Raw genomic sequence first — 72,089 nt, 5'->3', positions numbered from 1 at the left:
TCTTTATGATGAACTCCTTCTTCAAGAAGCCACCACACAGGAAATGGACCTGGATGAGCCCCGATGGTTCCACGAAAAACGAGATCGACTTCATCTTGTCTACCAGACGGCAAATATTCAACGATGTTTCTGTGATCCATAGGGTGAAAACCGGTAGCGATCACCGAATGGTTAGAGGCACGTTGAATATCAACATTCAGCTGGAACGGTATCGACTGGTGAAGTCTACGCTCCGACCTACTCGTGCCCATATTCAAAACCCCGAGTCCTTTCAACTAGAACTGCAGAACCGCTTTGATTGCCTAGCAAATTGCGAAACTGTGGACGATCTGAACAACAGGTTCGTGGAAACTGTCCATTCCGTTGGGTCTAAGTTCTATAAGACCCACCGTGCGAAAAGAACCAAAAAGTTCTCGGACCAAACACTTAAACTCATGGAAGAGAGGCAAGAAATGAGATTACAGTCTTCAGCAGATGCGTCAAAATACCGACAAATCAGTAGACAGATCTCTAAGTCGCAAACCAGCGACTTGCGAAATTTCAATACCGAGCGTATTAAAAATGCGATTGAAAATAATCGAGGCTCGAAAGTTTTCGCCAGAGATCTGTCTATTGGACAGAGGCAGCTAACGCGTTTGAAGACCGAACACGGTAATCTAATTTCTTCCAAGCCCGAGTTATTAAGTGAGGTCGAGAAGTTCTATGGACAGCTATACACGACTACTCAGCAGCCTGTTGCCAATTTGGCTAAAGACCCCAGAGCCAAGTTGACCCGACACTATACCGAAGATATCCCGGACGTCAGCCTATACGAGATTAGTGTGGCTCTCAAACACCTGAAGAACAATAAGGCGCCAGGTGAGGACGGAATCACAGCAGAACTCCTGAAAGCGGGTGGAAAACCGATACTTAAAGTCCTTCAGCGATTGTTCAATTCCGTCATTCACGAGGGCACGACGCCTGAGGCGTGGCATAGGAGCGTGGTGGTTTTGTTCTTCAAAAAAGGTGACAACACCTTGCTGAAGAATTACAGACCCATCTCGCTGCTAAGCCATGTTTACAAATTGTTCTCGAGAGTCATCACGAATCGTCTCGCTAATAGGTTTGACGACTTCCAGCCTCCCAAACAAGCCGGTTTCCGAAAAGGCTTTAGTACCATAGACCACATCCATACGCTGCGGCAGGTTATACAGAAGACTCACGAGTATAACCAGCCACTTTGCTTAGCGTTTGTGGACTATGAGAAAGCCTTCGTTTCGGTGGAAACTTGGGCTGTGCTAAGGTCATTGCAGAGATGCCGAATTGATTACAGGTATATCCAAGCGTTGAAGTGCTTGTACGAAAACGCCACTATGTCAGTCCGTATTCAGGATCAGACTACGAGGCCAATCCAGTTGCAGCGAGGAGTGCGTCAGGGAGATGTGATCTCTCCGAAGCTATTTACCGCCGCACTGGAAGACGTCTTTAAGCTTCTGGACTGGAGCGGACTTGGCATCAACATCAATGGCGAGTACATCACTCAACTGCGGTTCGCGGATGATGTAGTCATCATGGCACAGACTCTGGATGACCTTAGTACCATGCTCAATGACCTCAGCAGCGTTTCTCAACAGGTGGGCCTGAAAATGAACATGGGCAAAACAAAAATAATGTGTAATGCTCATGTATCGCTCCACCCAGTTATAGTTGAGAACGCTGCACTCGAAATTGTAGACGAATACATATACCTAGGACATATGATCCAGTTAGGTAGGTCCAATTTCGAGAAAGAGGTGAACCGTCGAATCCAACTCGGCTGGGCTGCATTCCGGAAGCTTCGCGACATCTTTTCGTCCGAAATTCCTCAGTGCCTGAAGACAAAAGTCTTCGAACAGTGCGTGTTGCCAGTGATGACCTATGGTTCCGAGACTTGGTCGCTAACTATGGGCCTCATAAGAAGGCTTAGAGTCACACAGCGGGCGATGGAACGAGCTATGTTAGGAGTATCTCTGCGTGATCGAATCAGAAATGAGGAGATCCGCAGAAGAACCAAAGTCACCGACATAGCTCAACGAGTTGCGAAGCTGAAGTGGCAATGGGCGGGGCACATAGTTCGAAGAGCCGATGGACGTTGGGGTCCCAAAGTGCTGGAATGGCGACCCCGCACTAGTAAGCGCAGTGTTGGCCGACCCCCCACCAGGTGGACTGACGACATCAAGCGAGTCGCAGGGATTCGCTGGATGCAGGCGGCTCAGTATCGTGATGTTTGGAAGTCCCTACAAAAGGCCTATGTCCTGCAGTGGACGTCCATCGGCTGATATGATGATGATGATGATTGGTTATAAAACTTTTGTTTACCTATTCAAAATTTGAAATTTTTAAACGACATTTAAATTAAATATATCATAAAACTCCTATGTCTGGCTTCTAGAGACATAACTTCTTACGATATCTATTGTATTCTTAATATCAAAATATTACGTTTCATATTTGTGCAATTGATGATCCAACCCTTCTAAAGCCACCACGGTCCATACTACACAATATAGACGTATTCACCTGTAGCAGAAGTAAAGGTGACTAATTTTCAGCCTTCGTAAAATAAGCTGTGGCCATCGCGAGCTCCTACCACGACCCCAGAAATAAAATTAGGTCAATGATGACGGACGGAGTTGACGCATTCAATTCAATCGAAGTTTATCTCACTCCAAGTACTGGTATTTGCGCGGCGCTGCAGCTGCAGGCGACAATAACGGATATTTACCGACCGCCACAAAGGCTCTGGCTGCGATCGCACTTGTAACTCGCTCCATTGGCAGAGGAAGTGTCGGCGCATCCTATGTTCTCGATTAAACTGATACAGCATCTTTATTACACGCTTCTGTTTAACTTTTCCTATTAGCAATTGAATGAAACACTTCCTCAATAAATTAAAACCTTTGCATACTTCTTCGGGGCTGGTATTGGTGCTTTAAAAATATAAAGAGCATTCTTCTGAAGAATACTCTTATTTTCAATAATAGCAAAGCTTAATCTTTAAAAGCATATGTAAGAGCTGGATTTTTTCAATTGATTTGTAGATGTACACCAAAAATCTATCTCCAAGGGAAAATAGCATTTATACAGTGACTCAATATTGTATACCAAAGGCATTATTGACAATAACTACAATAGTGCTAGTGGGTATAATTTCCGAACTTTTGATGATATGTGAGCTGGAAATAATAAAGGTTATTTGCTTCCAGTGACACGGCGGAATCAAAGGCATCGTGCACGTCGAGCCAGCGAAAGCAAACAGCACACAGTCCGCGAACCAGCAAATAGAAAATTCATATGACCGCCTGCGGCGCGGCTCGCTTATTGGCCATCTTTTCCTTGTTTACTACCCATTTACAACTATATTTCTACTCGTATTTGTATCAAATAAATAGCTGACTGGCTAGTTGGTGTGGGTTTCTGTTTAGATCATATTTGAAAACTGTTGCACATTTTGTACAGGATAGTTTTGCATACTTGTAAAACAAAATATAGTAGGACTACTAAAGTAGACTCTAGTAACCGTAGTACGAGTAACATTATATGAAAATGAAAATGATAAAACGTTTATTAATTAACTAAAGTATTACATTCAAGTTGCAAGAGCCCCTGTACTCGGTAACACTTCGCTTCATTCTTCAGATACAATTTTTAACAAGTAGTTTCTTTAACTTGCAACAACAACAATGCTTCAGGAATATGTATCACAATTAGAACTTTAGAATAACTCCGTCAATCAACTTTTATTTCTAAACAGTATTTCAAAATCACCCCAAATTTCAAAACGACGTCCGAACCCGATAGCGAAGTGCGCCGAAGTCAAGAATGGCCAATTGAGTTATCTTTCCAGATTGAGGCACTCACCTGAAGGTAATACGATTACCACTCGACAATATTATGCACACCCCATCACAGCCTGCCACGCGAAACTCAGCTTTATGTCCTAACATTACAATTTATTTTAACTTACGAATAATATTGGCAACTCTTTCTAGTTCATTCGATCGGATCACTTCCTTTTGCTGTGGACTAAAATTTTTTACTACTACGAGTATTGTAAAGGGCTTTCCTTCGGATTCTTTATCATATTGGAGTTATAAGAAGGCCATTGTTATATTTGACATTTTAATAAATTATTTAAGATTTTGTAAGATTTTATATTGACGTCAGAAATCTTTATTTTGTTAATTTAACATTAGCTCTTGACAGCGATCCCATCTGCTTGGACGTGACAATGCAACATTTTTCTTGGTATCCTATTAATGTCATAACTGAAGCCAATATATTTTCCCCAGTGTATACTTATGAGCCGTGATAGCCCAGTGCATATGACCTCTGCCTCCGAATCCGGAGGGTGTAGGTTCACCTCCAACTTTTCAGTTGTGTGCATTTTAAGAAATTAAAGATCACGTGTCTTAAACGGTGAAGGAAAAACATCGTGAAGAAACCTACATACCTCTGAGAATTTTCTTAATTCTCTGCGTGTGTAAAGTCTGCCAATCCGCATTGGGCCAGCGTGGTGGACTCTCTCATTCTTAGAGGAGACTTGAGTTCAGCAGTGAGCCATATATGGTTTGATAATGATGATGATGATACTAATAAGTCAGCGATTTCCAATCCCATTGAAGCAGTTCTTTCTTTAATGTGAAAAATACTACGCGTAGATAAAGTCCTGAATCGTCAAAATATAAATGACAAACAAGTAAACTTGAAAAAAAAGGAAGAATTCCAGAAGTCTGTACTTGTAAAATATTTATACGAGGAAAATAACGCAAAAGGACCATTCTCAAAAGCCTATTACACTTCTTTTCAATTCTCAGAACATGTGGAAAAACCGGTAAATCACATTCCGACAAAGCGAAAAACAAAACTGAACATAAGCGTGCGGCGGCAGGCTACATTATAATGCTATTCAAAATTTCAGCCGACGGAAATCGCAGCCGGACGCGAAGGCCGGCAGATGGCGACGTTTCCTCTTATTTCTGACCACCCCAAAGCTTGCTGCTTTATATTTCCCTACCGACTCCATATTCCTACAATGCAAGCGAAAATTAACGCTATATTTATAGACATACGGTTTCAAGAAGTGAACCTATAAAGTTGTTAGAGCTTTGAAATGAACGCAACTAGTTTACAATGCAAATGTATTGCTTTATACGAATCGCGTAAAGGCTCTATCGCTTTTTAATAAAAGCTTCATTGTGAGACGTATGGGGGACTTTTAATAACGTTTGCGAGCGAAATGTTTGGAACATTTTTTACATGTTTTAAGCAAGTCGTATACGGTGTTGGTCTTTTTAGGTAGAAGTAAATGCTGGTCTTTCCAGTGTTAACCTGCTAACCTTAGTGCTAACCTTTTAAAGCAAATGAACTAGAGCTCTCGATTTCAATATGAATCTAAGAGGGTTCGAAGAGCCTTGATCATGAGGTAAACACTCCAGTGTGTGTGTGTTTCCAGTCACAGAACAGAAAATTTTAAAACTAGCGTAGTTCATATCGTAGCACCCGCGTAGACATGCGTAGCGCTCCCGTAGCTTTTCTTTATAGTTTTACTTTTACTAGTGAAACTTTTATAAAATTTATACTTTATCATCTTAATTAGCACTTATTATTTCATTTTATTTAGTTATAACAGAAAACAGTTGCGTACAGTTATTATTACTTACAGATAATGTAGAAGAAAGACTACTCGTAGTTAAGATAAACAACATTTTTTTTTATCGCAGAGAAATGCGTTTATACAGAGACTGCACTGGCAGAGCTGGAGAGTTATTCTGTAATGATGTTTTGTATAACTCGCAAGTGCGAGTTTAGAACTCAACTCTATTTCTCTCTGTCTAACACGATACTGCAAAAAGAGAAATGTAGATGTGCATTCGAAACTCGCACTTGCGAGTTATACAAAACATCCTTACAGAATAGGCCTGTAGTTGTGCAGTCTACGGCCAAGTATGTGGGACTCGCTGACTGACCAGAATATCCACTAAAACCCAGCGGGGCCACCTGTCTCCTATTGGGATGTAAAAGGATCGCGAGTGCAGGCACTTTCACATTCCAACGCGCTTGTCATTTCACTCAGTGGAGGAGATGCGCATAACGACGCCTTCTACGCGAATTTAGTTAGTTAGTTTTGAACTTACTATGGATACAAATTTGACAGATTTTAATGATATATTGTTTGCAGACTATATTAGCGCTTGATTCAGTTGCTGGATCTCACTACTAAACCACTACTCAGCTTACCAAGACAGCAAGAGAAAGTTGCAGAACTCGTTTTCGACTCGACTCTACCAAGAAGAGGAAACACTTTTCCACATTCTACGCCCAGTTCTAATACATAAACGCAACCCTCATATAAGACAGTTTATCAAGCGCGCAGAGGAGGTAAAATATGTCCGAGTTTAGAAATTGATGTCGGTGGCAGCTAATATGACTAAAGGCCCTAACACACGTACGATTTTACATGAAGCGCTGCAGGATCGTGGATCAGCAGAATAATAATATATTTTTTATTTCAAGCCGAAGCCGTCGCACGATCAGTTTTATCGAATGTCCTATCGTTGGCATGCAGACACATGGGCTGATTGGATGGTGGGTGGCTAGTTAGCTTAGCTAGCTAGGTAGCGATGATGTAGCCTAAGGTGGGATCACTCTTGATTTGAAGATACCCACGTAACCGATGTTGAAATGTGGTGTAAGTCGTAGTTATTCCATGTGTGTCCATGTAGCGTTCGCGTGGCGTTTAGTGCAAGCGTCGGGCCATGCGACGTACAGAGAGCTCTTGTATAGAGGGTGTGGAGAAATTCTCGTCTTTACGGAAGTAGACCAAGAGACTACAGTTACCAAATTCACGGTAAACTGAGTCGATAAATTCACTCAAACCGAATAACCATTCTATTTCAAAGTAAATGCATTATTTATTGTATTTATTGATAACTAAGTACGCATTTTTAATATTGTACATAGTTTTGGTAATCAGAATGCTATATAAGTATGTAGCTCTCCTATAAATTATGTCAAAGGTTGTGTGCTAAGTAATCATTGAAATTTTGTCGAAACTAATAATAAAAACCCCGGGGTAACTTACCTAGAACCTAGGACTTGACCTAAGTAGGTCCAGTTGACAGCTGTCATTTGAACGAACAATAAGGTACCACTTACACAGATACCTAGGTGTTAATATGTAATATTTAAGGTGTAACATAGGTCAAACTTTGCTACACCAAAGTTCGTCAACTGAGCGTAGGCTCTTTCTCTTAAATTTCTGATTAAACTGTCCAAAGATGAAGATAATATAAAGCAAAGATATAAAATATTTTTTTCTATGAATTTTTCCATGATAACTTTTGCTATCACTGTCTCTAGGACTATACTCCTTGATGAATGACGTACGCTTCAATGACCCACCTCGCTCGCTCCTTGACGAGTTATCGCGCAAGATGGCAGCGCGTGACGTCACTCTAATACTTTGATGCTTTCAAATGTTTACACGCAGCCGAGGTAAAGGTTAAGGAAATAACTTTGGGCATTCATCTGGAATCTAAAGCTTGGCCCAGCGACGCGGAAAGGTTGTGAAACATTAGAGGTCGATTTTTATCATGCCTGTGTATTGAAATGTACAAAATTTTATTGATATGTAGACATTTACGTAATACTGATATGGCTTGTTGGTCCAATGTATAGGTAGTTTATAGGTAATCTTTGTGAGGGCCCTTAGGTCGAGAAGGTTAAGTGCAAGGTCGAGTCTCTCACCCTTTGGGCACAGGATTAGACTAAAACGCACCACTCTCCAATCTCAGATTCAAGAATAACAGGCGGATAGAGCGCATGTAACATGACTTTATTCTTTTTTTTAATAATATTTCATTTTTCTAGTGTTAAATTTTGAAATACAAATTATGAAAAAAGTTTGTATATGAGGATGTCAAGGAGACGCGTGACGTTTGTTTCACCGGCTTCACCACGCTGCTTATAAAGACTCATTCTGGATCATCTTTATTCCGTGTCTTCAATACAAAATACTTAGAATGTTTGACTCTTTAATGCGGCGGCCGCACACATCACATATAATGTTCCCGACGAAGCTAGAGAATAATGCCCTTCCGTTCGACCAAAGCCCCGTAATAATAGCAAGTGCTTGCGAACACATCGCGATGGCAAATATTCAAGTTATCGCGACGAGTGCGGCGCACTATCAAATGTTAATCATAATGGAATTAAGGGGTCGATGGCTCAACGTTGTTCTCCGTGGCACAAAATAATTTCCCGTTTGCGGGCTGTTACTAAGGATTTCTCAAAAGAAACAAAAGATCCATATTTCATAACCAAACTAAATAATTATATGATGACTGTGTGTGAGATATTAACATGAATAAGAACTTGATTTATATTGACTTGAGTATATACTCAAGTCACGTCATTTAGTACCTTAATGTACCACCACGGCGTTACAAGCAGATAAGAAATACAAAATACAAAATAACACTTCGTACCTATTTCTTTCCAGATATTATTTAACTTGATAGCCGTCAAACTTGAATCATTATCAGAAACTTCACAGCAGATGTGTCGCTGAGAACAATAACATTATTATAGTAGTTAGCAAGCGGATCGTTTACGCAATCCGGGAATTAGGCGGCTGCACGGACGCGCAAAACAATGCAAATATCATGCAAATCGTCCTCACTGGGACCGAGTTTTTTCAAGTGGCTACAATGACATTGAAACAAAATATATGTAGCAGAGAGGACCAGAGGAGAGCACAGTAATAATAGCTAGAAATAAATCTCACAACTACTAAAAATATGAAACTAAAAATTAAAAACAATTTGTTATTGTCACATTCCTTTCCATTCCAAACATTTTTTTGGAATTTGGTTGAATTGGACATTAATTAACTAGTAACTAAGCAAATTGCGTAGTCAGTAACTTAGATATTTGTGTTTATAACCTTGCACCTCGGAATTACAATACGATTTGAAAACATATTTCCTGTAGAAACCTACGATTTATGTTCTATTCGTTTACTGCACCTTTTTTAATGATATATACCTAACGTAACTTCTTAGCCCAGTACCCAGCTATGTGGTAATGATGAATATAAGTTTAGTCTAATATCTACTCTAATTCCTGTACGAGTCTCCCGGGCCGCCGGCCGCCCGGGGACACAGAGAGCTAACTCAGCGTAATTCAGCTCATTCCAACTCCGAGAGCGACGGTTTATAATTTTGTTTTACACATTTACATGTGCAAAATTATATTATGAAAGTTATTCCCTCATACCTCGGACCATTCCTTCCGACAGACATTTAAACATTTTTTTAATAACTAATTGAAATAAAATAAGCACTGTCATCTGGTAGGTCATACTACCAGATGACAAGTGTCATATCATACAACACCTTGTGTTTCGATTAGGTCGAAAGATTGCGCTGAATGTTGGTCATCTATGCTTCTACCATAATAGGCAACAAATGGAGTTAGAACCATGGTGGACTTAGAAGATAGCAGATTACAAAGGTCCATACCCTCAGTCGTTAATGTATAAATTGTATTTTTTTTATTTTCTTTGGCTTAACACGAGGAATCATGTCCTAAGTTGAAGACAATTAATATCTTCGTGACAATAAACGGTTGCATGAGCCGACAAACTTTCAGCTTTCATAAAATGATGGGCTCTTAGGTCATATTTCATCATCACTATAGATTATGCAAGGACGAGTATACCACATTAAATTCCAACCGAATCTCGGGTAAGCGTTTTTAGCTAAACTATTTGGTTTCCATAATTTAATCCATACATATACGACCAAGTCAAATTAAATTAAAGCTTGTAATTTAATGTTTTAGACGTACAATCAATGATCTCTAGAAAGACAGTAGGAAGTTGATTAAGAATATGAACAATTTTGATTAAATACAAGTTTCTCCGAAGGGCCCGCCTATAAGACAGTTTGGTGTAATTTAGGCAATTTAACGGCAAGTGAGCCTGTCACCCCATTATTTACAAGAACCAATATAAAAAGAACTTTCATTATTCCTTTACAATACTAAGTCTTTATAGACCAAAATCTTTTTAAATGACTCTTTGTTAATGTAATATCATGACGTTTACTAGTATTAAAACAAATAAGAAAAATTCAAATTTACAAATTGTATCACTATACCATAAGTTACAAAATGGATTTTTTTCGCATCCAGGAAGAGAAGAAGAGAGAAATCCAGAGAAGCTCAACCTAAAATAGATGTTATAGACATTGTTACACTGAAGTTACTAGTCCGTTTACAGAACATACAACACTTATGCTGCGCCGTGCGCGTGAGTTACATAATAAAGATTGGTTTTTTGTTATTTGTTTTCAATGTCTACAAAATATATATTATTGAGAAAAAGTATTATTTTCCTAATAATAGCATAGCCAGTCGTATTGGATATCCAATAATATTTAATTGCTGTGCTATTAAGTAAATTATTATAACTGCAATAAATATACTAAATATACCAGCGGCACAAGACGTCGAGCATAAAATTAAACTTCAAGCCGATATTTATCAATGGACGTCCATCTGTCGAGCGCCCATAACTTTAGTGCTTGAAATACTTAAAACTGGACTACAAAGCGGAGACAAAACACGGCCCGCTTTATTAAAATGTAACACAATCAGTCCAGGGGAGATCAACCGAGAGTGGATTATGGTGTCGTCATCCGAGGGCGCGCTGGCACGTGCGATGCAGTTCTGGGGGACTAATGAAGAGGGGCGCGTAGAGCAGGGTTGTAGAGCGAGCGATGGCAACTTGGAAGCGATGAAAAGAGACCTAACACAGTAAACCATCTGATGTCTTATGCGCTATAAAGCCGCAAATATGTCTGTAGTATGGATGGAATAAACTCGAACTTTTTCTTAATTAGCGCGCTAATATCGTAGATTACCTGGTCACTAAGTGATAACGTTTTCTAAAGGCTAATGTGACGTAAAATATTAAAGACAATAGTGTTTCTTTAAATATTTTATGCCAATCTTATTTTGATTAGTTGGCCATTAGACTTTGTATTAGAGTGTAATAAAGAGAAATTTAATAAATAATAAATAAATAAATATACTTAAACAATACACATCACTATCTAGCCCCAAAGTAAGCATACAGAGTAGCTTGTGTTATGGGTGCTAAGATAGTTGATATTATAATATTAATATACAATTATATACTACATATAAATACTTACATAATGTATAAATACACACAGACACTGGAAAACACTCATGCTCATCACACAAATATTTTCCAGCTGTGGGAATCGAACCCACAGCCGTGGATGCAGAAAGCAGGGTCACTACCCACTGCGCCACGCGGCCGTCAAATTTAATCTGTATAACTTCCACATAATTCTTGACTTTCGCTTGGTAACTAAATGTCCAATAAAATACCTCCACAACAAAAGCTAACAAAACAAAAGATAAACACTTACCAAATTATCGCTTATCGTACAGCACCAACCTTATTCTGCAACAAATATACAATTTATTTTTTAAAGCAACTATTACGTTAGTTGCGAATATCTTAAAGAACATAATTATCAGAACAAATTCAAATAAACAAAACTTACATAATCAGATTATTGAAATAATTACACAATTGAACATTTCATGGTACATGAGACCTACCTCTATTATATAAAAAATAAAGAAAGAAGAGTAAAAATTAACTTTTCCTACATTATGATGAGGAAGACAACCTACACAGTTAATTGAGAATTTTACTTTTCCAGAGATACGAATAGGCAGGAAGTCAAGTATAGCCTAACTTTTTGCTATTTCTCGTAGGCGAGTGACGATTTATTGCTTAGGTAATTCTATACGCCGCTCTCATAAAACTTACTATAAAGACATGGTGGCGACATTTAAATTGAAGTCAAGGGAAACTGTTTGCCACCCCTGGCGGACGACGACTGTGATGCAGTGTCACGGACAGCTTGCACGACATACATTACTTCATGAATATTTGATATTACCTTTGTTTTGTATCTCTTTAAATAGAAAATGACATAGTGAATATAGTGAAATTGTGTTAATTAATTGTTTGGCATTAAGTTCTCATTTAGCTCATAAGGTCAGAACAGTATGCTACAAAAGCTATAAATAAGAACATCAGTTTTATGTTTCTAAAATACCTAAATAGTTTTAAAGCTAAGGTAAGATGACGTTACGGTCCAGTTTCATTAATTGCCAATTGATCAGTTGAGCAGATGGCCACCAAGATAGTTAATATAAACTATAATTTATAAACAGAGAAAAAACATCAAAAACAAGCATGGCAAGTACTTCCCTGGACGAACTATTACAAAAAGCTTTCTACTACAAACTAAACAAAAAGTTTCACTACTACAAACTATACAAAATGTTTCAAGTCAAAAAACTTATTAACAATGAACTTATTTAAATAGATGCAATCAACAAGAAACGATTAAATGAACAAGTAACACTCGCCAACCCACATTGGAGCAGCGGGATCAGTCTAATCTCCAGATCCTCTCTTCTATAAGGAGGGAGACCTCGTAGTAGGTCGTTGAAATAGGCTAACAATGCTGATAAACAAGCAATGTATAACGCTTGCTTACGACTGCCATGATCTCTGTGTACGCAGAGGCAGCCGAGAGCCCACAATAAAACGATTCAATTGGTCTCGGCTATAAAGTTTCCACCAGCCATCTACGAGTACATGGTATGACTGTAGCTCACCGCGGAAAACAACTTCAGGAAATTGAGTGAATAAATGACAATGTTCTTATCAAACTTCAAAGTGAAAAAGTTGCAAGATATCGTTGTGACAACGCTTTTACTTTTTTGGTTTTCTTTTTCCGTTTTCTTTAACCCTGAATCCTGGTTTTATATATGGGGCATGTTGTAAGTAGATACTTCTTTTATTTTATTACAAAGGAGATTTTAGAGTTATATAAAAGATTATGAACAATATGAATTAGATGAAAAAGATACGAGTAAGTTTGTATTATAGTGATGCAAATACCTCTTTGGGTAATTGGCTCATTGGTTCGCTTGTTCGGTTATGCATCGTGCGGTCCAACGTTTGGATTAACCAAAACTGTTATTGTGTTTCTTCATTCAGAAATTGGGAAAACAGCGGTGTGTTAAAAATACCCTGGTAAACTAAACTACTTAAAAGCTTCTTTCATATCAAAACTTTTATAATAACAAAGGATTTAGCAGAACGCTAAACCTAGTAATACTTGCAAAGAAACGCGAACAAGCATGAAAGTCGAATATTTCGGTAAAACACCGCTTGTGATCATTTAAATTCTAAAATAATAATTATTCGTTCATGAATAAACAAACAAAATGCTGTAAGAAAAGCTAATAATGAAAAATTAACTACCATTGTGAAACTCATAAAGTATGGTGAATAATAAATAATTGGACAGCGGACAAAGCGTCCCCGCTAATTGGTTAATTTCAATTCAACCCAAAATTTAATCATCCCGCACAACAATAGGGAAACATTAAATAGGGATTCATTTTGGGCCCGTCAAAAATAGACCCAAGAGGAAGAAAAACTTTTAAAAATATTTGCGTAGGCACGGCTCGAAGGTAAGATAGAAATGAGCCATATCTCTCGCTCAAAATATTGATCTTTTGTTTAACTTCACGTCATTTATTGAATGTGATTCCTTGAATGTCATTCCTTCAGTGATTTCATATGGTTATACGACGGAAAATACTAAAAATAAATTAAATGAAGACAGTTTCCAGCACACGCTGATTTGTATAGAATAATGACAGAAATACAGTATACAGCTATAGTGGCTACAGTAAAAATAGTATAGGCTAAGTTTACTGTGGATTTGTGCAATATTTATATACGCACATAAAATTATATTAGTCTTAGTGTCTGTTACTTTCAAATTCTGTGAGACTTCTTTATCCACCGCAATTATAGCTCTTCTTATAATTTACCGTATAAAAATATAAACACTATCGCCTCATAGTAATACACGTTAACTATTATTATATATTAACTGGAGGATCGACATGTACAGTTAATTGATTTGAATTTGAATATGAAATATTTTGAAAAAGAAAAACAAATTTTCAAATAAAAAAGAAGAATTCAGTTTGTTCTTTCGGGTTTTTTAATGCAACAAAGCAAGCGAACGGATAAATGAATTAACATTTGTTTTATATTGTCTTTTAAATAAATGAGTCACTTAACTCCTTGAGCTGACTGATTCATATCATTACTTCTTTTAAGTGAGCCGTCAGTGCATCCCTAGCTCAAAAAAGACGAGTTTCGTTGCTCGGAGGTCAGTTCTTATAATGGCTTATTGTCCCCGGTCGTTATAACAAACGTTTAATTAAGCGGCCCCGTGGAGACAAAAGAGCGACGTTTTTCTTGTATTTTTTCAGTTAAATGTAATTCGCTAAAATTCAATTTCGCGTTTGAAGAAACTTCACAAACTTAACTAAGCGTTTTTGTGTTTAAGTGAATGAAAAAAAATATTTCTCTTAATTTTTTCAATTAACATATCACTCAATTTATGGATTTGTCTAGATGAAAATCTACTAATCCATAATGTCCAACTGCCTGAATCAAGACTAGGAAAATGGCTAGTATATTTATTTTATCTTCTGCGTAAATACGCAGGCGATAAAATACTGAACAGTTAGTATGTGCCCAGTGGTGCACTCTACAATTTCTAACTCCCATAGTACGATGAGAATAACTTTGACCTTATTTTAAGGGTTCCGTACTCATTTTCTTGTGTTATTTTCCGGTAGATATCGCTTTTTATTGCTGCCTGTCGTGCATGTATACTTAACTCATTTACTTAATTTATATTTTTTATTCATGAATAGTGTAAAATACAATGCATTACTGACAATTTCTAATTCATTCAACCCTCATTTTCATTAGTCGAACTCGTTAACCATTGAACGAATTAAGTGATTACAGCCATAGTATGTATAAACTGTTCTTAGAATTCAGAATTCCTAGCCAAGCTGTGTGTACTAGCGCATTATTAAATGCTTACACGCGCGCGCTCGATAGAAACATAACACAACAGCGTAAACATTTCTTGCACAACAACACGTATATAAATAAAAACTAAGCATCAACGGCACGTACAGCTCGTTTGCGTGTAAGTTTTTGTCAAACCTCGACACATTCAGAGTGCAGCAATTCCTTGTAAGCCTAATTACACACGAGCTTATAAAATGCCTCGCCGCCTTGCCGCCTGACCGCGGGTGCCATGCGCCACACAATCCTTTTAACCCTTTCAACCGCTTAATATCTATATGCGATAATTATTTTGTACACTAAAGTTTTGATTTGGCATTTATTTATTTACTAGCGGACGCAAGCGACTTTGTCCGCGTGAAATTTAGTTTTTCACAAATCCCTCGGAAACCATGGATTACCATATATATATCCTCATACGGCCTCAGAGTGTTGACACGCCTACAATTTTGCTAATAGAATTATACATCAAAAACTTTACTTTTTAAGCACAAAATATACGATTTGATAATGTGACTAACTGGATAACATAAATTAGCACCAGCTTCATACCGGAAGATACCGGCTTTATGTGCCTAATACAAATAAATAGTTACTAGCCGACGCCACGTGGTTTCACCCGCGTAGTTCCAGTTGCCGTAGAATACGGGGCTAATATATAGCCTTCCTCGATAAATGGGCTATCTAACACTGAAAGAATTTTTCAAATCGGACCAGTAGTTCCTGAGGTTAGCACGTTTAAGAAAACAAATAAACAAACTCTTCAGTTTTATAATATTAAAGTATAGATAATCGTGTAAAAGCAAACGATGCAGCCATTTTCATTACGGTTCACTCCTCGAACGTGGTGCCCGTATTAAAATTTCAAGATACGCATTTCCCATTAAAATATGTACTCACGGGTCCCTAAAAAACAGAAAGTTGTTAATTAAAACAAATTCCCGCTAGTGTAAGGGCTAGTTTACACTGTCTCGAGGTGCAGTGCGGGGGCGGGGGTCACGGCTAGGAGGTTTTAATTAATGTCTTTGTGGTTTAATTGCGACTCGTCGCTTTGCGGCCGCGGACTTGCGCCTCGCGTCTTGTGCAGTTGTGCACTTGTGCACTTGAGATATAAAGTCGGCAAATTAAAGTGAATTTCATTTAGTTTGTAAATTACGCTATATCTTTGGTAACATTTTTATATTTCAAAATTAACAAGATAAGTTTTTTAACCGATTACAGCTTGAGAGTACTTTATACCGAAAACACATGTTTGAATCTGGCATGTTCTAGAGTCCGAATCAGAGTCAGGAGCAAGGCCTCCCTCCCTAAAAGAGAGGGGATTTGGAGCTTATACCTATAAATCTGCTCCAACAGTACCCGGGTTAGAATAAAAATATATTATACAAATTATGACGACCTACTTGATAAAGCGCTAACCATAGTATAATTACAAATACTTTCTGCTTGAATCTTTATGAATGAAAGCAAAATACAGATGTTTGCTGCATAAATACTATATGCAAATATGTTCAAATGCCCGGTACAATTTATATAGTTGATATTACATTCTGTAACACTCTTATAAAGGTAGGCGTCCACATTTTCGTATTGTAAGTATCGGACGCATCGCATCAAACGGGTCGTAGTATTCTTCGTACAGAATACAGGTATACTCGTACAAGTGCGTCCTGTGATCCCGTATCGTACGGATTGTACGAATCTACCCGTCGGCAATGCCATTGCTGATAATCCGAGGAGCAACTTTTGCGATAAGTGCCGACGACGTTCTATGGAATGACAAACAGTGGAACGTTTTTCTCTATTATCTTGCACCCTCCATCGAACACTACGTTACCTCTAACGACGAAAATCCGAATGAGAGTGGTGGCAATACAATTGTTATTACGTAATCGAATCCCATCGCTGCTAGAACTGTGGACGCTTTGGAAAAAGATCTGTTTTAAGCGATGCATCCGATACTTACAAATCGAAAATGTGGACGCTTACCTTTATGGAACGTTATCTTTATGAAATAGTATGTCTCGCAAACATTACCCGACTCGGGTATCATAGCATTTGGAAAGGAAGCCGCAGTATATCACGCTAGAATCAATTTATTAGTTGGCAATTTGCCAGCGCGCGGCATCTATTGATAACTTTGTCCTTTTATTGCTTCAGTATTTGTCGTATATTTCATCCGACGTCATCTTTTAAAAACAACTCTCTTCATTTTTATGGAATGTTTCTAACTCGTTCCACGAAATCGACCTGAGTATATATTGATGACATATCACTATTATAATTTCCACCAACTGAAATCCACTAATAGACTAGTGGTGTAGTAGTACCTAGTAAACTACTACATACTATAAAACAATGGGAACACATAATCATTTCTCCACGTCCCGCCAAGTGCTTATTTTTGCCGCTAAAACGTATGGTTCGGTCTAAAACATATGGCGCATACCAGCGTATAGTAGTCGGTACTTTTTCGAGTATGCAGTGCGAAGTGTTCATTTATTATTATAGTATGCGCATTATCATCTGAGTCGTCCGGTCATAAAAGTCAAAAAAGATAGGAATGTGCAGCGCGCCTACCTGCGCACCCTAATTATCGATAAACGGCTACCTGCGCACGTGCTAATGATGAGTCAATAATGATTTGGACGATTCTGATTGGTCGGTTTCTAATGTAATTGCATTGCGTATTTTTTTTGCTATAAATGTGTTTACTGCAATTAAATAAATACATTCATGTGTTACTCGTTGCGCACTATGGATACTAATATATAATAAATTTGGCAGAAGACGAAGATTCTGATGATGAAGACTCAGATGAAGATTAATTTTATTTAGTTAATAATTATATAATATGAAATATGTATTATATTAAATCAAATATTGTTAATTTTTTTAATTTTGTGAACAAGATACGATAATAAACTTTACTTATCGATAATATGTCTTTCATTGTTACACCCTTCACTAGACGGCTCCATAAGACCCATAAGTGCAAGCGAGATAGATATAGAGAAATGATTTATGGCCCTAAGACTCAGTTGTTAATGCTATTAGTATAAAGGCTTCTACTTAACATCAGGTGGACCACTTGCTTTTTCCATCAACTATTACTCTATAAAACTATAGGCCATATTCGGCTCACTGCTAAGCTTGAGTCTGCTCTCAGATTGAGAGGGGTTAAGCCAAATAGTCTACCACGCTGGCCCAATTCGGATTCGCAGGCTTCACGCACGCAGGTAAAGAAAATTCTCTGGTATGCAGGTTACCTCGCGATGTTTTTCCTTCACCGTTTGAGATACGTGATATTTAATTATTTAATTTCATATAATGCACACAACTGAAATGTTGGAGGTGCATGACCCGTACTGGATTTGAACCCACACCCTCCGGAAACTGAGGCAGAGGTTATATCCACTGGGCTATCACGGCTCTCCGGCTTCCATGGAGAATACTTAACGCCATTGTTTGTCTGCTTTTTGTGTCACATTGTTAACACATACATATTCAAATAAACACAGTAAATTAAAAATTGTATTTCTATACTTATTCATAACACGCCAAAACTATTGTGACGGCCCTTTTAATGACTTTGCCGCCATATTCAAAGTTTAAAATATTTTCATTAAATTGAAGAGAATCTTGAGAAAACTATGCCGTGTAGACGATTTACGGGATTCATTAACGTCCCTGTACAAAAGGTTTACAGCCTCTGAGGGACAGTCATTAAAACTTCGAATAATTTCAACAACAAAAAATAGAAAACTCCTTAATTAAAACAAATTTCCACTACGCTAAGGGCTAGTTCAGGCTGCGTGTCTCGAGGCGGCGGCGGCGGAGGGAAAGGAGCTTTGCTGCCGAGAGCGTGTGGCGAATTTTATAGGGGTGCTTGATAAACTTTAGAGAGTAAGAGAGAGTTTAGTATATTTATTAATTATCAGTAAATTATTTCATTGATACAAACAATTTATTAAAACGTTTATTAGGTTGCTAAATTTTGATTTGGAAGAGTCTGAGTATTTTTTTTTTTAAACCATATTTCCGTCTGTTCTAAACTATGGATTTTTCACAATCACAACTTCTACAATTTATTTTAATTTGTTTTTGGGCTAACTAGTTCGAAGGGAATAAGAATATTGGTCTTATTCAAAGGATCTGGCGAATAATATTATTATTATTTTAAGCAGGTGTATGATAAGTGTAATAAATAGGTAAATGATAAATAGAATATTAATATTTTAATAGAAACATAATTAGGTTCACCTTTACGCTATTATTGTTTTAAAGTGAGTCCATGACATAAAAAACAATAAATTCCTTGATTTATTTCAAAAAGGAATGTAATTTTATAGCTCGCTACTATTAAAATAGGTAATATTTGTAATTACTATAACTATGTTAACAATCACTCTGCGATAGTACGTTGATTTGTTCATTTCAATACAATAATGACCAATTCAAAATTGTGATCATAAAGTTAAACTCATTCGTATTTTATGCTAAGGAGTTTAGTCAAGATAACCTTGAAAATTTTGACACGATTAAGCTCTTCTTCAAAACAGTCCACGCCCTCTCGGAACATTTTAATTAATGTTGTTCATTGCGATCCGTCTCCCTTTGCGTCGGACAAGGACTCGCGTTTTGTTAGCCGCCCAACTTGCTCCTATACTTGGTATTTTACACCTTCGCCAGTAACTATTATTTAATTATCTTTCTTCTGCAGCCAGAAGGAAGATCAACTACTAGCTGCAAAAAAGATCTTTGCGCAAATGTATATTTAGTAGTATTTATGGATTTGACGATTTCACTAACCATGTCTCTTTTGTATGCCTTTGTCGCTTGGCAAACATTTAAATACTGAATAATTAATGAATTCATATTTGTTGAAAATTAGATCTTTCTTCACATTCTTCAGATAAATGAAGGAATTACTCGCAGGTTGAAATTTTTTAACAGATACTGTTGTGTTCATTAGCAAGCCTCTCTTTATTTCTGTTAGATTTTCTTGCGATTAAGTTTGAAAAGTATTGAGAACTTAACATCGGAAAAATATTAGCACCATCAACGATGTAATCAAATATGTATTATATTTGCCCAAAGCCTATTTATATAAAGAATATTTTAACTTCATACACTTAAAATGTTTAGGAAACGAAACCGTTTTCGTTTTGAAACATTAAAAATAAACACATCAAAGGTTTACGGCAACTCAAAAGATTTTACTACGAGACGCGTAAAATTAAAAAAAAAAACAAAATCGCACACTAATTAACAGCCGATGCTGCCGACATTAAAAACAAGCGCATTAGTAATTTAAAAACTTATAACTAGCAAGCTTAGCGTACGAAAAAAGGCTAAATTTCCCCCTTGTGAGAGTGAAGGTTTTTGTAGGGCGTTTCACTTGACACCTGGCGGCGAGGCGGCGAGGCGGCGAGGCAAATAAGCTCGTGTGTAATTAGGCTTAGAAGAAATTACCGCCGCACTCCGCGAAAGTTGGGCTCAACTAAATACGTAACGCGCCAAACGCGCTGTTTTACATTTTGCTATATTTTTTACATTTCAACTGCAAAGATCAGATGTAAACTTATTAAAATAAAGGTACAAAAGCTTAGCCGCGGGATTTTACGCTGACTTATTGGTGTCAAAGTTTTCATTTGAAAGTTTAAAGTTTTTCTATTTAAATTAAAATTTGTAAATATATGTTATTGAAATTAAAATCTATTCAATTTAAGTAGATAGTAATTTTTGAAAAATCAAGTCTAAGCTCTATGTTGTTCTTCTGAACAAATCATCATTAAATTATCTACTACCTATACGGATAGAAAAATAACTTAGAGCCGATTGATCAGGTAAAAATCATAACTCTTCACCGAATACACACGGCACCCTCGTGTACCGTTAATAATTATTAAGTTTAAGGTGTCATTTAAGGGAACCAAGTCAAGGATTCCATTAGAAAGAACTCTGGAAAAATTGTGGCACTATTGGCACAACTTACAGACTACGTCCATGTTCTTTATCGAAACGAACCTTCACTGTACACATAATATTCTGTTATACCACAATATCCAAAGTACTTGGAATAGAGTGACTATAAAGTATTCTAGATATACATGGTTTAGTAGTTTCTCTCCGGCTTCGGTACTGGGACGTGCCTATCGCCGGTGAACATTGCAATCTGACCGCAGTCATTGACTATGATCACTGCTACGGCTCTACGACACTGCGATAGTACTACAGCAGTAGTCATTTGTATTCAGGCGGCGCTCGGCTGGAGCGAGCGGTGCTTTAGTGCGGTCTGTCCTTGGGGGGTTATTTGTCTGCGATGAAGTGTTATCTATCATCCACTGTTAATGCTTATACATCCAACACGTGCTATATATGGTTATATACAGGTTGTCCCGTAAATAGTATGACATAATCTACAGGGTGATACTGACATCAAGACCTACTAAAAGAAAGCAATGTCTGCCGAAATTTTACGGTTTTTAAGTTATATTGTTTTTTGTACAAAATACAAAAATCAGTGCAATTTAGTCTTACCATGTGCTGAAAAATTACTTAAACGGTTGTTTTAAGTAATGATAGTTTTCTACTAAAAGAAAGTTAAAATAAATATTTATACGTAGAAAAAAAATATGTATTAGGCAAAGTTGTACATCTAACTTAAAACATGTTCATTAAATAACGATTCCAAAAATCTAAAATAGTATTTTCTAAAACTTCGTCACAATTGTTATTTTCGTTCCGAAAGGGGTTGATTATGTATAAATCGTTACCTATTGAAAAAACATTTCAATTAAAAATAAGGGATTTCATAGAATATAGACATGATCACAATAACGGTTTGATTAAAAACATTATATCCATCAAAATCGGGTAAATAGCTTAGAAAGCTACCCTGAAACATTTTCACATAGACGTACCTACTTGTAAATGCATGAAATTCTAAAAATATATTATTAAAAGCTGAACTAAGCTATAAATGTTTACAGAAGTCTGAGGACGGAAGGGAAGACAGTCTTAAAATCGCAGACTTACAGAATGAAGAGCCAAATAAATATTTATTTCCTCATTTTGAAATTAAGCCCTCTTAGAAACAACGGGGTTTTACATCTTCGTATTTCTTTAATATTTCACAAGTAAGGACCGAAGAGTTCGAGTTGTCTCGAACAATCTGCACCAATGTTGAACAATTTCAGACCTTAAATATGAGAATATAATATGTTTTTAGGGTTCAGAAAAGCTGTATTGATTTAATTTTATATATATTCTTTTTGCGACAAAGCCTCCTCTACTTATTTCTTTATTGTTATCTAAAGTTTTTTTTTAATTAGGATAAGGTACCATATGTAATCCGTTAAACATTGGTGGCAATAAACAGATAAACTGAATTGCTTTTGCTACTTCTGTCTCAATTGGTAGTTTATGTCTTCGGATCATGAGTTTCTAAGTATAACATCGAGCTATGAATTATTAATTTAAATCTTTTTCCACAAAATTCTCAATAGCCACCCTCAGTTGGGGATTTGGTGCTGTTACGTCACCATGTTTTAGAGAGCAAATTCAGCCGTCAATCTCGTTCATAATCACTAACATGTGATTGAGCCAAATATTACTACTTGAAGTAGAAATATTTGGCTCACCGACCAGCTCTATAGAGATGAGTCTAAAGTTTCATAATCTCCTAAGAACAAAAGCCTAGCCTCCTACAGTTGTAACATAGTTATATAAAAGGGTAATTAGGATGATCGCTATCCATAGGAGCATCATCTTAGTTACTGCAACATCCCGTCATCTGACATCTAGGAGTACCCCGGGGTATTTCGAGAGCACTTCGGGGCACTAATCGCTGTTACACAGGGGATGTTGAGTAGCCATTACATCAAGTTCTAGTTCGTAAGGGATAAAGAAACGTGGAATTCTAAAATTCTATGGTTAGTGAAAACATGTCTCTAGATGAATAAAATACTTACTTGTTTAGTGATGGTGTTTTTCATGATAGAATTCGTTCGATATAGTAGTGTTATAAGTTTCGGTCCCGGTCGGTAAGAATGTCGGTGATAGTTTAGGCACATATAAACTTCATAGCATATCTAATAGTGTTTAAGCTATGGTGCATATCACTGGGTATAGTGGCATTGGAGGCAGTGGCATGAATCATAGACGCGAAAAAAATTCCAACTCTGAGGACCCATTACGAACTACTGGTATTTTTATTCTGTAACGATATTTTGTATAACTCGTACTTGCGAGTTTCGAATTCGCCTCTATCTTTCTCTGTGTAAGACGATACTATAGAAAGAGAAATATAGAGGTGAATTCGAAGCTTGCACTTGCGAGTTATACAAACACCGTTACAGAATAGCGCAACTTAACTGTATTGCAGAAGGTATTTTCCATTTCGTATAAATTGTAAGTACAACCTATCTTACTTTTGAGCCTTGTGCACGCCATCGTACCGAGACTATGATAGCAATGATGTGATTAAACAAATACGGCATCAACCCATATTCGGCTCACTGCTGAGCTCGAGTCTCCTCTCAGAATGAGAGGGGTTAGGCCAATAGTCCACCACGCTGGCCCAATGCGGATTGGCAGACTTCACACACGCAGAGAGTTAAGATAATTCTCTGGTATGCAGGTTTCCTCACGATGTTTTCCTTCACCGATTGAGACACGTGATATTTAATTTCTTAAAATGCACACAAGTGAAAAATTGGAGGTGCATGCCCCGGACCGGATTCGAACCCACACCCTCCGGAATCGGAGGCAGAGGTCATATCCACTGGGCTATCACAGCTCGATTAAACAAATGCCGCAGGTTAATTAACACGCACAGTTAGCAAAAATCCCGCATTGCCGCCGACACCGCACACAGCTGCTGAAATAAGAGCCTGCGGTACCCAGACCTTACCTTCATTTACGAGGCTATATAAATATACAAATGACAATGACAATGATGATTAGTTGACCAAATGGGCCCACCTCTCTTACGCTGATCTTCCTCGGTATAATCCCTCTCTGCCCAAGTTACCACACCATTGAAGCCATACCGTTACACTAATCCATAGTTCAATTAGTTATAAATAAACAAAAATTACCACCACACCGAACCCTCATCATCAACAAACCAGAAGTAGTTTTTATATGGCTTTTATTAGGAAAAAAGTATGCTCCTACCATAAATAAGTACGGTAGCCAATACTTCCGTCGTCAATAAGTATGTCGTCAGTCCTGGTCGACCAACACTTTATGATATACTGTGGAAAAAATATATTTTATACTTGGACAATTGAGAATCTGGATTCTTAAATCGGTCCACTACTTACCTATGATAAGAGCATAGACTGACAAACTTTCAGCCTTCATAAAATGCGGCAGGTCTGGCTCTAGCAGGTTTTCGTTTTATGCGGTCAAGTGCTAATGACTTGCGTCGCTGCATCAGCTCATTGTATGCACAAACGCATTTGCTGTTGAAATAGCGGACAACACCTCAAAACCGAATCAATTTATAACTTTCGATATTATTTGTTTTTCAATATTTACTGACCTTGTGGTAGACCTAGGTGGACCGAGGACATCAAGCGGATTGCAGGAAACCGCTGGATGCTGGCGGCTCGAGATCATTATGCATAAAGGTCCATGCAAGAGGCCTATGTCCAGCAGTGGACGTCCATCGGCTGATAATGATGATGATGATGATTTATTGACAAATATAATTTGAAACAGCACAATCTTCATCTGCACGATGATTATTACAAAAAATAAAAGAGCACACGAAAAACCGTATTTCTAACTAAACTTCTTTGTTTTACGCGTAAATTTAAAAATTTAAAAATTCTAACGTCTTTCTTTGTTTTACGCGTAAATTTAAAAATTTCATCTTTCAGTCTATCTATCTGTACGCACTTATCTGTGAAATTCCTGAGTATATTTTCATGTTTTCTTTCTTTTACGCAAATCTGGAATAAAATATAAGCCTATAAGTATGTCCTAGTGTGAATATCGCTAAACCTTTACATAGAATCTCTCCGCGCTCTATTGAAAGCTATATGAAAACTTATACCATTTTAATAGGTGAGGTTTTGAGTCCATCGATTGCAGATACACAGAAGCTGCGAAGGAACTTTATTACAAGTCTTAACTTAGTCTGCGAGAGAAACAATGTTGAGCTATTCATATCATCATCATCATCATCATCATCATCATTATCAACCCATATTCGGCACACTGCTGAGCTCGAGTCTCCTCTCAGAATGAGAGGGTTTGATGATAGGGGAGGGAGGGCCAATAGTCCACCACGCTGGCCCAATGCGAATTGGCAGACTTCACACACGCAGAGAATTAAGAAAATCACGATGTTTTCCTTCACCGTTTTACACACGTGATATTTAATTTCGTAAAATGCACACAACTGAAAAGTTGGAGGTGCATTCCCCGGACCGGATTCGAACCTCCGGAGTTGAAGACAGAGGTCATATCCACTGAGCTATCACGTCTCTTATTCATATAAACCTCTTGAATTTATTATCCTTTACTAAAAACTGTAATAAAATCCGTTGCGCATAGAAAATCTAAGCGTAGAAACAGCGGGAACGACGACATAAAGTATACCATAATATAATATCATGCCTTATAATAAAAATTACTTAATAAATTCGCTAACATCGGTATCGTATATAGACAAGGTAAGTAAGTAAGCGAGTAGACACATTTTACACGTTTTTAATGAAATAATCGTCCCCTCGCTTCGCAGAAGAAACTCTACCCTTGGGCCGCGAGGTGTGAAGCAATACGTATTACAGTGCGCCCCCGATCAATGCTACCCTCCTGCTACGGTGACCATGTCGCCACGTCTCGACGGAAAACCCCATTTTTTAAAGAAAAAAAGTCGGATGCCTGTATCTTCATCCATGTGGATTTTGCTATTTATCGAATAAGTTTATTCTAAATATAAATATGCTACAATTAAATAAATGACAAAAAGTTAATTTAGAGTAACAACCCTCACACTATAAAATATGAATGAAATGAAACTTTGAAATGAAATGAAATTATGTTTTTGCATATTAACTGTAATTAAAAGGTACAAAAGCTTCTTAATTCTTGGGTTGTGGTGGCTTTTTATATATGACCAATATTCCTATTCCCCTCCAACTAGTCGGGAAGGACTGTATTAGGAGTGGGTACGACAATAGACCAACGGGGCGGGGATCGAACCACCACCCCTCATTGATAAGTTTGACCGCTCTTACCGTTGAGCCGTTGAGGCTTATAAATATTAAGATAAAGTTTATGAAGTTGTAGTAATCTCTGGATCTGATCTACTAACCGATTCTGAAAAATCTTTTACCAATAGAAAGTCACGTTATTTGTAAGTCTCAGAGGCATGTATAAACCTAACCTCGTATTCCCATGGGACCGTGGGGCGTCGGATAGTAATTTATAACAAAGCTAAAAACTGTTTTAGTTGGTTAACAGATATTAATATCTGGAGTGTACGTTTGTCTGAACATTAATATAGATAATATGTCTCGTAATTAGTATCGCCACAATTTCTAAGTTCAGGTAACTTTATTGTTTTTAAGATTTTTTCAATATTGTTAATATATTTCTTTTTGAATTTTTTGAATTATTTTCATAGATGTAAGAAGGCTGGACATACAGTTCCATGCCATTAGAAGCAACATAATTAGTAAAGACGAGGTCTTCGGTGTATGAAGTCGCTGCAGAAATTGGATCCGCCTGCAGCGCGGCGCGAGGTGTGAAGCAATTACCGACCCTCGACCGCCAATCAATGGGCTGCCGTCTTGGCTAGGGCGACCACGTCGCACGACTTACTTGAGACTTCACCTTTTATATTTCTTGCTATATAGTCCTATATACATTATTATTTAAGTAACTTATGTATTCAAAAATAATAAACGAGTTCAGTAACTTAGTCATTATTTTATACAAGACTTCAAAAAGTTGCACTACCATCATCCATACTAATATTATAAAGCTGAAGAATTTGTTTGTTTGTTTGCTAGAACGCGCTAATCTTAGGAAGTACTGGTCCGATTTGAAAAAAATTTTCAATCTTAGATAGCCCATTTACCGCGGGAGGCGTATATTCCTACGGTAACGGGAACCACGCGGGTAAAACATCGCAGCGTCAGCTAATTATACATAGGCTGATAAAATAATATTTATTTTGACTAACTCTGGAGTAATCTGATTTGATGTAAGGAATTGAACTTCGAATATGAAAATGTTTTTACTTACGTTAACATATTTTTTTTTTATTTTACTACAAAAAGTATGACAGCTGTAACAAATATAATAAAAAGTATGTATGGTAAGGGTCATATTGTTGCCCTTTTAGTAAGAAATCCAACAAAGAAACTGTTCGCTTATCAAAACACAAGCAATATCTCTCACCGGAGCAGCAAGACGGATCGGCGCACAATATTAAGCCGCATATTAAAGTATTCACCCCGCCGCTTGCAGCCGCCTAGCAAAATAAGAATTATAATAACTGGAAGGGTGACGGAGTAAGGGCTCTTGCAAACCTTACTTAAGGAGGAAAAACATGATATCAGATCTAAGTTAAGTTTGCGTTACTCGGAAACAGGTAAAGATTTTATACAATTAGATTTGTCACTAGTGCGTCGGATCTGAGGTCGCTGATTGTCTTAATTTAATTTAGTGACTTAGTAAATAAACAAATAATAGCTAAATATTGTCTACAATGTCGAGTTGTGTGTTCAGGAAGTGTAAAAACGATATACGTAAATATATAATGTAAGTAAACATAAAATTGTGCATGTGCGTTCAGTGGAATACATATGTTCGGGTCACATTTTGCGGTGATTTTTTAGACTCGTAAAATATCTAAAAGTACAAAATCATTGGACACAGGGTGTCCACATTTTGTCAGAAAGTTAGTTACCGTATGGAAGTCCGCTCATAGTTACGACCTCATGTGGTATACTAGACACAGTACCTTGAACAGCGCAGAGATGTTAGATTAATTTGTCGTTTACCTTTAAACAATAAACTGTAAAACGTAAAACGATGCTGATGACTGGAAACTACAAGAGGTCTATAGTCTGGCAAGCTCATTGAGGACATGCAGGCGACTGGGGGAAAGGCTGTGCGGATGTGTAATCGTGCGTGCGCCCCCCGGCCCGCGCGGATCATCGGGAGTGTTACGAACGAAGTTGCCAAGCTATAATTCCTATCTCAGAATGACATACGGCGCATTGTAAGACGTCTTGCTTGCATAAACTGTTTGTTAGGCTATAGTTTTCCATTAAAATTAGGTGATACATTTGTATCTCGTAGTATAAAAAAATTAACTGGAAATTCACGTCAAATAGAACCTCGTACTTTTTAAGTCAGTTGTTGAAAGTTTAGTCTGCAGGGGTGCTAAGAATTATAATAACTTAAAGGGTGCATACCTCGCGACCCTAGAGGGTAAGGTGTCCGTGAATCGGGGACTTGAGTCTGCGCCGCAAACACTTTCTATTGTTTTTTCTTAATTTCTGCGGCAACCCTTGCGTGTGTGCGGGCACAGGTGGGAAAGGGGTAGCCAGCGATTTAATGCCTTGATCTTCATACCACATACAGTACAGTGTTATGCTTTTTTTTTTTATTATTTTCTACAAGTTAGGCCTTGACTACAATCTTACCTGATGGTAAGTGATGATGCAATCTAAGATGGAAGCGGGCTAACTTGTTAAGAGTAGGATGAAATCCACACTGCTTTCGGTTTCTACACGACATCGTACCAGAACGCTAAATCGCTTGGCGGTACGTCATTGTCGGTAGGGTGGTAACTAGCCACGGCCGAAGCCTCCCACCATCGAAAAATATATGTATATTACACTACAAGTTTTTCATTTCTAATATCATTATTATAGCTGGAAAATTTGTGAAATTAAAACATTCGTCGCGTTTGTTATAGTTTTATAACAAAAATGTATTTTTCTTATTTCAAACCTTAGCCAAGAAGTGATTTTTTAATTCGGCCATGATTCTACTGATACACACGCACCTAAAAAGCAGAAAGCAGTTTAAACATTTCGTTGAGTTTAAAGAATTTCCAAATTCATCCAGCAATATTATCTCTCTACTCATTTCATGACGTTTTTTGGGTGTGGGCATATTACCTAAGTATGGCGAGGGAAAACACATTTTTGAAAATTTATTTGTACAAAATGAATCTTTAAAAGTCTGGAAAATGGAATGATGCTTCATAATATTTCCTCGTACAAATTAATGTCATATATTTTATAGAAAGAAGGATAAAGATGAAAATTGTTTTAAGAGCACCAATTATCATGCTCCAAATATTTTTTCATTTAATAATTTTTATTCATAGTTGCTCTGCAAAAAATTCGAATTATTTCTTAAATAAATCATCTATATGTAGGTATCTAATTAGATTTATTTTAAAATGTTTCGCATTTCAATTGAAAATATTTTTAAGTCAGAGATTAGTAACCTACAGTATAAATAAGTAAAATAAAGTATGAAGCTGTTTTTCTGAGTCTTACCTATTTTACATGCTGAAAACTTCCTTCAAAAGACTTATTACAAAAGGAGGAAGGAAATAACACAATAAAGTTTTACCATTCGCCATTAACTGTAGTACAATCGGTACTTCTTACTTATAATTGATAAAGGGCTACTAACCCCCTATGAAGGTTTATCATGATTGAACGTTATAAATTAAGGGGTTTTTAGTGTAGTTTATACATTTTTGGTACAAGTGTATAAAAACCCGCCTGTCTGCACCTGGTACACTTTGACGAGCAAAGCTAACGAGTGTTTTGGAAATAAAATACCTGTAGGTACCATTTTTAATGTTCTCCTACGATTAATGTAGGTACAAACTCGAATAAAGTAGGTATATTTGCAGTAGCACCCCAAAATGATTGCAGGAAGCCCCCGTTTCAGCAACCAAGGCTCCGCACACGCTGCCCGTCGCCATGGCAACGGGGTCAACGACCCACGCACTCCACCTGCACCCACAAATGCTAACCCATCACTTTTGTAACCTGCTTTCCATCACATCCTACTAAAACGTAGAGACACTAAATGAAAGTTTTTAATAATGTACTGGATATCTCCCGCTAGATAGCATCCTCGTTTTCGTAGGAATAACGGAATGAAATGTAACTTATGTGCTAATCTAAACTATAATCTATCTATGTAACAAAGTTTACTCAGTTCTGTCCAGCGTAATGGTGTACGTAACCCAATTACTTATTGAACGAGTATCTACTAGTAATATACCTAAGTCATTAGGTATGACTTTACTATACCTATTATTTTATAGTACAACTAAACTATAATTTTTATTTTGTTCATTAATATACAATAGGTATATAGTAAACACAAAAGTTTTTAGATCATACATTTTATAAATATTACATCATTTAAATAAATATGAAAAATTAGAACCTGAAATCAATTTCAAATCCTAAATATTGCAAAACTCACCTTATTTTAAAACTCGAACTATTTCTTGATAAAACAGATTAAAAATACTTATAGTTTACTAAGTCAATACTTTACTTTTCTACTAAACTTTGTAAATTCAAATATTCGTATACAAAACAAGCCACAGAGTAAAAACTTCGCAACACAAAAACCTCTTTACACAATTGTCACACAAACACTGGCCACTCCATTCCTATCGGTGTTTTAAAAACCAACGTCACATTAAAAAGAAAACTAATATTCAAAAAAAGAATGAAACAAAAACATTCGCGTGCCGGTACATATCAACGAATGCGGCCGTCGGTCTGTTCCGAGCGTGCAAAGCAACACTTCCATAATCCATTTCCAAAACCAAAAACAACCTTTATAACAACAGCACTAAGCTATAATTGAAAAGGAGTGGACCGTAAAACATAACTTTGTTTTTGTGCAAAGTCAAATTCCATTTTCAAATTCTGCCGCGGAAAACTGGCTTTTCTACTCCCGTTGTAAATGCCAATTTCCCTTCTACGTTTACTGATCAAATAAAATTCAACTTTAAGTGCATATGTTTAGATTTTAATTTATATTTCGTGGAGTGTTCAGACAATGCGCCACGCAATGACGTTTCCAGTGTGCGCGACAAACATACATTTTCCGGGGGAGTGAGAGGGAGGGAAGGTCCCTAGGGAAGGTATCACGAAGGTACGGGAACACTAGGGGTGCATTTTCGCGTCTAAAACGAAACGTCAGCGCCATAAAGAATCGATCTTTAAGAAGTTTTGTTGGTAATATGTACAAGAAACGTTTAAGTGTACCTTCATTGGAAATATTGAATGACCTAACTTATTTCTTATCATCATTAACAACCCGTGTTCGAATCACTGTTGTTCACGAGTCTCCTCTCAGAATGAGAGGGGTTAGGCCTTAAGACTAATTTCTAACTTAATAAAATTTTGAACAAAACTTAAATCCACACTAATCTTAGTAGATTTTTTAACTTTCCGGCACAATTGTTTATACGTCGCACAATTAAAATTTTAATTTTTTATTTTTACGACCTCCGTGGTGCAGTGCTCGGTGGATTCACAAGACGGAGGTCTTAGGTTAGATCCCCGACTGGGCTAATTGAGGATTTCTAATTGGTCTATGTCTGACTGGTAGAAGCTTCGGTCGAAGAGGCTTCGGTCGTGGCTAGTTACCACCCTACTGGCAATGACGTATCGCTAAGCGATTTAGCGTTCCGGTACGAGTCGTGTAGAAACCGAAAGAGGTGTGGATTTTCGTCCTATACTCAACAAGTTAGCCCGCTTTCATCTTAGATTGCATCAGGTGAGATTGTAGTCAAGTCTATACCACAGAATACATAGTATGTACTAAGAAAGCGCACATTTGAAGATTAAGACATTTGTTCAAATTCAAGAAAGATATTTGAGAAGCTGTTGATCTCATACACTGACATACTCGTGGGTCGCGGTATATTTAAAGAGTTTTTGAAAAGTTACTACTACTAATTTGTGAATGTCGAAGACTATATATAAGGTCCTTGGCTTCTGTTATTTTCTTTTGACTTCCTGAACCCTAAAAACTATAGCACTTGAAGCACAGCACAAAGAAAGAGTAGGCGCACACGAAAAAGTCAAAGAAACTAACAACGTCGTATTTGAGCATTGGCAGCAAAGATCACAGCCCGCGCCGCCTCATCGCGTATTCCCTTTGCAGCCCCGCGAGCTGCCGAGTGCCGAGAGCCTCGCAGCTGCACTCGCTGTTTGTTCTGATTCGGGCCTGATGGGCGCTCACAGTTGCTTCTTTGTTCCCTACAGCTACTTCCTTATATTTGCAATAGGTACTTCTGTCAGACAACCGCGTTACAAAGACTAATATGAATAAGACCTGTAGAACTCGAAGTAATATACCCAGAGGCGGGCACAAGGTACTATATGTACAATTTGTACAAATTAAAAAGTGAATACTCCGGGTAGGCAGTGCTTTTTTGCATGTTTAAAGAGCGCGTCACTGAATATGCTATATAAGAAATCCTAGGCCAAAGTCTTCTAATGTCTAATTCCATAAAAAAGAACACCTATACTTTGAGTACAACTTATCTATCAGAACAAAGTTTGGTCATGCTAGTCACCTCGGGGCACCTTGACGGTGCAGCCTAAGTTTTAAGTTTAACAGCAGTCCTGGATTAGCCTTGCTATTAAATCAACTATTGCTAGGGCATCCCGTCTAGGGGGGCACCAAAAAGAAAAAAAAGCAAGCACATCAAAGTCAAAGCCATTTCTAAATCTGCACGTTTGAAGTTGATGTTAATATGTATCACCATATGTTATCAATTGTAAATTATAAGTATGACTTTTTCAAAAGAGCAACTGTTGATTTTTTTGCCGGTATCTTCTCAGCAGAACCTGCCTTCCGAACCGGTGGTAGAATCTTTACAAATAGTCAACTGACGTGTCAAAAGTGCTTGTAAACTGAGCCTTCTTGAATTAAATGATTTTTGATTTTGATTTTACGTATTAACATTTTTTAAATTAAAAATTTGTAGTTCAAGGATGATTGCTTAGAGCAAGTTACCTTAACCTGGCATTATATACTAGAGAGGAAATTGATAATAGCTGTCTCCAATATACAGATGTATTAAATCGACAAGCGAGCGCCATAATATATTGTACAAGTATTGTAATAAGTAAGATAGGTGTTTTGCAAAGGTGCAGACACAAATATCGATATATCAAAGACTTGCGTCTCACGCCATTGTCGCGGATCGCTTCCGAGCCACTGGCCCGCAGGATCAGTGTTATTCAAAGAAGCTGTCATCCCTCGCTCGGATGTAGATACTAGATATCATAATGTCATTGTGTGCGTTGAATTATGTTACTCAAATGTTAGCGTGTACATCAAACGAATAGCTAGCATTTTGTTTAATTCTGGCTGTATTTTTTGGTGGAGTTAAGGAAATTATTTGAAGGAAAGCCCTTTTGAAAAGTTTAGTTTTTCAGTTATCTGCTGCAAAAAATCAATTACCGGAGAGAGCATTATAGTTGCTCTATAAAAAACATGTCAGTTAAAATAGTTTTCAATAGGACATAAATGGTCTACGAAAAACCGGCAACGTTTCGTAGTGCCTCTAAAAAACATCTTTGACTTACAAAGTCTATTAAGTTATAAATTACCCTATGACATACTAAACAATCACAAGGAAATAGAACAATAAAAGAGAAAAAAAGAAATACTCGAAAACATTGCAATTAATTAATGACTCCGACAAGATAATCCAAGTGGCACGTCTCTAACAAAATGTTACTTTGAAAATACTCGTACTATCCGCGAGAGTATGAATGCACTTTAAAAGTGAGGTATCAAAGACCGTCGGCACAAAGGTCTCTAGCTAATTACCCCGTGTGACTCAAATCTGAAACATAGCGCCGGCGCAATGCGCGCGCGGAGCGGGTAACGAAGCGGATAGCGGAGCGGACAGCTGAGCGAACAGCGGGCGAATTACCCCAAAGCTGAATAATGAGGCGGCTCCTGAATCAAGTTATAAAAAAATTATTTAAAAAAAAAAAGCCATTTTTCGTAGGTACCTGTCAAACAAAATAATGGTTCGCCACTTTATGGTGTCTCTGTTTCTTGAACAATAAGAAAGTTAAGCATTCGGTTCCAGTGTTGAAGACCTAAATACCTTCCTTCAACAAAATTGGCATACCGAAACTGAAGTCCTAGTGTCGCAGTCAATACATATATATTTCGCTCCTTTATTTAAATATGCGGCGCTGTTAAAGGCCGTTTCTGATTTCTTGTTCTGTTGATCAATGTTTCAAGTCCGACCTAGGGCTCAAACCCAGGAACTCATGATGCGAAGCCACACAGGCCACTGAACCAAGGAGTAAAACACTTAAGAAATGCTTATGTGCCTTCATCGCCAATCTTTTAGACCGTAATACAGTCTAATTCTCTTACCAAGCAACAGTGAAGGCCAACTGTGAAATACTGTTCAAGCTATTACAAAGTACGCTACTACAACTTACAACCCCGTTGGATAGAAAAGTCGAAATAGTGACACAAAACCAGCAACCGCCCGCCCACCGGCCGCCACTCAGCCCGCGCCCTACAGCCGGCAGTTAATTATAATCATGCATCTTCCTTCAAGTGGAGCCGTCAATAGCACTGCTTCGTTATGCGCTTCCGATGCTCGATGGGGAAACAATGCGCGCTCGCATTCTGCCTGATAAGTAGGATTTGACGGGCGCCGACATTTGCAAATCAGTTTTAATGATCTTGGTAATGTCTTTTCTGTTGCCGGCGCGATATATTTAATGATTGTCTCGTTAGGCTTTGAGTTTGTAGCAAGATTTGATTTGGGACAATTAAGACCCATCCGAAAAAAAACAATGTGTATTCTGTATATATTCGTATAATATGCTACTTATTTACGTCTATCAGAAGTATAGATAACTAACTAGATGTTATAGTTAGTTATAATTAATCTTGGCGATAGGAGTAAAACAGAGAATGAAAGAGTAGATATGTGGAAAATCTTTTCTCAGGTGAAAAAATAATGACTAGAGTTTTGTTTTTTTGAAAATTAAAATAATTTCTCACGACTATATTACAATAATATAGTATTTATTGTAATCTACCCAATACTTAATAGTCAGCGATGTAACTTACTTACATCAACTGAAATCGAAACGTACATACTTACAAACGTAAGTATGTACATTTACGTTTACGTTAACGTACAATTTAGATTTACCTAATAAACGCTGAAGCACAGTACAAGTATACTGTGGCTGAAGTAATCAAGTAAATCCACAATATTACATACCTACAAAACCACGTGCAAAAATTATTAAAGCCGCCAATTATTGAAACTGCCGTTTCGCATCATCGCTCACTCTAGAGGTGATAGCATCTCACGGGAAAAAATTTAGGGAGGCCGAAAATCCGCACGAGTTTTTCAGGTCCCGCCACTCGACCGTCGCATGAAATCAAATTAACGACGATCGCAAAAATAAACTAAAGAAATAACGGATCCGTACGGTAGCAAATAAAAAAAATATCTTCAGGGAAAGACCACAGTTCGAACGGCACGGCACGGCGGCAATAGTTTTAAGTGGCCAGTCGAAGCAATCATAGCTGGCGCGCGGCAGATCAAAGGCGCGGTTAATGGCTTTTAAGCGGAGGCCGGGGGTGCGGGCGGCGCGCGGGGGGCGAGGTTCAACTTGAAGTAGTTAGGGCGAATTGTTGCGTACACTCGTTTTTGTTTTCGAGCTTGTTGTCTAATGAAAGTCACTTCACCGCGGGAGGGACGCCGATGGGACGGAAAGAGACTTTTTGATATCTAACGTCTGATGCCGCGCTCCGAGTGCCTTCGAGTTTCAGTGGTAGCTGCGCCTGTAATTTTCTTTTAGTGCACCGCTTTGTGCGCGTAATGCGTGTGTTGTGCGCCTGGCGCAGAGTGACGGTTTATAATATTCTTTATATACTATACAATGTTCCATCATTTGTGTTAATTTACTCTTTGTTTGTTTATCGAGCTTTCAGCCTTTAGTTGTGTTGAACACTGAACGAATGATATTTGTACAATGTGGAGAATGTCCTGGAAACGTTATATTCGTTATACTTACCTCCTTAGTAGATGTTTGTTATGCATTTTCAATTCCACTGCAAAATCTGTACAATAATAAATCAATTAATCTTAGTACCTACTAAGTACTCTCCTAAGAACTAAAGACACCGCCATAGCACAACGAGTTGCAAAGTTGATATGACTATGGGTGAGGCTTTGTGGTGTGTGCCACAATCTATAAGTAGTAAAAAGTAAATAACCATTTATTCTTCCTATCATTTAATCTACCAAATGTAATCGGTCCCCCTGACGCTGTAGTAACTGCAAATTTAGCATCCCGGACTCCCCTACTATCCGTGGTGTGTGCTTGCATCAACCAACGTGCGGCGTGTCACTAAATGCTGCACAATTTTTGCAGCTACTTTATACCTCTAGCACACACTTTTACAGTTTTTTGTTTAATATTTTTTAATATATTCCCTCCAACTAGTCGGGAAAGACTGTGCTAGAAAGAAAGGAGTGAGTAAGGCAATACCAACGGGGTGAGGATTGAACCACCACCCCTCGATGATGAGTCTAATCGCTCTTACCGTTGAGCTATTGAGACTTTACCTGTGAGGTTGAACAGAAGAAAATATTTTTGTTTTTTATTGATTTATTTGTCATGTTCAAGATGCAATAATCATATTTTTGGACATTATCTTCTTCAACTAAACGACAAGTATCTGGACTCTCCTTCTATATATTGTCCTTTAAGGGGTGATGTTTGACCCTGTAGTGAACCGTTATATAAAGACTGATGAAGGTTTACGACACTGTACTCCTGTGCAATCGAAAATGTCCTGAAATATTCGCACAGTTTTATGTTTTTATCGCGTAACAAGTACGAGAAACGTCGTCGTGACGGCCAGTTTAAAATATCAAAGGAGGCAGAAACCTCCAGCTGTTTGCGCGAACAAATTATACTCTCACAGAGCGCCGGCTGACGGCTCGCAGCGACCCACCTCTTACTCTGGGCCAGTGTTGTAAACGGTAGCGCGGCTCGCAGCGACCTTTCTGACTTTTCTGTGTTCCTAGTCTTCCATATCAATAGTTTAAACATTCAGTAAATCAGCTTCGGTTTCTTCCGAGCAATAATGCCCATTGTACGAGTTTCGTCGCTATCTGTGGAAAACCTTTAAAACTAAAAAGTTCGGTGGCTTTTTAAATTGAAAACAGAGCATTTCTTGTACTCGGTATGCGTAAGTCAATGCGATGCTTCAAAAGTCCCTAAGGGGACAATTATAACCTTACAATTCCAACTACCGTTCTCTACAGACCTGGCAGTTGTACTTTCCCGAATGAGCTCTTTCATACAAAGATCTACCACATCTAGATATCAATTTATATTTGCTTTTGTTACCTCTTTATAATTCTTTTTCGTTATGGTTTAAAAGTTAAGGGTTTTCAGGTTTCAACCCTTCCACTGCATGTAATGGAATACTTACAGATTACAAAACAAAGCAGGCTATCAGGAAATACAGGAAATCCCTCCTAGAAACACGCAACGTTGAAAATAGTCACACTACAATATAGGTATCTTGTTTGCTACGAGATTACTGTTTTAAGTTTACAAAAATTCACAAAAAATCAAAATCCCAAAAACACATTTAAAACGTCTACAAAAAGAATATTTATTTAGTTCCAGCCAACACTAACCCTCAAGACAATAGAACAATTTGCACGCAACGCCTTTTGCTTACCTTGGCGAGGAAGGAAGGCATTATGAAGTAATTTCGGCAGACTTGAGACCCGGCGTCCGCAAATCTTGCCGCCTGCGCGCTTCAAGTGAAAAAACGGTTTTATTTTTGCCCACAACAAACAGACTTTGTTTTATTGTTTCAACAAGAAAATATTGCTGGTAAGAACTGTAGTGCAGGTACCTAGTTGCATATGGTTAAAAAGTTCGAAAAGATAAAAGAAATGGAAGAAACAGACACAAGATAATTTGATTTCATTTACCTCATTTAGGCTGAAAGATACTTAATAAAAATTTTATTTATTATTTATTTATTTATGAAAAATACAACGGATATACGGACAACCACAAAATCACAAAGATTTGACATCTGCAACTAGACTTAAAAAAAAATTAGCGTATAAAATTTTCTAAAAGGTATAGTAATAACAAGGTAATCAGGAGATAAAAATCTACACATAATTATTCATTTCGTTGATTTGTACAACTTTGTTAACTTTAAAAAAAATAGTGCAAAAGCATTTTAAAGCAATCATAAACAACATTTACACTCACTATCAAGTGTGATAATGTTCAAGTGACTTATTTCATTTTATAAAAACATAGGTACATCCGTGACTAGCAGACCCGGTCAAGCTTCGCTGTTCGCGTTGACTTATGTGCACTTCTTCCCTACCCCTACCGTACCCCTACCGTATCCCTAGCGTAGCCCTACCGTACCCCTACTGTACTCCTATCGTACCCCTACCGTAGCTCACCGTACCCCTACCGTATTCCTACCGTACCCCTACTCTACCCCTTGACTCTAAAAAATTTGTATGGGAAAAAAGAAAAGGGTTGTTATTATGGTTTTCTTGGCAATTATTCTAATTTTTCTCACCTTTTAAACCTTCCCTATACCTCCACGAACATTTCAAAACCAAGATAAGATTAATCCGTTCAGCCGTTTAGCGAGACTAATGAACAGCAATTCATTTGTATATATATAGAGGATAAAGATATAGATGATCTAGCTGCGCAACAGCTACAGCAAGAGTTCTGCAGAAAGTATGCTGAACAAATTACCATATTCATACGAAATCATTAATGAAAGCCTACTAAAAATTCAGGATGTAGACCAAATGTGAACATCTACAAAAAATGTCTTTTTGAGTTTATAAAAATTTGCTGTCTCAACGAAGAATTTATTGACAATCCAATTAAAAGTATTTCCTCGTCGAGAGCCGATGGTCTGGACTCCGATCATTAATTGAATGGCTTTTGCTTGTCGTATTTATTATTATGCCGAAAAATCATGCACCGGCGAAATTCCATTTAAAATTTTCCTAGAGTAAGGAACGAGGACTTTTTCCTACATTTCACATACTCCTACCTGGAATTGAAGTTCATTAATGACATAATTATAGGGATGAAAATAAGTTGCAGGATTGAGTGTTGAAAATTGTACCAGGCTCTCAGCGCGCCGCGGTTAAATTAAGTTTCCTGAAACATGTTGCATCTTGTACAGACTACATTGTATGATAAAATGAATTCTAGAATATTCGCTATGGAAAATTGTATAAAATATGTATTTCTGTGGAATATGATTATAAGATATGTGATGAAAATAATTCGTTTCATTCTAAAGAGATTACCTACTTCCACAAATTAAGTTTACATAACAAAATATGACGCCGTTTATTACTTAATCTTTCATTCCTATCAAGGATGATTTTCTTTCAAGGATGATTTTTTATTTTTATGTAATGTATGAAAAATTATTTCTTCTATTTAGCGCTATCAGATTAAAACGCATGTGGTAATCGTTTCAAAACGAATTAGTAAATCAGGCGCTGTGGAGCGAAAACTCCGACTTTATACGTTAATTTTCGTATATTATATGCAAAAAATGCTTAAATTCTAATGAGACGATTTACTCGGTTTTCATCGAACATCGCAGTCTTTTGAAACAAAATATTAGTGAAAAACTCGAAGAAACCTTTGAGTGATCAGAAGGAACAAACACAAACGGGCTCTTTTCAGGTACCAGGCTATCATAAGTCACGTAGTAAGCGTCCGCAGAGGGCGAGGTACCGCAGGAGGCTCGACCCATATCCTTTCAGCTCATTTGTGCTATCTCTGTTTGCCGTCGCAATCCCCGAGACATCATGGCTCCACGTCTTGAAAGGCGACTCAAAGACAAATCGACTTTACGCAAGGAAATGTTTCCGGTTTTCCGGAAAAGTATACCTAGATATAATAGGCAACATTATCAGTTGATGATCAGACAGAAGGAGATAAACTGTATAACTTTTTCACCGTAACATTTATATTCATATTTAGTAAAAGAACAGCTGGTCAATTTCTTGCCGGCAATTTTCGTATAGATTGTTTTCTACACTTGACTGTCTTTATAAGTGCTCATAGAAGCTATCGTAAAATAATATAAGCACAGTTTCCATTGGTAGTTGATACTAATTAACTGTTATCAATATTTATTCGCTGCAGCTGCTTTAGTACATAGATTACATTTTTAACAGTTTTTGTGTGACTAAGTTAAAGTGTGTGAATACACTACACACCTATAGGTGTATAGGTAGTGTATTTTATCGACTTGATGAGAGTTTTTTTATAATTATGTACTTATAGTGTTTTTTTATGCTTAACAAGTTACCCATGCCAAAATTCCTGGACCAAAATTTCAGAAATCCGCAATTCTGCCCAGTCGGGGATCGAACCTAGGACCTCCATCTGTAAATCCACCGCATGAATCACTGCGCCACAAAGGCCGTCAAAAGTTCGACAAAACTACTAATTTACAAAATAGGTGCAATAGTAAAAATATCTGCAAATCGGCTTTAAATAAAGATTCGTGACGCTTCCATTCGGATCACAAATTCATATTTCTTTATGAAATCGCGCGAAAATCGAACTCTTTCAAATTGATCTATTAATGAATGGTACCACCTAATTCTCGCGTTAAATTATTATTATTTAATCCACAATTTACGAAGTAAATAGGTATTCACGCACATGAATGAGCTTACATTATTAAATTGTGGCGTCTGTAGCTAGGTGTACCTATACCATAATATACTCTGTACGTACGGAAGATGTAATTTCGAGTAATTTCCGCCATTTCCTTCGAGGATCTCTGTAAACACAAACAGTCGACCGAAATTGATTTTGAAGTGTTTAATTTGGAAGGAATTATATTGGTTTAGGGTAGATTTATAGAATAGAGACTAACGTATTCTAACGTCGCACAAATTATGCTTACTAAGCGCTGAATTAAGTACTACTTGCGCCATCTGTTAGTGTATAGCGAAAACTTGAAAAAAAATTTATCTATGATTTTACATTGTGGTTTCAAAAAATTACATTTACTTAAATAAAAGCTTCATTGAAAATTAAGAAAATTCTCAAAGTGTGTAAAAAAGTAAAAAGTGTGCGTTGGCCGGGAATCGAACCCGGATCAACTGCTTGGAAGGCAACTATGCTGACCATTACACCACCAACGCCACATGACTTAGTGACGAATTTTATAAACAAAAGTAGGTACTGTTCATCATACTTTTCACAACTTTCACAAAACACTGCTAGTGATGTTCGAACAATAATTCTCATAGAATATACTTATCGACAATTTAATATTGATAAACTACTTTTGAAAAAATACTTGACAGTTACCAACTTAATTTCACTTAGTGTGTACTATTTTCATGCCAGTAGTATTTTTCTATATAAACCTTGTACTTTGTACCACATTACTTGTAAAGAAAAATAAACAAAATATCAACCAATGGCGGCGGAGTCGCCAAACTTCCTACTTATCTATTTTGTCGCAACGCAACGAAAGAGATAGCGATATTTCCGGTCGTGGTTCCATTTGTTGATAATAATTTGTCTATTGATCTTTACGAGATACGTTCGGTCGTATATTAGGCCTACAGGGCGACACGATGTCTGTAAGTCCGTAAATATAATACTATACCGATTTCGGGTACTAGGTATCTTTATTTACACAAAGTTGGTGGGGAAAAGAGACTACCTATATCGCATAAAGAGCATAATATAAAGCTTATTCTCATTTGGAATCAATCGTAAAATAAGGAACCACTCTACCTGTTGTAAAGTATCAAGCTCTTGTAAACAAAGTCGCTTAACCCGTGAAGTAGGAATGTGGCCGTAAGGACACCGTTGCGATTTGCCCGCAACAAAGGAATCAATTAAAGGCGGGTGCAAACACAGCATCAACATAATGTGCCTAGTTTTTTTTTTTATTTATGATATCACTTGCAGCAGTTGTGATTACATATTATGAATATTTATAAAATAACAGGTTTACTTTTTGGTTGTTGTTGACGGTCTCGTTTAAAGATTTTATGAGTTCCACCAACCAATTATGAAAGTACTGTTTCTTAATCTACTTTTCTTTACACTTTAAATTAAAACGTTTAATGAAACATGTATTGATGTTTCATTACATGTTTAATGATTTTTTTTTTATTTTTTAATAATTTTTCAATTTTTTAATAATTTTTCAATTATTATAATTATATAATGTTTCGATGATAGTAACACTAAAAAAATATTTTCTTTCTTTCTTAACATTGGACGCGTTTTCAAGCTCAGTGTATATTGGTCGTAAAAGTCGCACCCGCCGCGGTACCCGAGCGGCGCAAAGCAGAAAGAAAACAATATTGTGCTCTGTGTAAGACTCTTCACGGATTCCGTATGCACCTTGGGACGTAGGCTTGGATTTCGCCAGACATTGCTAGTGGTTTTATGTTACTTCATTAAATTTTTATGATTCTGTTAACGCATATAGTCACTGTATGATTGGGGTATAATAAATATTTTCAGATATAAAATACTAAAACTTTGCCCAATACTTGGTACAATGATTTGCTATATTAATACGTCTTTCTGTATTAAGTTAGGCGGTGGCAAACATGGTGATAATATATTTTTTATGTCACATATTGAAAAATTCTATACTGTGTAAATATAAACAAAATTATCGTACATTTTACTCATACTTCAAAAACTCGCTACAAAATCGTTATTACCTGCCAATTCTAGCTCGTTCGTCGGTCGTGCGGCGCGCTTTGAGCCGCAGATCAAAGCGTACGAGGTTCTATTAGCCCTGATTACAGCGGCGCAGTCGAGGGCCGCTCTCACCCCCACCACGGCGTCGCGCGCATTGTCTGCTGTGACTCTGCGAGGGTTAAGATGCGCTCTAGTGCCGACGCAACTTTAATTAGCTCTGTCAGGTTTGAGGCTTTTACCATTGCTTGTGGTCGTTACAGGTAAGCGCGCCTTTGAGCCGAGTGGATGAGAGGTGCAACGTTAAGTTTGTCGTTGATGTCGAGTGATGTGAAATATGCTCTTGATTATGTACACACGATCAGAACCGGCGTATGGAATGGAAAAACTTCACAATTTCGCCTTAAAGGAAATAATGTTAGTCCCAGCCATTGGACATGTGCGTTGATATAATATCTCAGACAGTTAGTTAGATATCATTTTCTTAATATACATTTGGGAAAAATAATTAAATGCAATATCTTTATCCAATACAATACAATATTTAAGTTAACATAACATATTAGGCTCTTTATTTAATATAAGATGAAGAAGCTCAGCAACTTAGATCGTAGTTGAAATACATATAATGCAGGCATTTGTTATTTAAAAAAAATCAATAATCATGCCCAAATTCTTATAAACATCAAGAATGAATTACCTACCAATTGAATAGTTAATAATATCGGGAGACTCAATAAAGGGGCCACTACGTTCAAACCCACAATCCGTTGATTATTGAACGTTCCTTATCATAACACGTGTTAGCAAACAAGATACCTACCGGTCGAGAAAGGAAATAATCCCTCTATTAAACGTCCGGATTATCAAATGTAAATACAAGGTTTATCATGTGACAGTGATTGATGCTAGCCACATATTTACTTGGGTACCTACTTACCAACGTTAAAATAAAAAATAATATCTATCTGTCTACTATAAAGTGGGCGAGGTTTAATGTACTTAGATATGGAGGTTACGCTGATAAAAATATATTGAATATAATAATAGACGAAGACTAATTAACTAAAGAGAGAATAATAAAGAGACTCAAGAGACGCAATAAGGTTTCAAAAGACATATTTTTTGTACCGTATAAGCCGAAAGCTGAAGCCCAGATATTCTATACTTCTAAGACTGGTCAGATTAAATAGTGAAATACGTGATAATTGAACAGAACTCTATGGATTTTCAGTTCAATAAAATAATCATAAACTCACCTACTGACCACCAGAATGCACACACTATACTATTTCGTAGCAATTGGGCCACACCGCCCTACTTTCCCTGAAATTCATCAAGACATAACATAATCATCGCATAAATCGGTGCAACATAAGCATTACAATCGAAGCACAACGATAGACATTAGCCTTGGTCGATAAATATAGAAAAAGAAACAAATAGGGTAACTCCATGCCGTTAGCGCGTCAGCGGCACACAAACAAACCGAAGGAATTATTGTCCAAACTATATCCCGTTATTTAGTGGAACCTGTGAAAGCCAATAACGTATTGTGACTTTACAGAAAACCAGATGAGAGACCGTATAGCTGTCAGCGAGCCCGTCTGGGAGCAATACAGGCGTATGCACAAATAAACACATTCAAATATTATTGCACAACAAATGTATATAACTAAAATACGATAGTGAACTCAACATCCCTATTTATAAGAAACAAAATTCATTTTCAGTTTTGGTGGTAAGTATTCGTTCCAATTTCTTAAAAGTATCTAGGATAAAAACATAAATTCTAACTCGTGGTAATAATTTTGATCTGTAATAGATATTTTAGGGTAATTTCTTTGAGATATTACAGTTGTAAAATAATGAAATTTATATATTTTACAGGCTGAAATTTAATAATATAGTATCGTTTTATTTCTGGATGTATATCTTGGTTGCGAAAGCAAACAAGGTAACGTAATACAATTTAATTATTTACTCGTAGTTAGGTAGGTAGATACAACGTTCCACTCTGAATTTTAACTTTACCTTACTTTGGGTACTTAACAAATTAATTATTTGAATGGATGACAAAGATGCATTAAAATATTGTATATTTTATAGACAATAGATTATCAAAAGTAATTACGTTTATCTACCCACTTTTTAATTATTTATAATGTCGCAGATTATTAATTTCTCTATTCTGAGTGCCTACTACACTAACTTGTTTTAAATGTTAAATGAATTACTGAAAATCGTTATATTTGTACTTAATAATAAGATAAATGTATTAACTTATTTATCAAAGTAATAAATGATCTATCACATGGGAAACTCACATAAGTCTAGTAAGGATAGGAAGCGCTCAAGACTGACAGCTCGGAAATTGCGAACCGTGCACGGGCAGGAGTTCGAACACGCGAATCAGCCGACAAGCTGCTCACGATATAATATGCGAACACGACTACCTACCTATTAAAATAATTATTATTCTTTTTAAAATATCGAATTCAATAAATAATAGATAGACATCACCCAGTTGTTGTAAGGCGAAGAAGGCAGCGTATATTAGTACTTTATATTTTATCGATAACTACACCCACGTAATTAAAATGGCAGTGCACATCACTAATACACTAAAACTATAAAATAATAAATTTTCATGCCATTTCATTTCATTTCAATTTTCATTTCATTTTACTAAGTTAACCCAATAGTCACAAAACAGGCCATCAAATTAATCAAGAATTAGGACAGGTAAATTAGTTCTTCCAAGAGTATATATCCCTGCAAATAAGTTGAACCAAAATGGCAGTTGTCTTTGCAGGCACAATAATAAAAAGATGTGTCAGTGTAAAAAAGTTCTTTAACAACTACATATAAATAATGTAGTAGATTTTTCACATCAATGTAGTTTTTTTTATATTTATTAATCCTTTATGTAAAATTACTTTATACCTACGCCATGATAGGATGTGATTCTTAAATGTAATTTAATTTTAAAAACTACAATCACAATTTTCATAAAGCTACACTGGGAAATAAAAATATTAATTTTTAAATTGTCCATAGTACAAATATACAAAATAATTTCAAAAAATACGCCCCCGGGTGGGCTCGAACCACCAACCTTTCGGTTAACAGCCGAACGCGCTAGCCAATTGCGCCACGGAGGCACTTGTAGAAACGGTCAAAAATGTGTAACACATCTTTCAACCATAAAGACAAAGACAGCGATATCCATCGAACCGCATTTTACCTGAGAAAAACATAAACCAGTTTTAAACCTTTATAACCGTACTCAAACTCAACACACGGGCCTGTAACATCGACACAGAGGCAAAAATGCCTATAGATTGTCTATAGCTCAGTTTGTAATTGGAAAACGTGGTACAAATTGAAATTTGATGTTTCGTACGAAGCTTAGGCAAGTTTATTTGAGGTTATGTTGATAACTTAAACTCAGCTTCTACCTATATCAAGTTATTAGTGAATTATAAATAAAAATTAGATTAAATGTTGTCGAGAAACTGAGAATTAGTTACATGAAAGTGACAGAAGTGACTAATGTACTGAGATAGAATAGTTTGTGTCAATTTAGTGTTTTATGTGGATAATTATAGGGATTTGTTTTGCTTACACGTAATAAACAGTGAAGTGAACAAAAAGTCCAGTGATAAAAAATGAAAAACTAGCGAACTTGGACGATATAATTGTGAAGTTTTACAAGACTTACTTAGTCACAATGGCGAATAGAGTTAGTAATAACTGCTGCAGTGGAGTGTCTGCCGAACGCGCGGGCTTACCTGGACTCCTACGAGATCTGCAAAGACTCTCGGAAGACCAGGATTCCGCTGACATAGTGTTCGTTCTTGGTACGGCGGAAGAAAAAGTCTACGCACACAAAATTATACTTTATGCCAGGTAAGTACTTAAATTAAGAAAAAAGATTTCCCGTACCGGGAATCGAACCCGAGCCTCCTGGGTGAAAGCCAGGTATCCTAGCCACTAGACCATACGGGATGTGGTTAAAGTTGTAAAAATAATAAACATATTCTTAAAATTAAATTAGTTGCATTTTAAAAATAATTAATATTTTTGATATAAGTCTGCAAAGCATGTAATTTACAAGACTTATGTGTAATGAATACATAATAAAAAGAGTTTGAAAATGTGATTCAATTGTATAGGAAAGAAGCAAGTAAAGGATAACAACGTGCATACTAGTACCATCTAGTGTCGGTAAGAAAAAGTATAGCTATTGGACAACCACCGCTAGATGGCGCATTACCATTAACTAAATTATATTAGAGTATACGTTACATATTAGAAATCAACACGTGAAAAACATTTAAATATAATTACATACACTAATTATTTAATAAATAATAAAAATAACTTTTACTTTATAGATAAACACGATGTAGAAAGCATAAGTAAAATTATAGGCTACTCTAGGTAGTCGGTACTCAATTCAGAAACCCGCCAACTCGCATGGAGCACGTGGTGGGTCAGCCCTTCATATCCTCCTCTATAAGAAGGGAGGCCTGGCCCTGTAGGCCTGATGTGGGCCGTTAAAATAGTCATTTATCATCACCATTATCAGCATAATGGTGATGATGAATGACTCAGGTCAGGAATGTAGGACTTATTTAACGGTATAGAACGGTTGTAATGAGAAAACTCCTCCTTTTTTGAAGTCCTTTATAAAACTATGAATCAAAAAGTAAAGAATACAAACAAACCTGCGCCCAAAAACCTATATTAGTTTCTTCGTATTTGAATAACATTACTCTCTGTAACATATTGTGTTCTGTCCAATGAAGGGTAGAAAATCGAGTTACTACTAACTAAAGTTATGCTCAAACTTGGACAAGAGTATGTAGCTAAAGAATTGTAAGAATATTGGAAATATAACCAGCTTTTACTTTCAGCCAAGTTTTACCGCACTTTGTGGACGGTTGATATACGGTATGAGTTGTGAAAATGTACCAACTACCATTTCGGTAGCTTTTGTTAATGTATTTTTTTACTTTGTGATTTATTGGAGTTATTTTCAACGGTTCTTATGGCTTCCTATAAATGTACTCCTTTTCATTTATTATGTTCTTACTACTAGTTAGTAAGTTTGCTGTCGGGTATGTATAAATTTAACTTCAGATCTGAAATAGTTGAAATTAATAGTTTATAAAATCGGCGGAAATCAATATTTCTCAAAGGGACGATTTTTGTGCCAGCATCCTTTTTCACTCGTACCTTCTTTCATGAAAATAATAGAAAAATCTGTTATCTTAGATTTAAACCAAATTGATCCTTCACTTTGTGATGGTTCGAGAGCTAATTTATTTCGAGTAGCGATTTTCGAGTCAGAAATTCTTTTATTGATTGTCTTTCATTATTTTGAATTTAATTATGAATATTGGAAAGTTTTGGTATTTTCGTTGCAGACTGAATACTAGTAGTATACTCGTGTACTCGTGTACTAGTATACTCGTGTCAAGCTCTGCAATGTTACCACCCTTAATTTTGTTTATGAACTCGCAAACGACGTTACAAATTCGTCAAGCGGCGGCAACACATCGCGGCGCCATCAATCACCTCCCCCTCCCGCCGCGCCGCGCCCCCCTCCCCCTGTAATTAAGTCTGGAATGATCCCTATAGCTGACGGATTACAGGCCACATTATGAAGTTGCTAATTAGTTCATTATCAGGATAATCATCATAGTATCTCTTTGAATCGCAGCCTGTACGCAGCATATCGATTTCATAGTAACGAGCAGACTTTTAATAATTTTTAATTTTAAAAATGAACATACCTACACATCAAAAGGTTGTAAATTGGCAACACTGCATTGTCAATCGTGCTTGCAATAACTTGAAGACGATGGAAATTATTCAACTACCCCTGACTGGTTTCTAAGATACGTTGAAGACTACGATACAATAAAGATACAATAAATGTTTAAATTAAATCAATACAGTTGTATCACTGAGCTATTGCCAATCACCTGCATACTGAACCTATTTAGACATTATAAATTCGAAAATTAATCCGTATTGAGAAATATGGCTGAACGGTAAACGATACAAGCTCAAAAGTAACGCACACACACCAGAGCAAAAAGTCCAGTAAAGTAATTTAATAATTGAACTATACTAATTACGTTCAGTTAAAGTTAAAACAGTTTGATATTTACATAAATATTTGTTGCCCAAACAAAGCCGCGATTTGCATGCCGAGCCCGCGACTTGCACCACTTGCTCCCAAAAAGTATTTAAACCGACTCAAAGCCACCAAAACCGTCGCACGCTACAAACTGAACCAGGTTTAATGTTTCCTTCAATTAATTGCACTGAACTTTTAACAAACCAGTCATTCTTTTGCGAAGCATAAAATTCCGAATTCAAATACAAACAAGTAGCTAGTCAACAATTTGGATGAAATGACGACTTTTGTGTCAGAAATTCGTTCATCTTAATAGAAAATTGTTCATTTCTGTGATTCAATTGGCACGATTTTCATCATATCCCCGAATTGCTAAAAATCTCGTCTTTTCACTTTAATCTTTCCACTATCAGAGTGAAGCCTTACAGTAAATGAATTGATCATAATTACTGGTTAAATTATCTCATACCGCGTAAACTTAAAATTAAGACTATGATGTCAAGTAATTCATAATTACACGTCTAATATTCAAGCAGATAATTTAAAGTTTGTACGTGAAACTTGGAATGACATCAAGTCACGAAGTTGTACGAGGTAGTTGAAACTTCTAAACGCAAATATTAAAGCGATGGCTTCCGCCATTGCAGTCGACGTCACGACGTGTCGCGGTGAGCGACGGTGTTGCCAGCTACCACCTCGGAAATTATAAACAATAAACATCCAACTAATAAATAAACTCATAATAATATTTTGTTTGAGAAACTAGGTGATGTAATACTATTGGGAAAAAACTTAGATTCTGTGCTATCTATTTCCATAAAAATAATCATAATTCAGTTACTTTATTTTGCTTGGTTGTTCCGTTCGAGTTCGGTTGTGACTTTTCAATAATTGCTTACGTAATTAGCGAAATCTTATTACATTTATGATTGAATCAACCAAAAAGTAACTGCTGTAATTTAATCAAATGAAAAGTATATACCTCTAAATGTTACTCAGATACAAAATGATTGAAGAAAATGAATATTACAGAGTGATGTAAGTTATTTAACCGGTAATATCCAGGATGCTAAACGTGGGTAATTTGTACCCGCGCGACAGTGACGGGAGGACAGGAGGCGGCGATGATTGATGGCGCGAACGACACCCGGTCGCAAGTGCCCCCGCACCTCTGTACCAATACTAACTATATAAAGATAACTATGTATAATTTTGGTAAACGACATAAAACTGTCGCCAATAGTTTTCATTGAAACGAAATAATTCTATTGAACTGACCGCAAATATGTTGGTTTCTTTCTTTAAAAAAATATTGGCCATATCTGTTAAATATGACCAATATTACTATTTCTCCAACTAGTCGGACTGTATTAGGAGTGGGTAAGACATTAGTCCAACGGGGCGGATCGAACCACCACCCCTCGGTGATAAGTTTACTCTTTACCTACCTTTGAACTGTTGAGGTTTGTTTGTATGTCAGTCATTTGAATAACTAATTTTATAATAATCAAATGGTATGAATGAATCTATTAAAATCATAGTAGGTAGTCAGTTTATTTCTAAAACAATCTAAATTTATTTCAGCTTCGCGACTAGCTGAGTTATGCAGTGATTTAGGTTCGTCTGCGGGTCTCCTCATTTCTGATTCGATCACGTAGGAAAACTCCAACTGACTGACTTTGAGCCTTTTAATAAGGAGGCCTACAGTTAGCGACCAAGTCTCGGATCTTCTGATCTCGGACTTTCGTCTTCAGGCCTTGAGAAATTTCGGATTTCTGTTCTGTCACTTTTTCAGGTACCTAATTAAATGAAATTACATTGTACAATCAATTGCTGCCGAACATATCAGATTGTCCTAAGCAAATAGGCGAAAAACTTCACTCAAATAGCAAAAGACAATGTAGAACTATTCGTTGAATCTATGCAACCCTTTGAGACTATGATGATAAGTAGACAGAAAAAACTCACAGTATAGGTACATCATCGATCAGTATAAGACGTTAAACATAATTTGTATCGGCAGACGTTGCTGGCCAAGATTGATGACGCGCGACACCGAGAGGAGTGTCGCGACACAATCTGCATTATTGCGATTAATCGCGTCGCGGTGTCGTCTGCGGTGTCGCCTGACAGCGCGACATTAATCAAGTGTCCTCAAACTCGGTATTACTGATACTTGAGCCGCCATGTTTGCATTTGGAAATTGTTTTCCGATTAATAGGTTTTCAAGTTGATAATTAAACTTTACCAGAACATTTATAATTTAATTAACGATTGCAAAACCTAAGAACAATATCCTACAGACAAAAAATAGTCATTCGATATTTCATAATAAATACTCTCTGTAACTATCTTAGAATTATGGGATAGCACATTTATGGCAATAATTAAGTGCCTAAATTTACGCAAAGAGTTTTATTTTTACTTCAGTATTCTTACTGTTAAAGATATGTTTTACTTACATGCTATCTGTTGTTTATAATTTAAAGAATTTTATAGACAAAAAAAGTGCCTTACTGAACAGATTGGTTCGAGTATTTTATCAATTGCAAGTAATTTTACCCTGTTAAGTAATTTCTGAAAGGGTAATTCACAGTCTACAACCGAGTGAAAGGGGGTAATCTGTGCAAGGCTGGCAACACTGTAATTTGGTCCATTCAGCGACGTAGGCGCTTCAAATTATAGCTCTGTTGTCTAATCAACACTGTTCAGCGTTTATTTGACGGCGATTATATCCATTGAAAATTACAGTTTCATTGACAATAATATCTACTTCAACATGATCAGCTTCAACAAGCAATATAGAAATTTAAAACGCATGAAACAAAAATTCATATAAGTAATAATTATTTCTAAGTTAGCCTGCGGTCTCGCCTGGTGTTGTGACGATGCAGTATTATGGTAGCGGGACTACTTGGAAGAGATATAAGTTTAGTTATCCTCTGGTAGTTTTACGTCGCTTCACACTGTGTGGTTGTGAACACAACATTTCATCATCATCATCATCATATCAGCCAATGGACGTCCACTGCAGGACATAGGCCTTTTGTAGCGACTTCCAAACATCACGATGAGCCACCTGCATCCAGCGAATACCTGCGACTCGCTGGATGTCGTCAGTCCACCTGGGGGACCGCAACGTCCATCAGCTCTTCGAATTATGTGCCCCGCCCATTGCCACTTCAGCTTCGCAACTCATTGACTTTGACTCGTTGGCTATGTCGGTGACTTTGTTTTTTCTGCGGATCTCCACATTTCTCTGATCTTTCTTCAACATTTATTGTTTCAAAAGGACAACATTTCACTTATTTGAAACTTAAATACAATAAATAATAATAATAAAATTTAAATACTGAGTACATATAAATTTGTCACAAGAAGATACAACATTAGCTGTGAATATTCTCGAATGGTTAAAAGCGTAGGTAAACAACAGGCTTCGAACACCAAACCATAAGTACACAGTAAAGTAGAAGTATTTTAAAACTCATAAACAAGTAAATTTAACAACGTTCAACCAGTTAATGAGCCGTCGAAAGCACGCGAAATACATTGTGCGGTTCCGACATTGCTAACCGCACGGCTGAGGAGTTGCGATGGCGCCCGGGATGACAAAATGTACACTTTCACAACTAAAACATTTTGTTTTATTAGTTATAGCTTGGCAATTTCGTTCGTAACATTCCCGATGGTCCGCGCGGGCCGTGGGGCGTGTAGCGATGAATGATGCACCTCACTTCACCGCATGCACGATTTCACACCCGCGCAGTCTTTCCCCCGTCGCCCGCATATCATAGTTATCAATGAACTTGCCAGACTCTCGCTAGCTCCTTAAAGGTATCTAATTATTTTGTTAATAAAATAATAGTTTGCTAACTATTGGAAGTGATATGACTCTGATCTATAATCTCTGATGGACTTTTAACTTTAGATCAGTGAAAACGGTCTCTAACAGTGGATGGAAACAGAAAAGAAAATAGTATAGAAGCTTTAAAATTTTCCAAAGGTTGCACATGATATTTCACGAAAAATCTTCTGAAATAAAAGAGGAAACCCAGAGGAAACCGAATAATACTTCGTCACGCGATGGAAAGTTAGCTTAATTTCTGTTAACTGTTAAACAGGCATGCAAGCGATTGAACGATCCGGCTCGTTGACTTATACAAAGTTTATTAATATGAAAGTTGTTTAGTTACAAGCTATTTAAACAATTGCTTAAAGCATCCAGGCTATGGAGTACTAGAGACATACAAACAAAAAAAGCAACCAACACGATATTTAAAGCAATTTCAAGATCGCATTAAAAATTCTTCTATTTTAATTTTATATGTAATTTTATTCAGTTTATTTTTCTTATAAAAAAAGAGTATTTGCAAAATGTTTAAATATTGTGACCAATGAGGGGAATGAGGACACACGCAAAACAATTAGGGATACCAATACTACAGAGGTACATGAGTAAGTGGTACAGGAGGTACTAAATTCTAATCGAAAATATAGAGATATTTGCCACGGAATTTAATATTTGCTACGTAACACTTTTTAATAACGTGATACTACGTAGTAATAGAGCTACGCACCGACCTTTAGTACCTATTTTTTTGTATAGATATTGTCGTCGTTTCTTGAAGAGGGCTCAAGCTGTTAGTTGTTTCTGTATTGCAGGTACAAAGGTAAGTCGGAACACTTAGTCTCAGTGCTTGTTTGAAGCTGATAAAAGTCTGCTAAGTTTGCAGAGCGGGCGCCGCCTCCTTCGCTAACGACGCAGCATCTTTAAACTTCCTTCCTTTCGCGTAAAACTGTGAGCTGGCTCTCACTTGCATGTTTCCTATAATTTCTTACCTAAGACTCTGTCTGTAACATGCGAGTAGATACTCAAGGTTTGTAATCCGTCAGTAAGTTACTTTATAAAGTTACTAGCTGACACCGCGCGTTTATACCCACGTGGCTCCCGTTTCCGTAGGAATACAGGGATAATATAACCTATAGCCTTCCTTGATAAATAGGCAAAGACATACTGCCAAGCGATTTAGCGTTCCGGTATGATGCCGCGTAGAAACCGAAAGGGGTGTTGATATTTATCCTACTCCTTACAAGTTAGCCCGTTTCCATCTTAGATTGCATCATCACTTATCATCAGGTGAGATTGTAGTCGAGGGTTAACTTGTATCCAAAGAAAAAAAAACAGTCTTAATTTTTTTAGAACTCAGTAATTATATTCCGTACAAAACCAAGAACATAATATCTACGTAAGTAGGTAATTGTAAGAGGTCTGGCAGTGTACGTCCGTCGTTAGTGCTAGGTACTTATTTATTTTACTACCAAATAAAATAGCTACTCGTAGAGCCTTCTTTTGGAATAATTAAAGGATTAGGTTGAGTTACGCAAGAACATATATACTTACTCAATATCTACCAAACTTGATTGAAAATCTTGAAAATCTCTAATAACATACCTACAATGATAACTTTCGTAGTCTACAGTTTCTATTTTTTATAGTAATATAAGTACTCCAGACTTCCAGGATACTCAATGGGTAATGGAAACTCGATAATCTTTCAGTTGAAGAGGAGTTGAGTAACTCGCAGCCTGCAAGTGAAGTTTGCTCGTGCCGCCTTTCATAACTCTCCTTTAACTTCTTTACAAGTACAAGCTAAGAGAAGCCAAGATACAGATAAGTATCAGATACATATTTGTATTTTTAATCTTACAGATAAGTATTTAGACTTATCTGTATCATGAAGAAAAATTTTTAACTTAAATCAACCCTCCCGTATGTGTAACGGGCGGATGATCTAAGTTGAAAATCGTAGCGCATAATTAGTGGTGAGCACTTCATATTACGTGTAAAAATGCAATTCCTATCTGGGAATCATAAACAAATAAAATTTTAAGTTTTATTGTATGTCTAGTGCCTACTTTAGTTTACACTGGTGCAGTGTCCACACCAACGCATTGTAGGGCGATTTCTTAGTGAATGTGCCTTGTGCGTGGTCTAGTGGTCAGCCAAAGTGGTGTCGGATCATCAGGTCCTGGAGTCTTAAATTACACCATTGTGTATTTACTTACCTATAGCACGTTAACCCGAACATCCCCCGAACATTCACGTTAACCTAATAATGATGGTTACAGAGTTGAGCGTTAGCGCCTTCGACCTGTCCAATTGCACTAGAGCAGCGCGGTGGGCTTGAATACGAAATCCCCTCTCTTTTAAGTAATCTACTTACTACTAATACTACTACTGCTACTACTAATACGTATACTAAGCATATCAGGGAGTTTTCAGTATCAGGGAGGAAAAAAATCCCTCCCGACTTCTGCCGGCGAGTCGGCAGGGCATGTCTGACTTGTTCGGATTAAAAATAACCTCCCCGTTACTCCGTGTTCAGCATGGAAACTTAGCATTTCATCGTGTGTATTCAGTACCTAGCTTGATGGAGCTTAATCCGGGAAACTCTCAGTGTCGCAGGGAGGAGCGCAGGACAAGAAAGACAAGAGTAATGGATCGCGGCATAGGTTGGGGCAATCAATTAACCTCCCGACCGCCGCCCCTGTCATTAATCATGGCCAGCTCTATCCCGCCGTAATTAATAATGTCGAGATACTCCGACACCTACTTACTTGTGTCATTTTCTCGATTACAGGAAATCAAGTAATAGGTTGGAATATTTGGACGAAATAAACCAGGATAAGGGAATGCCTATATCTATACTAACCTTATAAAGCTGAAGAGTTTGATTGTTTAAACGCGCTAACCTCAGGAACCTCATTTGTCGATAAAGGCTATAAGCTATATATTATCACCGTGTTCCTACGAGAACGGAAACCACACGGGTGAAACCGCGCGGCGTGAACTATCTAATTATAAAATGGCAGGTGTACCTTGGTTTGCGATATTATAAACGGTACGCCTGGTTCTCAGTTGGTTTTCTTCTAACTTCTAGAGCTATTTTTATTTTCTTTTATTTCGGGGAAGAGTTTTTTAATCAACTTCTTTCACTATTTTACCATAGAACCGCCACTGTAATGGTATCGCAGGTACGATGTCGTGTAGAAACCGAAAGGGGTGTAGATTTTCATCCTCCTCCTAACAAATTAGCCCGCTTCCATCTTAGATTGCACCACTACTTACTTAGGCAAATGAAAATGATTCGCATTAAGGTAGGATAGTGAATGCACTTCGAGCTTCCGTTTCCCTGCCTACACCGTAAGAGTATCTTGACGTCAAGTAATACTATGCACCTTCTAACCAAGCACATGGTTAATAAGTAATATGAATATAATTTCACACAGCTGGATCATTTGTTTTGCATCATTAAGGAGTAGATGTATGATTACGTATCTACTTAATTAAATATATGGATGTATTGTGCCAACTGCCAGTATGCACAGTAGTCACTAGTCTGTGTCTATTATTATCTTGCCATAGTATTTTCATATCAAAAAAATGAAAGTTACTTAGTATTGGATTTAATATTAAAGCGATTTTCAAACTACAATTAAAACTATGCGCAGAATGCAGATCATCGTCATCATCACTATCAGCTGATAATGAGCTGCCAATGGATCAGCATATGCCTCTTGCATGGACTTACAAACAGAACGGTTTCGAGCCGCCAGCATCCAGCGGCTCCCTGCAACACGCTTGATGTCCTCGGTCCGTACACGACGTCATTGTAATGCTATACAGAGTATTTCAAATAAACATTTCTTGAACCTAGGGGGAAACGCATCTCGATAGGAACACGTTCGCTCAGATATCGCCCATATTATTGGGCGTATACGATCCAATTTTTTGAATTTAAAGACACCGCTTATATAACGTACTTAAAGAGGTACATTTCCCAAAAGGACTTGGGTGGAACTTAGGTGCATAAGTAAATTAGATAAGTAGCTATAACATTTCACTTTGTCAGTCTTCTCTACAAAAAATATCTGCTGGCGAAAATAAGAAAAGATGATATTTAAAAGACAAATTGAAATAGTAATTAATGATTATTATTTTTCTTCTAATAGGTGCAAAAGTTTTCAAAACACAAAACGCGGAGAAGTTTGTCGCATCCCAGGGTGTACTATAACGCCATCTGTTGGCACGCAGCCCACGCCGATACGTATGCCACATGTTCAGCCTGAAACATTTCGACTTTTTATACAGTACGTTTACACCGGAAAGGTAATTAATTTCATATTTATTTTTTAACACAATAATTTTGTACCTAAATTGATTTAGAATGTGTTTTTCTTAAACTACAAACAAAATTGGTAAACTAATATTACTTCTAACAGCGCCACCTATTGTCGAATAGATGCACATCATAATATTAAAACACAAAAGTGTTAAAAAAATGAAATCAGTTAATAACATAAATATAACTTTATCATTTTGTTAATTTGTTTTACAGCTGTTACTCCATGACTCAGGAGTGTTTGAAATGATGACGCTAGCAGCAGATTTAGGAGTAGAAGACCTTCGTGCCGCTTGTGAAGACCATGTTACTTCTACTTTAAGCGTGGAAAGTGCATGCACTTTGCTTGCTGCTGCTATGGAAATTCAAGATAGGCCAGGTAACTGTGATTTTATTATGTAACATAATTTCAACTCTCAGGTCATCGGCGATGGTGGTGTAATGGTCAGCATAGTTGCCTTCCAAGCAGTTGATCCGGGTTCGATTCCCGGCCATCGCACAGTTTTTGCTTTTTTCTTTTAATATATTTGTTTAGAAGGTAATTGTTTTTTTTTTATGTTGGTAAAACTCAAAATGGAATCAATTTAAAGTGTACTACTGTACTGGGTTTGATAGATTTCATTATATAATAATAGCGTTTTAGCACGTCCCCCCTTGGTTTTTTTATTATTTTAGCATTTTATTGTCTATTTTTGTTTTTTTTTAATAATAATGCATTTATTAATATAGGTAGCTATTCTAGCCATTATATTCTAATATATCATTATTAATGATACATGTATCCTAATGCCACAACGAAGTAATCCAAAATAATACCTACTTAAAAATATTATAGGTACCTAAAAATTTTTAGTGTTTAAAATATTTTCTACAAAATTTAAAACGTTTAGCTTGATCATGACCTCGAGGCTCGAAAAATGGAAAAAAATTTAAAAAATCAGTCAATTTATTTCTTTGTAAACAGCTCCGAGTTCTACTAAGCTTAATATGCCGCCCCCAATCTTTATGTTTGATTGTTGTCGAACAGGTTTTACGCTGCTGCTTCTGTAATAATAAAATTAAAAAGAAAATATATTAATTTATTGAAAATCATATCATAAGTCATCAGTGTTATAAATTCAAACTTGAATAGTCCATTTTTTGTCTATGCCCACTCATTTACAATGATTTTGAATCTGCTGAGTTTGACATCTACTTTCTTTAATCTACTGTGTTCGTTGTCTATGACTATTTTTGACGTAATCGAGAAAAACGACGCCGGTTTGGCTTTGGCGGCTTTTGTTTTATTGAATTTATAGTTTTCGTAAAAGATCACAACTTTAAAATGGCTTACAAAGGCCCCCCGAAAGTGCAAAAGGTGATGGTACAACCCATCAACCTTATCTTCAGATATCTGCAGAACAGGAGCCGTGTGCAAATTTGGCTGTACGAAAATGTGAACTTGAGGATCGAGGGACACATCGTAGGATTCGACGAATACATGAACATTGTGTTGGATGAGGCCGAAGAAGTGCACATGAAAACGAAAAACCGCAAGCAGATCGGACGTATTATGATGAAAGGAGACAACATAACGCTTATTCAAAATGTCAACCCAAACGCGACGACTGTGTGAAATTAGGTTAAAATCTAAACATTCCTAGTTAATAAGTGTGACGGTCTGCGTTTGTGACTTGTGACGGTGTCTCGGTCGTAATCTAATCTAATTTTTCATTAAAACTTAAGATCAAACATTGGCTTTTATTTTATAACCTCAAACTCAAACATATTCTAAACTTACCCTTAGATGTACTACAAGTTTAGAACATGAATTATTTTGACAACTAAACATAATATAAAGTATTAGTGGCCTTAAATGCAAGTTAAAAAGATAATTTAAGTAATTTGTATGATTAGCTAATTTTAAAAGCCAAGTTGTATGTCAGTTATACATTGTAATGATAGGTTCTCTTGTGTTAGCTGTAAGAGATCTATGGCTCTTTGTAGAACAGTACATTGGTGTAAAGGACATTGATGGCTAGAACTTATTTTATATAAATGCTTAAGAACTGTTTGATCTTGTGCTATTCTACCATGACGTACATACATGACTGCGAGGCAGGCTATGTCGTCAATAGTTCTCAGATGCGTTCTAAACTGTTTAGTTCCTCTTTTCTTATATGCACTGCTAAGATGTGGAATGCACAATCTGTTTTCCCCACCACCTAAAATATTATAAAGAATATAGTTAAGTAAAAGTTAAGAGTGAATAGGCATCTTCTAGGCAAGTACAATCCACTGTAGGCTGCATCATCGCTTGCCATCAGGCATGATTGCAGCTTAGCTTATACAATAAAAAATGTTAGTCAAACCACATTAAAAATCAATTTTTGAATTGTTCAATTCTATTAACACACACAAACAGAAAGAGTTCTACATTCCTTGTAACATTTGTAACTTTATATGATAGTGTGATACGAGGTAGTGGGATAGTAATACTGCTTTAGTGTTGAGTTATTAAATTGTAAAGTGTTCAGAAACACCTGAGTTCTGTGTCTATGTGTGCTCTTAAATCCTCTGAGATTCATTAGGTTGGTGGTAAAGGGGTCAGACTCATCACTGAGAAGTTGTAGTGTGATCCCCGCCAGCTAGGTTATTGTTGTACCCAGGTAACAAAAAAACGAAAAAAGGTCCTAACAATTCAGGCAGCAATTAAAAACATTCAATGAAATTGTTCAAATGTAACGAACAAGTAAGATGTAGAATCCAGAAGTATAATACCTAGAACAGGTTAAGCAAGTTACTGGATTACATACAGCAGTGACACTTTGGTAAGTTGAACTTCACATGAAAATAATATGCTGAGTTAGATACAGTTCCAAATTTGTTTGTGGGGCTTGGATTTTAATTGGATGTTCAAGTAGCAAAATTATTTACACAAAATTATTCACATTTATGATAGACAGGTGTGAACAGCTTCATATTTAATGTTCTGCACTGGGACGTCAGATTAAAATTCAAGACCAATAACCAACAAATGGGAAAATGTCCCTAGAGAGTTTATATAATAGTGTTTGTTACCCATCTCAGGAAGGGTCTGAATCAATGGGTGATAAAGAGAGCTAAGATAGGAGTCATTGGATTATATCAGAAATGAGGAAATCTGCAGATGAAAGTTACTGGCACATTGAGTTGTATAACTAATTATTGAGGGCAGGATGCCACGTCCGTGCAGTCCTCGGGTGCTGAAATAGTAATCTTAGACTAGACAGCAAACAGTTAGGTGACCAATGACATCACAGCAAGCAGTGTTAGCTACTGGATGTGGCTCAACACTTGTCTGATTGTCTTGGAATGTACTAGAGACCAATATCAATAGCTGTGGACGTTTATCAGCTTTTTATAATCTCTAGTTTTATGTACCACACTGTCCTTTTGCTTAACTTGCAGGTGGTAAGAGTGCCTCGTCGTTCATGGAGCGCTGCATCTCTTTTGTGGGAGACAATGCTGCCGACTGCATCAAGACCAACGCCTTCCTCAACCTGCCCAAGGAAGCTCTCATCAAGCTGATATCATCAGATTTTGTTAGTATTTAATTATAAATATGCCTTTTAAAATATATGCATGCCTTCTTACATATTATAACTTACACTCTGTAACCTATGCTTATTTAATGTGTTACCTATCTATCTATACTTCTATACTTAATATTATAAAGAGGAAAGATTTTATAGTTTGTTCGTCTGTTTGCATTGAATAGGCTCCGAAACTACTGGGCCGATTTGGAAAGTTTCATCAATGCTGGAAAACTACACAATTCCCAGGTGCTATACAGGCTATATCTTATCCTCGTATTCCTACGGAAACGGGAACTAACGGGTCAACATCTGCATAAATTAGGTATAAATAAAATATTTGGTGGTTCTTCCAGCTGAGTTTAGAAGAGGAGGAGGTGTGGCGCTGCGCGCTGGCGTGGGCCAAGCAGCGCGCCGGCGTGACGCAGCCCACGGCGCACTGGACGGAGGAGGAGCGCGCGCGCGTGTGCCACCACCTCGCGCCGCTCATGCAGCACGTGCGCCTGCTGCTCATCGGTGAGTGTACCGCGCACTGGACGGAGGAGGAGCGCGCGCGCGTGTGCCATCACCTCGCGCCGCTCATGCAGCACGTGCGCCTGCTGCTCATCGGTGAGTGTACCGCGCACTGGACGGAGGAGGAGCGCGCGCGCGTGTGCCACCACCTCGCGCCGCTCATGCAGCACGTGCGCCTGCTGCTCATCGGTGAGTGTACCGCGCACTGGACGGAGGAGGAGCGCGCGCGCGTGTGCCATCACCTCGCGCCGCTCATGCAGCACGTGCGCCTGCTGCTCATCGGTGAGTGTACCGCGCACTGGACGGAGGAGGTGCGCGCGCGCGTGTGCCACCACCTCGCGCCGCTCATGCAGCACGTGCGCCTGCTGCTCATCGGTGAGTGTACCGCGCACTGGACGGAGGAGGAGCGTGTGCCACCACCTCGCGCCGCTCATGCAGCACGTGCGCCTGCTGCTCATCGGTGAGTGTACCGCGCACTGGACGGAGGAGGAGCGCGCGCGCATGTACTGGCAGGACTGGCTCGACGGGCCTTAGTCCTGAGCTCAGAATAATATGACATTGAAAGAACATCCACCGGAAGATTTTTCTGAATTTGCCTCGGGCCGCATACTACGGGATGGTATAATGATGCCATGACATTTGACAGTCACGTTCCCTGTTGCAGACAGCTCGGTGTTCGCGGAGGAGGTGGAGCCGACGGGCGCGGTGCCCATGGAGCTGTCGCTGGAGCGCTACCGGCGCGCCGCGCTGCACGCCGCGCCGCGCCCCGACCACGACAAGCGCACGCAGCCACGGTGACCACCACTCTACCACTCGCTGCCCGTGTCGTGGGCCTTACGCACACTTTCCGTCAGACATTCATTTATTTACTAACGCACATTCAAAATTCTGCGTTTCTACACGATATACACGATGACTGTAAATTGTAATAAGAATGATGGAAAGTGATGGTGATCATTCCTAACTCTAAATCTAAATTATATTACAAATTAAAAATGTTACTGTATTACTATTATTCAATGATAAAAGTAATAGAAATATGTTTATAGTTATCAGCATACTTAGTAGTGTACCAGTGGTGGAGGCTGCACGCCACTGATGTGCACAGTGCACAGAGTGAACTGCTATCAAGGCACTAATAGCGACATCTGGTGGCAGGTTGTCGGTCAACGTGTTCACGGGCTCCGTGATCCTGCAGCAAGACAAGAGCGCCTTCCACTCGCTCATCAACAGCTGGTGAGCTTACTAATGTACTTTCCAAGGAAAGTCCACTTCTTATGCTAATTAAATAGACTATTGCTCGCTGATTTTGTCAGAGTTACAACGAAAACCTAAAAAAAAAATATTTTTTCGTAATCTACTCAACATGAAACCTTCATGTTGAGTAGATTACGAAATGAGGATTCGAAAAAATACGATCGAAATTCGACTTCGCTTCATTGCACAAAAAACACTCGGGCTACGATGGCCCCCATTACATGACAGTGACATAAATAACTATTGTGAGTAGAATTTTCCTTTGTGAAAAGCAACTTGCCAACAAAATGAAATGGCACCTTGCGGCAGGTGCGGGTCTCCCAAGCAGTCGTGGCGGCTGGTGTTCCGCGCCTCCACACACGGCTACACCGCGCAGGCCTTTCACTCGCACTGCGACGGCGTGGCGCCCGTGCTGCTGCTGGCTCAGGTAAGAAAGAAAGAAAAAAAAACACGATTGTGCTTGTAGGTCATAGGACTAAAACTTAAACATAGGAAGAAAACTTTATCAAAAAAATTCAGTGCCATCTATGACTCTCAGGCATAACTGCATTGCAATAAGTTCTTGAAAAGTACAAAAAGGGATTGTTTCCAAGTTCTCTAAGAACGCCATCTACTGGTAGTTTAAAATAACAAAACACTGTTTAACTATACCTGTAGATGGCAGCACTTATCACCCGATTACAATATTTATAACTCGTTCTCCTCAAGTCAAGCAATCGTAGTGAATTTTATGTCAAGAACGTTTATTTCAAAATTGTGACACAAACAAGCCATATAGACAGTAAGCACTATTGCATTGTCTGATGCCTCAACCAGCTGGGCAATTCAATACCAAAACTCAAACACCACTGCCATGTTTGGCCTACTTCATTTCCTACCTCTTGTGTTCCAGCTTCTTTTGTGGCTGAGGCTGCTAACCTCAGTGGTCAGTTCCTGTGTAGTTACAAAATGGAAATTGTTCGTACCTGCCCTAGTTTAGAACATTGTGCACCCCACTACACGAGAGATGATGGGTAGCACGCTTTACACGAGTCTGTGTCAGCTGGCGCGCGGCCCCGTCGTGGGCGGGTTCTGCTCGGCGGCGTGGGCGGCGGGCGGTGCGGGCGGCTACGTGCCGGCCGAGCGCGCCTTCCTCTTCTCCCTGGGCGACGCGCCGCAGCGACACCCGCTCGTCAAGAAGGCCTTCGCGCTGTGCTACCACCCCGAGTGAGTACAGCACCTACACGTGCCACATGTCATGAGATGATGATGAACGATTGTTGAACTTACGAATGGTTGTCCTCAGCTGCGGGCCGATCTTCGGCGCGGGCGCGGACCTGCTGCTGGCCAACAACTGCCACGCCAACAGCGACAGCTACAGCAACCTGCACTCGTACGGCGACGCGGCCGCGCCCGCCTCGCCCACCGCGCCCGCCTCGCTCGCGCCCGACTACAACTTCACCGTGCGCGACTACGAGATCTTCACGCTCAACCACAACTGATGACAACTGACAACAACTGACCACAAACACATGACAATGTTTCTTAGTACGTAAACTACCTACTTGTACAGGCCTAAAATGCACGCTAAAAACTATCGCGATAATTTTGTCTACATAACGCTCTATGTCGTGTGTTTTTAATAATTTATGTATCCGTTCTGGCTCATATTGTGCAAACAACAAGCTTGATACAAATAACATTTCAGTTAGTAACCGACAGCAGAGATGTAAAGGATAGATACCAAGTTTCATATCAATTCAATATTAGTGCATACAGGGCCGAAACAAGTTGTATATTCAGACACGCAAGATGTGCCAACAAACGTAATGATGTATTACCTACAGTTTTTAGTTATAATTTAGAGTAGATATTTCATTTAATAACGTATTAATAGAGAAACTTCAAACTATACTTGTATTAAGAAATAATAAACATCTTGTAAACTTTCATTCTAGTGTTTTTCGTTTTGAAACTCCGATTAACTTTATCATCTACATTTACATTTTTAAACACTTTATCCCAACGATTATTTCATTTTTATCTATACTATGCACAAAAATTAAGGGAGCAAAAAAAAAATCCAAATTTTTGGGGGATTTTCAACAGGCTGTAACTTATACAAAAATGGTCGTACAGCAAAAAAATAAAAAGCAAATTGTAGCTCTAAGTGTATAGTTTTTGGATCTGAGTTTGAAATTTTTTTTTTGAAAATATTTTTCGAGTAATCATAAGAAAACCACCGAAAAAAAAATTTCGAAATTTTTTTGGGTTTTTTTTTAATCTACGGACGTGAAAAAAATTTTTTCGACTCAACCTCCATATGGACCGGATAGCTTGTTTATTCAGATTTAATTTAGTTTTTTTTAAATCTCGATACGAGCATTTCTCGCTGAGATATCGATGTTTGAATGGAAAAGATCATTTTGTCTTTGATTACGAAAATTAAGAATTTCGCTCTGAAAATGTCATAATTTTTAACAAAAATGAAAAAAATTTTTTTTTTTAATTTTTCTCTCAATTCTGTATTAGTGACTTGAAAAATTAAAGAAAAAAAAAATTATTACATTTTCAGAGCGAAATTCTTGCTCCTTTAATTTTTTAAAAAATTCGATCAAGTGGGAAAAAAAAACGGTTGGCTGGATTGAATTGAAACTTTGTAGGGTTTTTGTGGGTTTGTGGCTTTGTTTTCGCAATATTTTTGATTGGTCGCTTGATTTTCCAAAAAACGACAAAAAGCCCTTTTTTGGATGCTTTTTCAAATTCATGTAATGATTGAAAAAAAATTTTTTTTTCAAAATTCAATTGCCAATCCTTGTAGAGAATTTATTCAAGTTTTTAAAACCAACCTCAAAATTTCTGTGCAATTATTGGTTGCTGAGATATTGGTAATCAAAGACAAAATGATCTTTTTCCATTCAAACATCGATATCTCAGCGAGAAATGCTCGTATCGAGATTTAAAAAAAACTAAATTAAATCTGAATAAACAAGCTATCCGGTCCATATGGAGGTTGAGTCGAAAAAGTTTTTTCCAAGTCCGTAAATTAAAAAAAAAACCCAAAAGAATTTCGAAAATTTTTTTTTCGGTGGTTTTCTTATGATTACTCGAAAAATATTTTCAAAAAAAAAATTTCAAACTCAGATCCAAAAACTAAACACTTAGAGCTACAATTTGCTTTTTATTTTTTTGCTGTACGACTATTTTTGTATAAGTTACAGCCTGTTGAAAATCCCCCAAAAATTTGGATTTTTTTTCTGCTCCCTTAATTTTTGTGCATAGTATATTATAAGTTATTAGAAGGAACTACATGAAATGGACGACTTGCTATAAAAAGCTTTTTTCCGTTTTTTTAAACTGAAAATGATGATCAAGGCCTTACTTATAGTAAGTTTATAAATAAAAAATATTTTTAGTTTTATTTAAATTGTACAGTGTCCTGACTGCTAGAAATAGCATCGGCTAGTTTGGTAGTGTCATCTCTAGCTACAAGATGGCGCTGTACACACACCTCGCACAGAACGGAACCATGGTTTTCGATGCAAAGCTATGTGATGTCAATTCATCAAACTAGATGTCGCTACTTGTAAGTTTTTCACTAGCAGTAACATTCAAAATTCAGCTTTGTACAATAATAACTGGAGTATTAAGTAGGTATGTATATGGTATATCTACAATCTTCATAATATACAGTTGAGAAATATTTTTCTGCATTTTGGATGCGAAAATTAATCATGCTAATATAATTTTTTTTAAGAACAAGAAATGATTTAGGCCGGTACCTTACAACTCATACAACATGAATACATACATTCATACAATTTAAAGCTTCAATAGCTCAACGGTAAAGAGGTCGGACTTGCGACGACAGGAGCTTGGTTCGAAACGTTGAACCCGTCCGCTCGACTAAGTATTATTGCTCCTATTCCTAACAGTCTTCTCGACAAATTGTTAGGGGATATTGGTCAAATCAAATTGGTACCTACCTACATTAAGCAGTTGCGTAGCGAGCCTTGAAGGGTCCTTAAATCAAATCAAAAATCATTTATTTCAAGTAGGCTCAGTTTACAAGCACTTTTGACACGTCAGTTGACTATTTGTAAAGATTCTACCACCGGTTCGGAAGGCAGGTTCTGCTGAGAAGATACCGGCAAGAAACTCAACAGTTGCTCTTTTGAAAAAGTCATACAGTATTATAATTTACAATTGATAACAATTACTGTTTACATTTCTTATAGTTTTACTTCCTGTGTGAAGGTGGAAGCTGATCCAACGGCCTCCAAGCATCTTTATCATTAAGGAACTCATCAATGTTGTAGTACCCTCGACTAAGTAAATGTTTTTTAACACATTGCTTAAAGCTATGCATTGGCAGGTCCATCACAGTCTTGGGGATCTTATAATAGAAGAGTACACCCAAACCTACAAAAGATTTTTTTACTCTTTGGAGACGATATGCAGAAATAACTAACTTATGCCCGTGTCTAGTAAGACGTGGGTTTAAATCTCCTTTTCGTTTGTACAAATTAATATTTTGTCTTACATATACTATACTGTTATATATATATTGACAGGCTACTGTTAGTATACCTATTTCTTTAAACTTTTGACGAAGGGACTCGCGTGATTTTAATTGATATATTGCTCGAATTGCTCTTTTTTGAAGTACAAATATAGATTGTATATCGGCAGCCTTGCCCCACAATAAAATACCGTAAGACATTACGCTGTGAAAGTACGCAAAATAAACAAGCCTAGCTGTATCAACATCAGTATACTGTCTTATTTTTCTCACTGCAAATGCCGCTGAGCTAAGTTTACCAGACAGTTTTTCTATATGAGCACCCCACTGAAGTTTACAATCCAAGTTCACTCCCAGGAAAACTGTGGAACTCTCCATTTCCAGTGTTTCACCATCGATCATTATAGACTTATCTAATTTTTTAACATTTGGCAATGAAAACTCAATACATTTAGTTTTCTTGGCATTCAAATTCATGGCCTTATATCAAAATTACACAAATGTAACAAAAATGCTTGCTTGCTTTATAGAAATATGACAATAACTTAACCTATTTCTGTAAAGATTGTTTTTTGACTTTTGTAATTTCTGAAAGTGAAGTAGGTACAAAAAATTCTCTGCAGTTTTATAATATTTTTTTCGAAGTTTAAAGTGAGATTGTTGATTACATTTTACTAATTTTAGCTTTCAAGCGTAATCCGGGGGCCCCGTATCATTGAGACGGCATATACAGTGGTACGGACCCCTGACGTCTTAAAATATTTTTGAAAAAAAAAACAAAGATGTTTGTAAATAAGTCACCCTATCTACCTACCTAGTTACCAATTGAGAAGTAGCTGGGATGTACCTACTTTAATATTATTAAAGAATGATTAAATCATAACACATATCGTAATTCTATATAACGTCTAGCTCGAATAGGTACTAAAAGTCGTCATACGTACCCACAAGTAAACACAGTAGATACAGGCTTTCCCATGGAAAGCGGACCGACGGAATCCCCTGGCGTGGCATTTCCACCGTGCCTTCCACTATCGCGCTCATCTGTGACCCACAAACAAACGTTTCCGTTTTTCCGACGATATCGGTCTAACGCCAGGACAAAGATTTTATACTATAGACAAGCCACTAGCGCGTCAAAACTGAGGCGGACGAAAGGCGGCTAATTTAATCGCATTGTAAACGACGAAAGTTATTTAAACAAATAAAACTAAATATTGTCTACAATGTCGAGTTGTGGGTTCAAGAGTTGTAAAAGCTATACTACATAAATATAATATAATGTAGGAATCACAAAATTGTGCATATGTTGTTTTCAGTTAGCTATCGGATAGCTTTCGGATCACTTTTTGCAGTGATTTTGTAGGCACGTAACATGTCTATTAGTAGAAAATCTTTGCACCAGCCCGCATGCCGACGGAATTATGAACAGGTAAATAGTTGGGAGATAACACTTTATAGGTCTTTCCTACGAGTAACTATTGCTTAGTACACTATTACTCAGGTTGGCTAGGTCAGGTTCTGCCCGCTTCCCATTGACTCAAGTATGACAGCTTTATGTAAAAGAGAAGATAAACTTGACATAATTTACACTGGTTTCATGTGAAAACTCACTCAGAGATAATGACTATTAGGTAGGTATACCTAAACATAAAGATTTGAAAGAGCCGTGATAGCCCAGTGGATATGACTTGCCTTCGGTTAGTAGGGCGTGGGTTCGAATCCGGCCCGGGGTGTGCACCTCTAACTTTTCAGTTATCTGCATTCTAAGAAATTAAATATCACGTATCTCAAACGGTGAAGGATAAACATCGTGTGGAAATCTGCATACCAGAGAATTTTCTTAATTCTCTGCGTGTGCGAAATCTGCCAATCCGCATTATGCCAGCGTGGTAGACTATTGGCCTAACCCCTCCATCCTGAGAGGAGACTCGAGCTCAACAGTGAACCGAATATGGGTTGATAATGATAATGATGGATGATAAATGATACATAAAAATTTGAAAGATTAAATTAGCTTAGTGATAAGGAGATCGCAAAAGTGATTACGCGCTATAAATGATACCCAGAGGTTGATGATGGTGATGATGATGATGATGATGATGATGATGATGGTGGTGAAAATTTAACCTTAAAGGTTCCGCTTAATCTACTGAATGTAGGTCACGTGCTGTACCGACAACTTTCATATCCTCTCAGATACAACCTAGGTCTTATGTATATAGTGAGTTTATTTGTGTTTATTATGTTCCCTCTAATCTCATCTACCCGTTAATCGCTCTCGCGAACGTGATCTTGTCGAAGAACTGCTTGTTTAGCCGGCAAATGGGCTCATTTAGCTCTTTATGGCTGATAAAAGAATACAGCTGGAACTACGTCAGTATAGTGTAAAGTCCGCCCTAGGTCCTTGCGCAACCATAGCATTATTAGGTACTTAGAGTAGTGGTAGTGGTTAGTGATCACTGCCACTTGTGAAGTAGCGGGCTTATGTTTTACATCATACAATGTGATCCATACCTACTCGTAACCCTGCAGATTATCTAATGCATAGAGATTATATGTATGTACAATTACGTGCTATTCACCATCCAATAACTTCACTTGCCTGCAGCCCATAAGCCTAGTTCGGACTACTTTAGCGATTTAGTAGAGTAGCGTACACAATCTGCCTCATAGGCGAGCAAGCCAAGGTACATTACAATAATTTTTATTTAGTAATATTACAATTGTCAATTATTTACAATGTCATTTCATAATGATATAATATTAGTCAATGAACAAAAATAATAAAATAAGATTACACCAAGGGTAATACTGTCAAAACATTAGGTATTCATTTACATTAGACTACTTGCTACTGCCCAAAAATCGTTCGCACTGTGTTCGAGTACAGTACACAAGTGTGTGGTGGTCTGCAAGATGAACAACTTGATAAAATAAACTGATTCAGCTAATCACAATGGCTATAATAGAAGAAGTGGAAGAGGAAGTTTGTGTAATTAATGAAAAGAAGCTATGGGTACGAAAATGGACGACGAAATGTTTCTTCGCTCCAGGGAAACGCCATTTTATGATTTTAGGAGCAACTATTTTTTTTCTGATTGTTTTAATGCCGTAGGCTCATCATCTGCGTTACCGGGTGGTTTGGGCGAGCACAGAAGCATCTCCCGATGGGGCCCGAAGACAGAAGCAGAGTAGATGGGCGGAACGACTCTCTAAGGGCGTCTCCTCTGAGACTCGGCTTAGAGAGTCATTCGGGAAGGGTGTTTTGCCCTGAGTGTGTCAGTCCGGACGCCTCCGAGATCGTGAGTTAAAAACCCTACGTCTGGGTGACGTCAGATATCAGGGACCTATAGTCCACAACTTTAGGCTTTTTACACAACAATATCACTCCTCAAAAAGGTTCTTTTAGGCGACACTTTTCGTTTCGATTCACATACATTTTATTTTTAATAATAAGTTTTACGGCTCTGGGTTCTAGCCCTTTTGAGCCCGGATTCACATACAATTAATTAATTATCTTGGACTAATTATAGAAGGACCTGCCTCGCAAGACGTTACCTCTGTCAATCAATCAACGATCTAACGCGTGTATACTTATATCGTATCGATGTTTCATTGTTGTAATCGTTTTCGTCGACTGAAAAAACTCCCTAATCATTCCGGTTTGTGTAGTAAGTAGTTCAATGGCATGAAAAATGGTCAACAACTTCTAATTCACTAAAAGATGACGTGACGTTCGATTTCTGTTTCACCTGATGGTAAGCGATGATGCAATCTAAGATTTTTTTTTTTATTGTTTACAAAGTTAGCCCTTGACTACAATCTCACCTGATGGTAAGTGATGATGTAGTCTTAGATGGAAGCGGGCTAACTTGTAAGGAGGAGGATGAAAATCCACACCCCTTTCGGTTACGGCATCGTACCGGAACGCTAAATCGCTCGGCGGTACGTCTTTGCCGGTAGGGTGGTAACTAGCCACGGCCGAAGCCTTCTACCAGCCAGACCTGGTCCAATTAAGAAAACCTTAATCAGCCCAGTCGGGAATCCAACCCAGGACCTCCTTCTTGTAAATCCACCGCGCATACCATTGCGCCACGGAGGTCATCAAAAACATAATTATAATAAATAATAAATTTGTAATAAAAACAATATCTAAAAGAAAAATAGATACTATTCTTCTAACGAACGAACAAACAGCAAAACATCGATTCATTAATTTAATATTCTGTGTACAGATTATATTATTCTTGTTAAATATTTTATTATTTATTTTTGTTAAATATTATCGATGACTGAGTTTACCTCGTACCCTTCAAAAAACGACAGACAATTTTGTTGCTGCATTTGGGTGCGATCCATTTCCATTTCTAATTCGTCTATGTTAAATATATAGAGTTTGCACAAAAACAATACAAACGACATAAAAAGAACCCAAGCAGACATGAGTCACAAACCATTATGAAAAATAAAGATATTGAGTTTTATGGGTATTAAATGTGTATTTATAAAATTAAATTATAACTTTAATTATTTTATAAATGTCGTATTTTCATATCAAAAGAAGAAAGAAGTTGTAATTAAAACGATGATTTCTTTTATTTTAATGTGAATTTAACCTTTCATTTATTGCAGAATTACCATATACTATGATAATTTTTTTGATTTTGTATTAATAAGTGAAAGAAGATTTGACATTTGACAGTTCACACTTCACAGCACAGAACACTACTTTATTTGCTGTCTATGACTAATACTCCTACTTATATATCAGTATTCGTTAATGATTCGTTAACTAAATCCAGTCTGTCGTGCGTATTTTCTTCCCTTGTAATTTTTGTTATTTCGTTTTGTTCTCGTTTCGTTGTTATTGTTAATTATAGTGTATTTGTTGTTTGTTTACTGTTTTTACCCGACTGCAAGAAGGGTTATGTTTTCGCGCGTATCTTGTATGTATGTATGTAATATTCTTTATTACCTCATATCTTCCAAACCGTTGAACGGATTTACGTAATTCAGATAACGTTAGATTTGTTTTAATAACCCAAGTGTTCTTAGAT

General features: G+C 37.3%; 2 protein-coding genes and 4 non-coding genes across 7 annotated transcripts; 3 read left to right on the top strand and 3 right to left on the bottom strand.

The window, feature by feature from the left end:
- Positions 1–41,264: 41,264 nt before the first annotated feature.
- Trnag-ucc (transfer RNA glycine (anticodon UCC)) lies at positions 41,265–41,336 on the bottom strand. Its single transcript has one exon. It is a non-coding gene; the product is annotated as a tRNA-Gly (tRNA).
- A 4,618-nt stretch (positions 41,337–45,954) lies between these two features.
- Positions 45,955–46,028, bottom strand: Trnan-guu (transfer RNA asparagine (anticodon GUU)). Its single transcript has one exon. It is a non-coding gene; the product is annotated as a tRNA-Asn (tRNA).
- A 128-nt stretch (positions 46,029–46,156) lies between these two features.
- On the top strand, positions 46,157–64,459 carry LOC112043413 (BTB/POZ domain-containing protein 19). Of its 2 annotated transcripts, XM_024078814.2 has the most exons (10): positions 46,162–46,776; positions 57,035–57,191; positions 57,421–57,583; positions 60,634–60,767; positions 61,115–61,274; positions 61,936–62,065; positions 62,430–62,507; positions 62,838–62,955; positions 63,571–63,734; positions 63,814–64,459. In XM_024078814.2, the coding sequence occupies exons 1-10, from the start codon at positions 46,598–46,600 to the stop codon at positions 64,007–64,009; spliced, it is 1,479 nt and encodes a 492-aa protein (XP_023934582.1). In that variant the 5' UTR covers positions 46,162–46,597; the 3' UTR covers positions 64,010–64,459. The 2 variants fall into 2 exon arrangements, with proteins under 2 accessions (XP_052741699.1, XP_023934582.1); XM_052885739.1 differs by lacking the exons at positions 63,571–63,734; positions 63,814–64,459 and adding an exon at positions 63,421–63,564 and having other exon boundaries at positions 46,157–46,776.
- On the bottom strand, positions 46,804–46,875 carry Trnae-uuc (transfer RNA glutamic acid (anticodon UUC)). Its single transcript has one exon. It is a non-coding gene; the product is annotated as a tRNA-Glu (tRNA).
- Positions 57,632–57,703, top strand: Trnag-ucc (transfer RNA glycine (anticodon UCC)). The gene has a single exon. It is a non-coding gene; the product is annotated as a tRNA-Gly (tRNA).
- Positions 58,431–58,935, top strand: LOC112043414 (probable small nuclear ribonucleoprotein E). The gene has a single exon (XM_024078816.2). It carries the CDS (start codon positions 58,529–58,531, stop codon positions 58,817–58,819), a length of 291 nt encoding a protein of 96 aa, XP_023934584.1. The 5' UTR covers positions 58,431–58,528; the 3' UTR covers positions 58,820–58,935.
- Positions 64,460–72,089: the final 7,630 nt, after the last annotated feature.

The sequence above is a fragment of the Bicyclus anynana genome, chromosome 15 (assembly GCF_947172395.1).
Source record: "Bicyclus anynana chromosome 15, ilBicAnyn1.1, whole genome shotgun sequence".
Classification (NCBI taxonomy): Eukaryota; Metazoa; Arthropoda; class Insecta; order Lepidoptera; family Nymphalidae; genus Bicyclus; species Bicyclus anynana.
Note: the sequence above shows the minus strand (reverse complement) of the source record. Positions and strands in the feature narration are given on the sequence as shown.

Bases quoted from the DNA above. Each gene is read 5' to 3' on its own strand.
- LOC112043413 (XM_024078814.2), top strand. From the start codon at position 46,598: ATGGCGAATAGAGTTAGTAATAACTGCTGCAGTGGAGTGTCTGCCGAA. The intron at 61,275-61,935 runs GTGAGTGTACCG...TCCCTGTTGCAG, and splicing joins CGTGCGCCTGCTGCTCATCG to ACAGCTCGGTGTTCGCGGAG. The intron at 63,735-63,813 runs GTGAGTACAGCA...GGTTGTCCTCAG, and splicing joins GCGCTGTGCTACCACCCCGA to CTGCGGGCCGATCTTCGGCG.
- LOC112043414 (XM_024078816.2), top strand. From the start codon at position 58,529: ATGGCTTACAAAGGCCCCCCGAAAGTGCAAAAGGTGATGGTACAACCC.